Below are 72,089 nucleotides of genomic sequence, written 5' to 3' on the forward strand. Positions count from 1 at the left end.
TTCCATCCTCTGGCAAGTCGCGACAACGGACGTCGCTCCGCTCCCTGCGGCCGACTCCATGTGGCGCGCTTCGGTGATAGCCACGGGTTTACTCCACTACTCTTCGCAATAAATCCCTCCTGACTATAGGCGGCCCACTACCAGACAGTTACAGACACTGCTATCAGTCTGTTGCTCCCCCCGCCTATAAAAGGGGGACCCCAGATACGTTATTATATAGGCTCTCATTTTTACCTAAAAACTCTGCTAAAATTTCCGTTCGAGCACTCCATTCTTGTTGAGGCAAAGAACTGACTTGAGCGTCGGAGAGTCTTGCCGGAGCAACCCCACCTCCGGTTTAGACTTCTTTTGCAGGTCCCGACGGCAACCGCGACTCCCTCAACTCCAGCTTCTCCGGCGCAAGCGGATTTTTGCACCAACAGGATTGGCGTTAGAGGAAGGGTCTGTGTCTTCACAGCATCCTTGTTCTTAAAGGAGTGCTCAACAGGACCGCCTCCGGTCATCTTCTCCGACACCCACTCCTCCTTTCTCCACTTCGTCCTTGCTCGATGCCTCCCCGCAAGGCATCCACGCGACGGTCCACGACCTCAGCGGCCCGATCTCAGGCTCCGGCCTCCCTTCCTGTTTCTCAACCTCCTCCTCCTCCTCCTCCGGCGACGGCGGTCGACGTGGAGTAGTTTGACCTGCTGGCGCAGCAGGTCAGAGGCCTCACAGAAGCTGTGCAGGCTATGCAGCAGCAGCAGCCGCAGGCATCAGTATGCCTGGAAAGGGTGTCTCCGGAACATCAGAACCCGATGGCAGGGCGGGCCAATTGGGCCAGCCATCCCATCCTCCCTGGGAAAGCGAACCCGAGGGTGGAGAGCCCTCAATCGGACCACGACTCCACCCCTGGAAGATCTCTGCCTCCATTCTGCCAGAGGATCCTCGAGACTCGAAGTCGAGAGGATTTTCTAGACCGGAGACTCCAAGAGATGAACCGACGGATCGAAGAACTGCGCCATGCTCCCCCCGCTTATGGTGAGGATATTTGTACTGACCCTCCCTTCTCTCAAATGATCATGCAGGAACCGATCCCGCCAAACTTCAAGCTCTCCCAGTTCGAAAGCTACGACGGGACTTCGGACCCGGTGGATCATCTGGAAGCCTTCCGGACGATGATGCTGCTTCACGACACTCCCGACGCCATTCTATGCCGGGCCTTCCCATCCACCTTGAAGGGAGCGGCAAGAAACTGGTACTCGGCTCTGAAATCGGGTACCATCTTTTCCTTCGATCAAATGAGCCACCAATTTGTGGCCCATTTTGTCAGCAATCGGTGCCCCCGGAAGGGTTCGGAGTCCCTCATCAATATCAAGCAGAGGAAAGGGGAGTCCATTCGGGCCTACATCAACCGTTTCAACGTCGCCGCACTGGAGGTCCGGAACTTGGACCAATCAGTCGCAATGGCCGCTCTGAAGGGTGGCCTTCAGAAGAATGACCTTTTGTTCTCCCTGGAGAAGAAGTATCCTAGGGATTTTGCTGATTTGTTGGCTCGGGCTGAAGGATACGCCTGAGTGAAAGAAGCTTTCAAAATGAAGGATGAAGAGACAGCGAGGGAGTGGCAGGCGGGAGACTCGAGTAAGCCCGCAATCGAAAAGAGGTCGAGAGAAGCTCGGCCGCGTTCTTGATCTCCTCCTGGGCACAAGCGTGCCCATACTCCACCCCGGGTGCGCAGGCAGAGAAGTCCGGATCGTGGGGTTCGGCGGGGTTCTCCACCGGGAAGGTTCTGCAGCTACGCCCCCCTCAATGCCTCGAAGACCCAGGTACTGATGGAGGTCAGGGAGCAGCTCCCTAGGCCGGAGAGGATGCGCACACACCCTGGAAAGCACAATCCCAACAAGTTCTGCCTCTACCACCGCGACCACGGCCACGACACGGAGGAGTGCATCCAGCTCCGAGACGAGATCGAGGAGCTCATCTGGCGAGGTCGACTCGACAGGTTCATCCGACGTCGGCCTGAGGGTAGAGGAGATCGGCCAAGGGTCCTGCCGCAATCTGAACCGCCAAGAAGGGAGGAGCAGCCCGGAGATCAGCCTCCCATCGGGACCATCGACTCCATCGCCGGAGGGCCTCAAGGAGGAGCAGACCTCCCACAACCGTGGGACTCGGAAAACCTGTAAATGTATCGCTTACGATTTCATCTTGAATCTAAATTCCTTTCTACTTGACATGCTCTTCCCATTTGGCATGGATTTGTTACGACTGGGTATAACCCCTTCAAACCCCTAAAATAAAGTTATGCTAGGAACGGGGGGAGAACCTCATCCTAACATACCTGAAATGAAAGTCCGATTATCTCGAGATCAGATGGGGGGAGAGGCCTTACAATGCCCTAACGTGCCCCCACAGCCATATCAGGAACAGGAGGAGAACCTCGTCCTGACATGAGCAAAGTCAAAGGCCCGATTCTTTTAGATCGGATGGGAGGAGAGGCCTTACAATGCCCTAACGTGCCCCCACAGCCATGTCAGGAACAGGAGGAGAACCTCGTCCTAACATGAGCAAAGTCAAAGGCCCGATTCTTTTAGACCGGATGGGAGGAGAGGCCTTACAACGCCCTAACGTGCCCCCATAGCCATGTCAGGAACAGGAGGAGAACCTCGTCCTAACATGAGCAAAGTCAAAGGCCCGGTTCTTTTAGATCGGATGGGGGGAGAGGCCTTACAATGCCCTAACGTGCCCCCACAGCCATGTCAGGAACAGGAGGAGAACCTCGTCCTGACATGAGCAAAGTCAAAGGCTCGGTTCTTTTAGACCGGATGGGGGGAGAGGCCTTACAACGTCCTAACGTGCCCCCACAGCCATGTCAGGAACAGGAGGAGAACCTCGTCCTGACATGAGCAAAGTCAAAGGCCCGATTCTTTTAGACCGGATGGGAGGAGAGGCCCTACAGTGCCCTAACGTGCCCCCACAGCCATGAGCAAAGTCGAAGGTCTGGTTCTTTTAGACCAGATTGGGAGGAGAGGCCCTACGGTGCCCTAACGTGCCCCCACAGCCATGAGCAAAGTCGAAGGTCCGGTTCTTTTAGACTGGATTGGGGGGAGAGACCCTGGCGATGGCCCTTACGTGCCCCCGTGGGAACGAGAGGAGAACCTCATTCTGATAGTGACGAAACCCGACCGTCCGACAAGATCAGGCGAAGGGACAAGGCCCCTCAGCGGCACCTTTACACCCCTGTGCAACCCCGCAAAAGCGAGGGGAGGGCCCTCACTCTGAGAAGAGGAGGGATATTAAGGAGGAAGAGCGGCGAGCTACGGCAGAAACAGATAAAGAACGAACCACACCAAAGACCTAAAGAACCTCGTCTCAACAAAGATGGGGAGCTCCTACCAAACACCCCCGATCTCTGAGAAAACTCTCGACACAGGTCAAGAAGACAGCGACGCCTCCGAGGTAATGTGGAGTTCGGACCGTCAAGCTCGAGCTCGCGGCCATGAACGATGAGAAAGGCAAGCCAACGTATCAACGACTGGGCGCCTCCCAACGACGTCAACATCAGACAGGTCGGACGACAAGAAAAGTTCGGCGGACGATAATTTAATACAACACACGGACGAGGTAACATAAAATCCCCTTTTCATTCCATTTCCGAATTACACACTACAAAGCCCGGAAGGCCAAGGAAAGAAAAGCAAAACGACAAAAGCGGGACGAAACAATGAAAGGGAAAATATATACATGAAAGGACAGAAGGACGAAAAGAGCCCTAGGGAAGCTCTGCTCCCTCCGACCTAGAATTATTTGCTCCACCCCTTATCCAGGACTGCCTGAGATTCTCAATTTCTTCTTCTAGCTCTCTCCTTCTCTGCAGTGCATCTTGGAGCGCCCGACGAAGTCGCTGGCTCTCGGTCTCCGCCTCTCGGTGCCTCTTTCTCAAGACCTCAGATTTCGCCTCCGCATCCGTGACGGCCCGCTGCTCGTATGCCAGCTGGATCTTCAGTTGTTGCAGCTCAGCCATCTTTTCCCCGAGGGCGATGAAAATCCCTTCAACGGTTCTTCTTAGGGACTGGAGCTCATCAGAATCTCGAGTGGAAGTAAGCTGAGCCCTGTCAGCTAGCTGCCTCTGAAGACGGGTGACTTCGTCGGTCGCCACCCTGAGTCTCCCTTTATATTCATCCACCTGCCTACGCCAATCGGCTCGGTGCACGTCATAGCTCATCTCGATGTCTTGAAGCTGCTGCTGAAGGGCGGAGACCCTCTTCGACCACTCCCGATTGCCGTCGGCCCGAGCCAAGAGCCGGGATGAACTCCCTTCCAGTTGGCCGATCTTCTCCTTCGCAGCCGACAGTTCCACCTTGAGGGCGCTAATCTTGGCGGCTTGAGCCCAAATTCGATCGCTGGCGCTCTTCTTGCATTCTGCGAGCTCCTTCGCGAAATCCGCCTTCCTCCGGCTATACTCCATGATCCCCTTCATGTGGAGATTTCGAAAGTGGGTGGCCTCCACAGTGGCTTCAGAATGACCTTCTCTCAATCTGCGAAGTTTGCCTTCCATCTTCTTTGACTTCTTTGTCAAGTGAAGGACTTCCTTCTTCAGCCGCTGGATCATCGACTTCAGCGGGACCCCCAGGGGCTGGGGAAGTGCTTCTGCAGGACACTGCCATCGGAAGGCAAAAGCGTCAAAACACGACTCATCAATATCAAGCAGAGAGAAGAAGGGGAGGATGGAGAAGCCACCCACGATAAGAAATTCAACTTTATTGATTGGATGATTCTTGAAGACAAAAAAGAAAAGAAAAATTGCGATGAAATAAAACTACAATATCGGAGGTCTCAGACCTCAGGGGCCGGGGTTGGAGAACTCGGCATCCCCGGCAAGGGGGCTGTGATAGCAGTGGTAGCGGGCGAGGGACCGGCCTCGTCTTCAGACTCCTCAACTAGGAAGCCGAGGTCGAGCTTCAAAAATTTTTTGGCCACCTTCTCTTGGCAGAGCTCGAACCCCTTAATGAACGCCTCCTGGCCGAATTGGATATTCAGGTCCCTCATCCCCGTGGAGGTCTTGAATTCCTCTACCGCAAGGACTCTGGCCTCCGAGACCAGGACTGGAATCTGCTCAGCCAAGTTGGCGACCTCGGCCTCCGCCTTTCTCGCTGACTCCTCCAAGGTCTGCCTCTCCTCCTCCCGGGCTTGTTTCTCTCTTTCCAGGGCTTCTTGGAGGGCGACTACTTTGGCCGTCTTTTCTTGGAGGCGAGCAACCTCGGCCCGACAGCGCTCCTCCACCTGGACAATGTCCCTCCTCGCACGGTTCGTCGCCTCGATTTTGGTGAGGAGCTGGTGCCCAATCTGCAAGGGCGGCTAGGGGATCAGAACAAGGGCCGAATGGCCAGGTAAATGAAGATTTTCTTACCTCAAGGAAGGACCCTAAAGAGTCCCAGACCCGCTGCTCAGGATCAGCACGGTCGATCCTCTCGACGACGTCGGGCAGAATGCAGCCGTCGATCAACCACCTGATCAAGTCCCTGTCGTTGAAGGGATTCTCCGACCCCTCTTCAGAGCCGAGGGACTCGTCAGCAGCAGTTCGTCGGCTACTCACCCTGCGGGCCATCGACTTCCTTCTCTTCTCCCTCTCGGCTACGGGCACCTCCGTGGAGCGGACCCCCGAAACGGGGGCCCCAGTCGGCGGACTCCTCGAGGAGGTCCGGGGAGCCGTTGCCTCGGCATCCGAGGGAATGTCAATCGCTGGAGCCGCCTGGACGGGTGCGGCCAAGCTCGACTCCTCCGCCCTGGCCCTCTTCGTCGATCCGGAGGTCGCGGCACCCTTTCTTTTGTGGGCCCTGAGGCCCTTGGCAAGCATCCACACTGCTTCGACGTCCATTCCTTAAAAAAAAAAAAAGAAGGGGGAAGCAGACCAATCAATCAAGAGTCAAAAATCGATAATGGGGTAAAAAAAAAAAGAAAAGAGAGGAGAGGAGAAAAAGAGAGAGAAGGAAGAAGAGTGAAAAAAGAGAAAGAAAAGAAGAAGGGCAGAAGAAAAGAAGATAGAGGAAAAGATGAAGTACTCGCAGGATCCTAGGGGCTCAGGCCAATGTTGAACAGAAATTGCTCCCTCAGAAGATTGGGAAGGGAAGGAGCGGAATAGGCAAGAAGCTTTCGGGTGGCCCGGAGGTCATCCTCCCCCAGGCTGGGGGCCTGGCGGACAGAATCCCTCAGAGAGCCCCAAGGGGGCAGGCCCAGCCTCAGGGTCGGACAGTGGACGAAGAGGTATTTTTCCTTTCAATTGTGAATTGAAGAAGGGGCACCTTTCAGCAACCCCTTCTTGTCGAACTAAGGGGAGAAGTACCACCAGTCCTTCGTCGAAGGATGGCGCTTGAAAGTATAGAAGTGCCTAAACAGGGAGAGGAACAGTTGAACCTCGACTACGTGGCAAAGGGAGAGAAACCCTATTAAAAACCTAAAAGAATTCGGGGCCACAGAAGCCAAGGAGATGTCTAAAAAGCGGAAGAGGGCGACAACAAAGGACGAAAGCGAAAGCCGGAGTCCGACATGGAATGCCTCCTGATACAGACAAAAACGATCGGGCGGGGGGTGCTAGTCCGGTCAGAGGGACTAGGTAGCTCCAGGTCATACTCCAGAGGAACTCCGTACTGAACCCTTATCAGAAGGAGTTCCTCTGGAGTCAGGGAACATGGAACAGCGCCCGGCGCAAAAATCGGGTGGAGCCCAGCCCCAGATGCGGGTTCGTCTATAGAATGAGGGACCTGGGGGTTTGAGGTGGAAGAACTCCCGAAACTGCAGGGAACGGAAGAGCCAGATGACATTTCGAATAACTCCGAATGAGGGCTCTAAAGACCCCGAAGAAGATGGACAGGATAAGGGGCGAGAGGTCACAGGAAACTAACTTGGAGGAATACAAAAAATATATAATGGCAAAGAAGAAGTCCCTAAGTGGCGGGAAGAAAGATGAAGGCGCTGGAACTAACCTAGATCGCTCTGAGGGATGCAGAGGGACGAAGACAGGGATGATTTGAAGGGCGCCTATGGCCCGAGAGGACACCAACAGGAACAGGGCTCTCGAAGGGAGGGCAGATATTGCTAAAACTCTGGAACAGAATAAGGCCGCTGAAGGTGGAAGGATGAGTTTAAATAGATCCTGAAATCCGGCGCCATAGTGATCGCGAATCCCCCCATGCCAGCCCGCACCCGACGCGTGTCCCACTCCCCCCGGCAGGCGGCTAAAAGCGACTGACGGATTGGCAGGGCCATTATGGCACCGTACCTGGGCCAGTGCACTGATGGGAATTTCGAAGGGTCCCTTCATATCGCCCCGATTCGAAAAGACTCCAGCACGCGCACATTTAATGCCAAAATATCTGGGGGCGGTCGTAAACAGGATTCGAGGAGACAACTTCAGCTATGCCAATCACTCTGTACTTCCTTCATTCGAAATTCAAATTCGGAAGTAGGGGGGCTGGTGTTGGGTATAAAATATCCACAGCCGAAGTTCTCAGCGGGATTAACCCTTGCGGGCTCCGTCCACAACCCCGAGGGGGACTCCGCCCGGACTCCTACGGGAGCCGGGCTCCATCCACAACTTCAACCGCAAGGAGGACTCCACCCGGATTCCTACGGGAGCTGGGCTCCACCGCCAACTTCAACTGCCGGTAAGCTCCGTCCAGACTCCTACGGAAGCCGAACTTCGCACCTGACTTTAACTGCAGGAGGACTCTGCCCGGACTCCTATGGGAGCCGGGCTCCGTCCATGACTTCAACCGCAAAGAGGACTCCGCCAGGACTCCTACGGGAGCCAGGCTCTGCCACCAACTTCAACTACCGATAAGCTCCATCCGGACTCCTGCGGGAGCCAGACTTCGCACCTGACTTTAACTGCAGGAGGACTCCGCCCGGACTCCTACGGGAGCCGGGCTCCGTCCATGACTTCAACCGCAAGGAGGACTCCGCCCGGACTCCTACGGGAGCCGGGCTCCGCCGCCAACTTCAACTGCCGGTAAGCTCCGTCCGGACTCCTACGGGAGCCGGACTTCACACCTGACTTTAACTGCAGGAGGACTCCGCTCGGGCTCCTACGGGAGCCGGGCTTCGTCTACGACTTCAACCGCAAGGAGGACTCCGCCCAGATTCCTATGGGAGCCGGGCTCCGCCGCCAACTTTAACTGTCGGTAAGCTCCGTCCAGACTCCTGCGGGAGCCAGACTTCACACCTGACTTTAACTGCAGGAGGACTCCGCCCGGACTCCTACGGGAGCCGGGCTCCGTCCACGACTTCAACCGCAAGGAGGACTCCGCCCGGATTCCTACGGGAGCCGGGCTCCGCCGCCAACTTCAACTGCCGGTAAGCTCCGTTCGGACTCCTACGGGAGCCGGACTTCGCACCTGACTTTAACTGCAGGAGGACTCCGCCCGAGCTCCTACAGGAGCCGGGCTCCGTCCACGACTTCAACCGCAAGGAGGACTCCGCCCGGACTCCTACGGGAGCCGGGCTCCACCACCAACTTCAACTGCCGGTAAGCTCCGTCCGGACTCCTACGGGAGCCGAACTTCGCACCTGACTTTAACTGCAGGAGGACTCCGCCCGGACTCCTACGGGAGTCGAGCTTCGTCCATGACTTCAACCGCAAGGAGGACTCCGCCCGGACTCCTACGGGAGCCGGGCTCCGCCGCCAACTTCAACTACCGGTAAGCTCTGTCCGGACTCCTACGGGAGCCGAACTTCGCACCTAACTTCAATCGTAGGAAGACTCTGCCCGGACTCTACGGGAGCTGGGCTCCGTCCGCCACTCCAAGGAAGACTCCGCCCGGACCCCTACGGGAGCCGAGCCTCGTCCCCGACTTCGGCTAAAGGAAGACTTCGTCCAGACTCTTACGGGAGCCGGACTCCGGGCTCCTCTCAAATGGATAGCTAACCACCCCTCTCCGCCGACACTCCAGCCGAACTTCAGCCGACAGGTCTACGCTCCCTGGCGCGACGCAGCAACGGCCACGATCCTACTCCACTTCCTGCGACGGATTTCGCACAGCTCCATTATTCCCTGGCAGACCGCTATGATGCCCATGATCCTGCTCCACTTCCTGCGATGGATACCGCGTGATTCTTCCATCCTCTGGCAAGTCGCGACAACGGACGCCGCTCCACTCCCTGCGGCAGACTCCACGTGGCACGCTTCGGTGATAGCCACGGGTCTACTCCACTACTCTTCGCAATAAATCCCTCCTGACTATGGGCGGCCCACTACCAGACAGTTACAGACACTGCTATCAGTCTGTTGCTCCCCCCGCCTATAAAAGGGGGACCCCAGATACGTTATTATATAGGCTTTCATTTTTACCTAAAAACTCTGCTAAAATTTTCGTTCGAGCACTCCATTCTTGTTGAGGCAGAGAACTGACTTGAGCATCGGAGGGTCTTGCCAGAGCAACCCCACCTCCGGTTTAGACTTCTTTTGCAGGTCCCAGCGGCGACCGCGACTCCCTCAACTCCAGCTTCTCCGACGCAAGTGGATTTTTGCACCAACAGGTTGGTTCAATTAAGATTAAACCACCATTTGAATTTGAATCCCTGTGCCACCTCACATCTCTGCGCCTATTTGAATTCACAAGAAGAAACTTCTCATAAATTTTCTCTCATGCAAAGTCCTTCTCACGCCCACTCTTGTGTGTCAATCTTTGGATAAAATTGATTAGTTAGCCATTCAAAGCGTGTTTGAATTTGAATGGATAACTTGTCTCTTGCACCTTCATGACCTTATCCACTTTAGCACCCCATATCTCACACGAGAAAGAGTTTCTCATAAATTCTTTCCATGCATAAAGCAGCCTCGCACCTTCTCTTCTCATGCCAAAGTGGATAGGGATGAGTTAGTTTGTATTTGAATTCAAATTTGATTTGAATTCAAATGTGCAACCACTTATCTTTATCCTCTCACGCGGATAAGACACGTTTTGAACTGTTTTGAAAGAGATAGGGAAGTGGGGCATGTGTAGAAAATTTTTGAGAAAGAAAGTGGGGCATGAGGAAGCCTTGTGCACAAGGTGAAGGTCCAAAACCTTCTGAGAGAAAAAGAAAGAAAAGAAAGAAAATTGGGCACAGGGTTTTCAGTGTGTTCCCTAGGGTTTCAGCCTGGGGTTCGGGAAGTGAGTTAGTGAGCTACGAGTATCGTGAGCCCACCAAATTCAAGAAAGAGAATCATCTACCTCTCAAGCATGTTTGTTGATAATCCAGAGCATCTGTGGAATCGACAAACATCGATCGAAGGAGTTCGATCAGCATCAGCCGTCGAAAGGACTCTACAACGAGCAAGCACTCGTGAGGAGCCGATCAGATCGAGAGCCTCGTGTGGATGATCCACAGAGATCAGACATACTGTATGGCTACATTGCGATGATCAGAGCCTCCTGACAGTGATTAGATTGTGGTGATCGACTACCCGCACAAAGGTATTGTGTTCTAAATACAGAACAGCAAATTGTTTACTGTTCAAATTTGAATTTCAAATTTAAATACATGCATGCTAAATATCATATTTAGATCCTAGTATAGGGTAAATATATGTTAATTAATTAGATTAATTAATTATTTCTACTGTAAAATAGTAATTTTAAAAAAGTTTTAAAATTATCATTTTATCGCTGCACTCAAATTTCGCTTCAAATGGTATCAGAGCTAGGTTTTAAGATATGATATATGAATTTACATGTGTAGATTAAGTTGTAATCTAAAAGTTTAAATTTAAAATTTGAAATTCAAAATTTAAAATTTGAATTTTGAAAGTTGTTCGAAATTTAAAATTCAAAAATTTGAAATTCAAAATTTGAAATTTGAATTTTGAAATTTGAAATTCGAAATTCAAAATTTAAAAATTTGAAATTTGGTTGAAATTTTAAATTTGAAATTCAAAATTTAAAATTCAAAATTTGAAATTCAAATTTTTGAAATTTGAAATTTGAAATTTGTTTGAAATTTGAAATTCAAAATTTTAAAATTTGAAATTTAAATTTTAAAATTTAAATTTTGAAATTGGTATATTTAGATATACATGATCCAAGTAGCAAGTAATCGAATTGGGTTGGTTGCCATGGCTGTCCGGTCATAGGAGAAAAGTAGGGTTTAAAGGCCCTCTCCTCCCATTTGATGGGGTCTCCTATGGCAGTAGGGGTGCCGCTGTAATTATATCCCATGTAGATGAAGCAGCGAAAGAACTTAATTGTAAAAGTTTAATTATAAAATTTACCATGAATGTGTTAGATTAGATCTAAAGCAATATTCATGATTTATTTTGATTGAATTATTTTCTGTTATGTAATTAGCAATAGGATTGCTATTTATGAAATATGCTGATCTATTTGTAAAATGAGTCAACATATTTGATGAATAAAAAAATAAAACCTTTCAAATTTGAAAATTATTTTTGAAATGCCAAACCCTGACCCATCAGCCCAAATACTTAATTAAAAGAATTAAGTGTTGTCAAGTTGGTCTAGAATTATGAATTAAGACCTAAGATAATTGCATAAACTTGTGGGTCAATGGGTTAGATGGATTAGGTCCATAATTGGGTTAGACCTAAGGTTAGCTTAAAGAAATAGACTAAATTAGAGTAATTGGTCAAATCTAATCAAAAGTTGAATTAGATTAGGTCAAGGACACTCTAGACTCAACTCCAATAGTTGTAGTTGAATGGGTCCAAGTCTTTAACTAGACCAAGATGGACTTAATTCTTGGCTATGTGGTGGAACCTTATTTACTATGTTGATCAAATTAAAACTAATGAACCGGTTGGTGTCTAAGGTAAGTTTGACAGTTTGACCACTGGTTCTTAAGTGGGAGCTACTCGCATTGATTCGATCTCTGACGAGTTAATGGCTTATCCCCACCACTGATCTCACTTACCTGGCCAACCTGGTGAGTTAGATTTTGATTAGATCACTTGGTGATTAGGACTCACCCAAGTCATTAGGTAAATCAGTGTGATTGATTTAGGTGCTCCTAATGCCGATTTTAATTAAATCTTTTTTTTTTTAATCTAACTTGGTGAAGTCAGTGGGAAGATTGAAATTGGCTGGTTAATTTCTTCTCTTCTATCCTTTAATAAAATCTTCAAAATTATTAATGTCTCTAAAATGATTAAGTTATAGTGATAACTAAGTCATAGCCTCCCATTAAGTGAGTGATAATGAGTTCATTAGTTTAATAATCACTGGAGGCCCAAAGGCCTGGTGCTTATTGACTAATGGAATTATCATTCATAGTATGATAATTTGGTTTGAGTCTTTCTGATGGTGGTCAGGTTGGCCGGCCAAAGTCAGGCCTGATCATTTATTGATCTGATTCACCAAATTAAGTCATGTTAATGGTTGGACCTAACCAGATCTTTTCAGTGGAGGCCAAAGCCTACTGATTAGGTTCTGGGGCAAAATTGATTACTAGAAGTTGTTTAGAGAAACAACTGGTTATGAACCTACCCATAGATGCACATGGGTTGACCAACCAAAGTTGGGCTCGTGTGTAGTGTGTGTGGATTCTAGTACCCACTAAGAAATTAAAGTAATTCCTCAAATTGGAGGTTGAGACTACCAGTTCGTTAAAATACTGGAAGAAACTTTAGACTAAAGTCTAAGACTTTAGTATTAATAATTCATGTACTAACTAAGGTCTGATTTTCTTTTATGCAGCTATGGCCACTACCCTGTCACTCCGGTCATTATTAGATAATGACAAGCTCATGGGACCGAATTTCGATAGCTGGTGTCGAAAATTAAAAATTATCCTTGAGCATGAGTGGATCCTTTATGTAGTAACGGATCCGACACCCGAGGAGCCAGCCCCGAACGCGAGACGGTCCGAGACACTTACCAGAAGTGGCTCAATGATCGGACCACCGTTCGATGCATAATGCTGGCGGCAATGAATGATGAGTTCAGTCGCAGGTTTGAGAATGCCCAGCCACAGGAGATGCTTCAAATGTTGAACGACTCCTTTGGCATGCCTGACGACGTTGAAAGGCACAAAACTAGTTGTGCCATTTTTAATGTTCGGATGAGGGATGGGACCTCAGTCACCGATCATGTACTGTACATGATCGAAATGATTGAGCGCCTAAGTAAACTGGGCTTTTCCCTGCACGAGCAGCTCGGTAAGGATGCGATCCTTAATTCATTGCCCAAGTCCTTCCTTCCCTTCCTTACTCATTTTTGAATGACAAAGCCCACAGTGAACTACCATGGCTTGTTGGGGTTGCTGCAGAACTTTGAGAAAGACCACCAGCTCCATAAGGAGTCGGTGAATGTTGTGGGAGGGTCTTCTTCTGGTCGTCGACCCTTTAAGAAAGGGAAGAAGAACAAGAAGAAGAAAAACAAGAAGGTGCAGCCGCATGCTGGGATGTCTGCACAGGGTCAGACCAAGAAGCGCAAGCCCGACCAGAGCCAGGCAGAGTGCTTCTTTTGCAAGAAGCAGGGGCACTGGAAGAGGTACTGTCCTCTATACATTGCCTCCCTGGACCCAAACAAGCAGAAGAAGAAGCAAGGTAATTATATGATAACACCTTGCAACTTTTTCATTTGTGATACTACTGCCTGGGTATTGGATACCGGAAGCTCTTATCATATTTACAATTTGATACAGGGTCTGCAGGTCAGTAGGAGATTTGATGATGGCGAGAGGTTCCTGAACGTTGGAGATGGAAGCAAAGTTCCAGTTCTAGCTTTAGGAATCATGAACCTTGTAATCAATTCTCGTAATGTAATTCTGAGTGAATGTCACTATTGTCCAAGCTTTTTATTAAATATTATTTCTATAGGCCTTTTGGCCATGTACGGTTATCAATTTTTAATAAAAGAAAATGTTTGCAATATCATTTTGAATGGTGTTACAATGTTTGTTGGACAACTAGATAAAGAAATTTACTTACTGTCACAGCCTGTTAATGTGGTTCAAACCTCCAATAAATGCTTTAGAATAGATAATGTATCAGAAGTCTACCTTTGGCACTGTAGGCTAGGTCATATCAATAAGAACACGATAAACAGGTTGGCTCAAGAAGGAATTCTTGAAGTTGGTGATTGTGAATCACTTCTAACCTGTGAGTCCTGTCTTCTTGGGAAGATGACCAAGTCACCTTTTACTGAAAAAGGTGAGCGAGCCAGTGAACTCTTGGGTCTGGTACATTCTGATGAATGTGGATCCATAAGCTCAAGTGCAAGAGGTAGATATTTTTACTTCATAACCTTCACAGATGACCTATCGAGGTATGGGTATGTCTATTTAATGAAGCATAAGTCGGAGTCGTTTGAAATGTTCAAACTATTCTGAAATGAGGTAGAAAAATAAACTGAAAAGTATATTAAAACTCTTCGATCTGATCGAGAAGGTGAATACCTTTTCAATGAGTTTTTGACATATTTAGGGGAGAATGAGATTCTCTCTCAGTGGACTCCTCCTGGAACACCACAGCATAATGGTGTGTCTGAAAGGAGGAATCGGATCTTATTAGACATGGTCCGATCCATGATGGGGTTTGCTGGTTTGCCGATCTTCCTCTAGAGATATGTGCTCAAATCGGCTTGTTACCTTCTAAATAGGATTTTGAGTAAGTCTATAACCAAAATGCCATATGAGTTATGGATAGGACGTAAGCCAGTACTCTCGCACCTTAGGGTTTGGGGGTGTCCGGCTTATGTTAAACGTTTAATTACGGACAAGCTTGGACCTAGGTCTGACAAGTGTAATTTCATAGGATACCTAAAAGAGACCAAAGGATATTATTTCTACCCAGCTGATGAGCAAAAGGTGTTTGTCAGCCTTAAGATAATCTTTTTAGAAAAGGAGTTTCTTGGTGAAGGGACTATTGCCTCTAAGGTCGAACTTGAGGAAGTTCGGCAGGTGAAAAAATCGACACAAGTAGCTGAACCTGAATCGAATTTGATTAGAGCAGATCCGGAGCCCATTGTTCCTGCACCCTTAAGGCAATCTGGTAGAGTACCATGTCAACCGGACAGATACTATAGTTTCTTGATCCGAGACGGCGATCCTATCAAACTTGATGAAAATGATGAGGATCCGATCATCTATATGGATGCAATGCAGAGACCTGACTCTGAGAAATGGCTAGAGGCCATGAAATCCGAAATGGAGTCCATGAAGGTCAATGATGTGTGGACATTGGTTAACCCACCCGAAGGAGTAAAACCCATAGGATGTAAATGGGTCTTCAAGAGGAAGAGGGGCACAGACGGAAAGGTGGAAACCTATAAAGCCCATCTGGTTGTCAAGGGATATCATCAACGTTATGATATAGATTATGACAAGATATTTTCTCCTGTGGTAATGCTCAAATCCATTTGGATTATGCTTGCGATAGCTGCCCATCTGGACTATGAAATCTGGCAGATGGATGTGAAAACAGCTCTCCTAAATGGAGAGCTGGATGAAGAGGTGTATATGATACAACCTGAAGGATTCACATCTACAGATGAGTCTAAGGTGTGCAGGCTACAGAGGTCCATTTATGGACTTAAGCAGACATTCCGAAGTTGGAACATACGTTTTGATAAGACGATCAAGACGTATGGCTTCGTTAAGAACGAAGAATAGCCCTGCATTTATAAGTGAGCTAATGGTCCAGTTGTGGTATTTCTTGTATTGTATGTGGATGACATTCTCTTAATCAAGAATGATGTCCCTGCATTACAGGAAATAATGATTTGGCTGTCGTCACAGTTCTCCATGAAGGATCTGGGAGAAGCTTCCTACATCCTAGGGATGAGGATCTATAGGGATAGATCTAAAAGGCTGCTTGGCTTATCCCAGTCCACGTACATTGATACTATGCTGAAAAGGTTCAGCATGGAGAATTCTAAGAAAGGCTATCTACCGATAGACCATGAAATTTTTCTCTCGAAGAGGGATTGTCTGACAACACCTCAAGAGAGAGAGCGTATAGATAGAATTCCATATACTTCGACAGTGGGATCTATCATGTACATCATGACATGTACACGACCAGATGTGGCATACTCACTAGGGGTAGTGAGTAGATACCAATCTGATCCAGAGGAAAATCACTGGAGGATTGTTAAAACCATCCTGAAGTATTTAAGAAATACTAAGGACCAGTAGCTTGTTTATGGTGAATCAGACTTGAGACTTATAGGGTTTACAGACTCTAGTTTTCAGTCTGATCACGATAACAGCAAAAGTGTGTCGGAATTTATTTTTACCCTTAATGATGGGGCTGTCTGCTGCAAAAGTTCCAAGCAGCACACTGTGGCTGATTCAGTTTGTGAGGCGGAGTATGTTGCTGCATCAAATACTGCCAAAGAAGTGGTATGGCTGAGAAAATTCATCACCGAGCTTGGAGTGGCACTCTCCCTTATTGGTCTAGTTCTGCTCTACTGTGACAGCTCTGGAGCCATTGCTCAAACGAAGGAACCGAAGGCACACCAGCAGATGAAGCATATTCTGTGCCGCTACCATCTCATCCAAAAAATCGTGGATCGAGGTGACGTTGACCTTCAGAAGATCGATGGAAAGGAGAACCTGACCGACCCATTCACTAAAGCTATTGCGGTGAAGGAGTTCGATGACTTCAAATCGAAGATGGGTATTAGATACTACATCGATTGGCTTTAGGCCAAGTGGGAGATTGTTTGGAATAGTATCCCAAAGCCAATCGTCAGCCTGTTGATGGTTGTGCTCTTTGTTATATTAGTACATAAATTATAAATAAATAAAAGTTATTTTGATATTTTTTATCATAAATTATCATCTTCTAATGAACTCCTGTATTGTGGTGAAGTCCTTAGGACTATTTAGACTCGACAAAGGAGGATTTGTCGTTTAGGTCTTAAACCTATTCGCGACCAAATGATACATTGTTATCAAGGACAATAATGTTTATCGAGCATAGGTCATTGTATGCCATATAGGTTAGTTGTCCTCTTAACCAAGGAGTGTGGAGACACTGGTATGGCATACAGGTGAGATGTAAGGGTACATCTGCACTGAACGTGACCGACTCTGGAGCTATCTCTGCTGTCAAGATTTACTCTGATGGGATATGGGTATAAATATCCCTTCGACCTGAGACCGCCATGGTGACTTGCAAGCAACTCACTGCACTTAGGCACTGGACTACCTGAATTTCTAATTCAGTGACGGAAGGCTGTTGGGTGTAGTCAAGTACTTGACTTGTCGGTGCGTGTGTCAAGATGGGATTGACCACTCCAATTCAGGAGCTGTGTACAGTCGTGTTTCAATTTAGCAAAACCTTGGTCAGGGTAGTCCTAGTGAGGAGTCACAAGACTGTTTAAGTGGAGTATGACTCGGATGATCTAATCAGGGTTGACAGTTTAACCCTGAGTCATCCTAAACACAGAGGTCAAAAGGGATGAATTATATAGTAACCATATTCATGTAGATTCTGAGTGTTGCGATTGCGACTATTCGACCTATCCAAATATCGGGTACCATTGCTAGATGGTCACTTCGATTAGTACAGGAATTGGTTCCTGTGCTACCGGCTTAGGTTCGAACCTGCGGGATCACACACATTAGAGGTTTCTATCTGATCTAATGGCTGATGAAGAGTCCTAATGTTCATAGACTATGATTTCTATGTATCTGAGACTCTGTGATCGAAAATCAAGATTCTCTGATCATGAGTCCCACATATTTTGGGTACCGGGGTCAAGAGTCTCACTGGTTTGGAACTCTTCGATCAAAGTTTCATATTGATGGACTTTGATACCCGATTGTCCATCGAATTTGAACTCAATATTTATGAGAGGTTTAATTAGTGATTTGATCACTAATTAACTCAATTTGATTGAGTAATTATTTTTGGATCAAGTCCAATTGAATTGGATTCAGTTGGGTTTGACCCAATTAGGTTAAGAGTTGACCTAATCGTTGAGATGGTTTGGTCTCTGATTTGATCAGGGGTTGGCTTAGTCAATTCTTGATTTGATTAAGATTTTATTGAGCCTAATTAAGCCTAATTAAGTTAGATTTAATTTAGTCTAATTGTGCTTAATCTATTTTGATTAGGTTGGTTCAATTAAGATTAAACCACCATTTGAATTTGAATCCCTGCGCCACCTCACATCTCTACGCCCATTTGAATTCACGAGAAGAAACTTCTCATGAATTTTCTCTCACGCAAAGTCCTTCTCATGCCCACTCTTGTGCGCCAATCTTTGGATAAAATTGATTAGTTAGCCATTCAAATTCAAAGCGTGCTTGAATTTGAATGGATAACTTATCTCTTGCACCTTCATGATCTTATCCACTTTAGCGCCCCATATCTCACATGATAAAGAGTTTCTCGTGAAACCTTTCCACGCACAAAGTAGCCTCGCACCTTCTCTTCTCACACCCAAGTGGATAGGGATGAGTTGGTTCGCATTTGAATTCAAATTTGATTTGAATTCAAATGTGCAACCACTTATCTTTATCCTCTCACGCGGATAAGACACGTTTTGAACTGTTTTAAAAGAGATAGGGAAGCGGGGCATGCATAGAAAATTTTTGAGAAAGAAAGTGGGGTGTGAGGAAGGCTTGTGCATGAGGTGAAGGTCCAAAATCTTTCGAGAGAAAAAGAAAAAAAAGAAAGAAAATTGGGTGCAGGGTTTTCAGTGTGTTTCCTAGGGTTTCAGCCTGGGGTTCGGGAAGTGAGTTAGTGAGCTACGAGTGTCGTGAGCCCACCAAATTCAAGGGAGAGAATCATCTTCCTCTCAAGCACATTTGCTGATAATCCAGAGTATCTGTAGAATCGACAGATATCGACCGAAGGAGTTCGATCAGCATCAGCTGTCGAAAGGGCTCTACAATGAGCTAGCACTCGTGAGGAGCCGATCAGACTGGGAGCCTCGTGTGGACGATCTGTAGAGGTCAGATATATTGTGTGGCTGTGATGCGATGATCAGAGCCTCCCAACGATGATTAGATTACGGTGATCGACTACCCGCACAAAGGTATTGTATTCTGAACACAGAATAGCAAATTATTTACTGTTCAAATTTGAATTTTAAATTTAAATGCATGCATGCTAAATATCATATTTAGATCCTAGTGTAGGGTAAATATATATTAATTAATTAGATTAATTAATTATTTTTGCTGTAAAATAATGATTTTGAAAAAGTTTTAAAATTACCATTTTATCCCTGCACTCAAATTTTGCTTCATATACTTCTTCGATCTTATCAAAAAATTTTAAAGATTTTCTAATTATTTACTTTTTTATCTCATATCTGAATTTTTTAAACTTTTTAAAGCTTCAGATTTGTATCTCATACATATACCCATATGGTGAACAATCAGCAATATAAGTAATGAAGTAAAGAGAATTACCCCTGACTAGCTCATAAATGGGCTGCATATATCAGAATGTATTAGGACAAATATATTAGTGGTCCTCACCCATGTCCCACAAAGGCTGGTTTGGCCATCTATCCTTAAAGGAAGAATCCATAAATCGAAAATAACTCGAGAGTCGATGAGCTTAAGAGCCTATAGCCTTTTCAATTTATTTATTCTGTTCTCTCTAATATGATCAAATCTGAAGTACCACGTATATATGTATCTATCTCAATTTTGGATCTCTCAGATCCTACGGCACTCACTATCTACTTAGATACTAATATTGAGCAAATCTAACATATCTTCTGAACGTATGTCCCTTATTCCTTTTCTTTAGGTTCATCAGATATACAGGAATCCTTCTCTTTGAACTCTTTAAGGTCTCATCAGAAGTTACCAACATGTCCAATATCTCAGTCAAGTTGCAATCGATTTTATTCATATGGTAGTTTACTATAAACTTCTATATGAATTGATAAGGAATTGTAGGATCAAATCCATTCTCAATTCTTTTTCATGGTCTGCTGAGCTTCTCAAGCTCACCCTAGTCCTTAATCATTGTCAAATAATGATTATGAACTGATTACCCTTTGATCAATGTCGGACGATTTGACAATATTGGGATATCTTGGTTAGCTCAACTTCTTGAAACTTAAAATCATTTTAGGTTCCTAAGCCCCTCTTTATAACTTAATTGATTAGTCAATTGGTTCTAAAGTTTATGAGGATTAGAAGTCGATTTTTATCAGAGAGTAGAGATTCTAGTTAGATTTTTGTACTTGATTTTAAATTTATTCTAGGAACTTTAAGAAACAAATAAGACTCCCATTATTTTCAAAGATCTTTCACACTCCCTTGTAGAGATACAAAAATTCCTACGTGATTAAGATTTTTAATGGGTACTGCGGTCCCATCAATATGCGTCGCACCTCACTTTGCCCTGTTATTGGGCCATGCTATATCGATGAGTGGATAACTATTGTCCAATGCTTCTCAAGTATGTTTCAGCAATTGGTCTCTAAGTCATGAAGCCTCATCGTGTCCGATCCACTCCTTAGTTAAATCAGATCCACCATTCAATGCATAGATAAAGTCGTCATTGGATCCTTCATCGTGCTCAGTTATTAGACCCAACCCCATCATTACCTAGCAACATCGCATGCTAATAGAGTGGTTGCATCTTTCTGATGCAACTGAACCACTGTAATCAGTCGAGAACAATCAATATTAGTAGGATGCCTGCACTCCTACAATGATGAAAGAGCTAAGACTTAATATTTTATAAAGAGATTTTAATTTAGATCTCTTTAATTTTAATTATTTATTTACATCCAATATAAATTTATAATTAATATGGATCCACTAGAGAGATCCTTGCTTGGTCCATCAAGATCGAATCAAGGTGCAATTACAACATACGTGATGAATGAAACCTAAGCACCCAATAAGAAACATAATCGACCAAATTGGCCAGATAAGTTCAAAATTGGTGGGAGGCTCTTCGTATAAATGCAACGGTCCTAATTAAGTAACCACCACTCTATCTTTTACCTTAGACACCAATCAATCAACCAGATCAAATTAATTCAGCCTAATGATTTATATCACCAAAGATGGCAAATTGCTAACAAATAATTGTGCATTCATGATACAATCCTACTCCAAGGATTTGTAGTGATTCAAGGTGATCATTACATGTATCCATGAAAGACATGCACATGACTATCTCATAATCTTTATGATTATCTCATAATCATTTATGATTATCACATAATCTTTTATGTTCATGCTTCAATTTCTTATGGTGTTTGATTGATCTCTTTTTATCCTAGGACAACCATGCAACATAATACCTTTATTATACTAGGGCAAATTTATGTCGGGATGAACTTAGATTGACTCAACTAATTTTATCATATGTTCAATCAAATTACTCTAATTTGAATGCATCTAAACTATCATTGATCACATCAAGATAGATCTCTATCCATGAATATCATCTCATGCATGTAATAAAGATAGAATTCAAATCTAATAAAATTCACATTACATATAAATTAGATTCAAAATTTTAGATGTATGAACATAAAGATAAAATTTATATCTAAAAATTCTGATGAAGCAAGACATCACATGGCTTCTACTAATCATTAATTTCAGATTTATTAACATAAAAAATTAAATTTTTAAATCTAAAAATTAATTTTCAGATCTGAAATATAATGCATGAACATAAATTAATCTAAATTTTAGATCTAAAAATAGATTTTAGATCTTGAAATCCATTGTATGAATTTCATCTATTCAAATTTTAGATCTGAAAATAGATTTTCAAATCATGAATTCTATCCCCTCGATCATGAATATTCTTAATTTTAGATCTAGAAATCAGATTTTTTTAATCTAAAATTATGATCATGATCAAATAAAATTTAGATCTTCAGATCAAAAAATAATTTTTAGATCTGATTATAAGATCTTAATCTTGCATTAATAAAATAGCTCCGATACTACTATTAGATTTTGCCATCACATAGCGATAGGTATGCATACAAAAATTTTAAAATTTTTAGCTTATAGAAGGTCCACAGCAGAAATAAAAATTTCTATTTTACTTCAACATTATTCTAAGACAATCGTTCAACATAACGTTCTACCGTTATATTAGGACAACCTTTTATCAGAATAATATTAAAATAATTTTAAATTAGATCTAATCTAGTTAGCATGCATAGCAATCAAATCTCATAACCTAGGCATTATCATATATACAAGATAAAAATCTAAAAAGAGAATCTAAATTTTACCTTTATATGGATAAATCTTCACCTTGATCTGATGATCTGAGGATGTCTTCGAGGTTCTGCTGTAGCTGCATACATGTTCGATCTCTACGGATATCCATCGAAGTTGATCTAATTAGGAGTCTCGATCTCACTAGGGTACTAGCTCCCTTATAGAGATCACCCTCTGGATTATCAAATCGATTCGATCTTTTGATTCTCTTCTCAAGAGAATCAAACAGATCTGTATGAGGAACTCGAAATTAGCTCCAATCTGATTTTTTTTTTCACTTTTCTCTTCTTAAGAAAAAATTCAAGATCTATAAAAGAAAATAAGAGTTCAGATCTCTTGATCTTCCTTCTTGTCCAACTCTTAGACTAAATCTAAGGAGAGGAGAGAAAAACCATCCAACTCATAGACCAAGAAAATTAAATCAGATCAAATCTGATTTAATCATGTCCAACTCTTGGATATGTTTGGGAGAAAGAAAGAGAAAGACATGTCCAACTTTTGGATAAGGAGAGAGGAGGAGAATTTTCTAACAACCAACTTTTGGTTGTTGTAAGGAAGAAGAGATAAAGGAGAAGGCGCCTACCTATTTTGAAGACGCCCCTCATGCCATAGTTTGGCATCCTCCACTTGATCCCTCATGCCAAACCTCCACATCTCATGCCAACCAGCCCTATTGGACATCCAAATATGATCTCATCAAGTTAGGAGGTGCCCATAATATTATCTCTATTGAAACTTGAAAGGTGGTTAGGGTTTTGTTGGAGAGATAGAGTTGGAGTTGTTAAGGATTCTCCCTTTAGTGTGCCGTCCTCCCTCTTTTTCCCTAGAATTTTCCATGCCACATCTCTTTCACACCACAAAACAACTTCCACATTAAAATATGGGGCATCCAAGCCTTTGGGTGTAGGGATTTAAGGGATAAGTTCCTTGTTTGATTAGGTCAAGGTCTAGATAAAAAATCAAGTAGCATTTGGAGTCCAATTTAGATTAGGTTAAATCCAATCCTATTAGACTAATGAAATTTAATCCAAATCAAATTAAAACTAGATCTAATTAGATTAAATTTGATTTAATTTGACTAAGATCTTATCCCAATCAAACATGGCCAAAGATTAGGTCAAACCTAATTTAAATAGGTTTGGACCGAGTGTTCATTAAAACTAATCTCATTAGATTAATGAAACCTAATTTGAGTCAAACTCAAATCAAAACTAATCAAATTAAATCTGATTTAATTTGATGAAGATCCAATCCTAATATTTGATCAAATCAAATAATATGCAATAGTTACAATTTAGTCCTTCTACAACTTACTAACTCTTAGTATGTCCTCAATGTAACTTTTATATTTAAGTCTAATAATTAATCAAATTGATAATTAAGATCACTTACGATTTACAATTTAAAATTATGATTTAACAGTCCGATCAGTCAAGACTTCTTTTACGTGTGGTTCCATAGATTCTATTCTGTCTGGTAGTGAGAAATATTTTATTCTCTATCAAAATATCATCGAAACTCCTTTCAATAGATTAAAATAATTTTAACTCTCCAATCAAGAATTATTAATCATCAAAATAATTTTCATTGATCCCACAATCCATCAATGATACCTAGTAGCATATAGTGATAATTCAATGGAACAGAAGGATGAACCTCTAGGTATAGTTATCGTGTGATCTAGTTCTTCTATCGTGAGTTCTGACAAGATAAAGATTATAAAAAATTTATCAAACCCCATCTCTATCAGATATAAGATTTATTGGACTTAAGTTCATATGTGAAACCTCATGGAAACTCCTTTCCTTGATTCACTCTGCCATGGCCATGGCCTTTTGAATTTAGTTTTATAAATTACATAGAACTACTTCTTAACTACTAAGATCAATAGATTACATCTAAGTGTACATTCTACTCCTACAGTAAATCTACTGCAGCCAACTATATCACAAGGATTTATATGGTTAGGAATGAAGTTTATGTGCAATCAAACTATAGCAACCTCACTGTGAGTAGTCGAGATATTGTAGGTCTAAGAACTACTCACACAACTACAGTATCAAAAAAGTTATTGACGAGTGAGTAGACATCCAAGTAACTTCTCGTATTAGTCATGCTCAATACCATTGTTCTCTAACAACTACATGCACTTTCACTCCAGTGTCTCCATACTATAGATTTGAGACTCATCTATCCTAAGAGAAGCGATTCGTACACCAATATTACCAGATCAATCACCGTCTCCATGATGATTTTATGATCGAGAATAATTTAAAAATTAACCATCCATAACACATACCTCAAATTCTCAACTCTTGAGAATATGTATTATCATCTCATTAATTTTCTAGATGATTTATAGATATATACACTAATGAATGGAATTAACTGTCTTAATTAATTAAGTCAAGTATAAAATTATATCCTAGAAAGAATTAATGTGTCGGTCCGATTGACTTCTAGGGCATACATCTAACACTTTGATGCTCGGATTTTTTAATTTGTATATATGAGCATCTTTTGAGGTCGACAACTCCCATGATGGCGAGTTTTGACAAGAGGTCAGCTTTGGCATTTTCAAACCTGAAACTTGCTGAATGTTCCGGAATATGAGGTCGGTCGTAAGACCTTTTGCCTTCTCATGTACTTTATTATTTTAGGCTCTCATGCCTCATACTCGCCTTGCACTTGGCCAACAATGAGCTATGAATCACTATATACTCTTAGGTGTCAGACTCCAACTCTTTGGCAATCTTAAGTTGAGCTATTAAGGCTTCATATTCAACTTTATTATTTAAGACTTTAAAATCTGAAGGGTAGAGCATTTTCAGCAACCACTCCTTCTAGGCTAGTAAGGATCAGCCAACTTTGGATCTTGTCACATAGGAAGAACCATCCACATGGAGAACCAAATACTCTTCAAGTTCCTTGACTTTGAGTTCTAGTGCAGGTTCCTCTCTTTAGGGCTAGTGCACTTCAAAACAAAATCCGCTAATATTTGAGCTTTGATGGATGGTCGAGGGTACTACTTTATGTCAGACTTCCTAAGCTCGATGGCCCATCTAGCCAGCCGACCTGAAGTCTCAAGTTGATGGAGTACCAACCTGATGGATTGGTTGATAAGGATGGCCATTGTATGCACTTAAGAATGCAGACATAGCCTCTTTATTGAGATCCCTAGTACATACCCCACTTTCTCCAACTTTGTATACCTAATCTACATGTCATGAAGGACTCGATTCACATAATACACTAGCTTTTGGAATGCATCTCTTGTCGAATGAGCACTAAACTAACTGCTTGAGGAGAGACCACAAGATACACGTATAGGACCTCATTTGGTTCTGATTTGCTGAGAAGTGATGGAGAGCCGAGGTACCTCTTCAACTCATCGAATGCAGTTTGACATTCTCTTATCCACTTGCAAGTCCTTCATTTGCTTAAGAGCTCCAAAGAAGGACAAACTTCTTTTAGCCAATCTTGAAAAAAATCTGCTAAGAGCCATGATTCTCTTTATGAGATATTGTACCTCTTTAATTATCCTTGGTGGAGTCATCTTTTGGAGTACTCAAATCTTCTTTGGATTTATTTTGATCCCATGCTATGACACCATAAAATCAAAAAATTTGTAGGAGGTGATCTTGAAAGTGCACTTGTTGGGGTTGAGCTTCATATGGAAGCATCACAGTATTGTAAAGATCTCTTCAAAATCTGCAATATGATACACAACAGCCTACCTTTGATGAGCATGTTGTCCACATACATCTATATGTTTCTCCCGATCTACTCCTTAAAGATCTTATTAACGAGCCTCTGATAGATTGCCCCCATGTTCTTTAGGCTGAAAGGATGATCTTATAATAGAAAAGACCCTTGTCAGTAGTAAAGGCTGTCCTTTCCTCATCCTCGAGAACCATACAAATCTGATTATAGTTGGAGAAGGCATCGATGAGGAGAGAAGTTGGTGATCTAAGGTAGCATCTATCAGTTGGTCGATCTGGGGCAGCATATAATTATCCTTGGAATATGCCTTATTAAGGTCGGTATAGTCAACACTTATGCACTACTTTCCATTCACCTTCTTGACCCACACTACATTAGCTAGCCACTCAGGATAGTTTACTTCTCGGATGAAGCCAACCTTCAAGAGCTTGTCCATCTCTTTCTCTATGGGTTTCTACCACTTTGGAGTGAAACTTCTCTTCCTTTACTAGATGGGATGATACTTTGATCTATATTCAGATAGTGGACAATGATCTCCGAGTCTATACTTGGCATGTCTGAGGCTGACTAGATGAAGATATCTTTATTGGATCGAAAGGATGAGGCAAGATGCTGACATTTCTCATCATTCAGATTAGAGCTAACTTAGACTATTCTGATTGGATCAAACTCTTCCAATATGATCGAAATGAGGTCTTCTACTAGTTGGCTTCTTTGCTCTATCAGCTCATCTGGAACATCAAGCTCTTCTATGGGTTAAGTTTTCATGAGGGCTTCTTTGCACAAAGTTGCCATGTAACATTCTTTAGCTAGCTTTTGATCTCTTAAGACTTCACTGATCCCATGTAAAGTAGGGAACTTAACTAACAAATGGTAGGTTGATACCATAACTCGGAGGGTGCTCAATCCTGACCAATCTAGTACAACATTGTAAATAGATAGGACTTTATGGTTAGAAAATCGATCTGGATAGTTGACTATCTTGGATCTCATCTTGCAGTCACTGGAAGGGAGATGACCCCTTCCACTGGTACAGTATTACCAGAAAAAAAAAGATGACAAAAAAAAAATCGAGTCTCCTCAACTGATCATGAGCCAAACCCATTCACACAAAAGTATTATAAAAGAAAATATCCACAGAACTTTCATTATCAATCAAGACATGACATACATCACAATTTGAAATATTCAAAATTAGTACAATTGGATTATCATGAGGATATTTTATTCCTTGGAGTCGACATCAGAGAATGTGATTTCTTCTTCTTTGATTTTTCTCTTTTTCTGCTTCTCTCCTTTAGCCCGGCTTAGCTCTAAGATCAAGCTGCCCTCCAGAGATGGTATGGATCACCCCCACCATAGGCCTGTTCTTCAGAGGACCGTTACGTCAAGATAATTCGGACCTGGTTTCCTCTCGATTCGATCATTCTTCGACATATCATCTCAATTTTCACCACTTAATAAGTACTTCAATCTCATCTTTAAACTATCGGCATTCCTCAGTATTATGACTGTGATCTTGATAATATCGACAGTATTTTCTTGCATTCTACACGTGAAGTGGGGCTATATCCTCCTGGGCCTTGGTAAATCCTCTTGGTGCTCTATCTCCATTAGTATCTGAGTTTCAGGGTATTAAGGGGAGTATAGTTGTTGAATCTCTGAGATGGAGATCTAGATTGACAATGTCTAGGCGAGGTCTTTGTTTGGGCATCATAAGGAGGAGATTGAGATTGATGTGGTCTTTTGTCACTTCATTGGCCTTCACACTTACACTCCTTGCTCTTATGCTCACCATCTTCTTTCCTCCCTCGGGGCTTATTACTGAAGTTCTCCCCATGTCGAGCCCATACCTCCTCTACATGCGCATATTTTTCTACGCTCGCCAGCATCTCGATGAAGTCCTTAGGATACCTCTTCTTGAGCAAGAAGAGAAAGTCATTCTTGAGCAGCCTGGCTTTAAGGGTGGTCATAGCCATTGATTGATCCAAATCATGCACTTCGAGGATCAAGGCATTAAAGTGATTGATGTACTTTTGAAGAGACTCATCCTCTCACTGCTTGATGCTAACAAGTGAATCCGGGCTATAGTGTTGTCGTTGGCTATTGGCGAAGTAGATCACAAATAATCAGTTAAGCTATTCAAAGAAATTGATCGAGCTAGACTGAAAGCTCGAGTACCAATATCAGACAGCTTTCCTTAAGGTGGATGGAAATGTCCAATAGATAATTCCATCAATTGCTCTATAGAGGAGCGTTAGAGCTTTAAAGCTCTCTAAATAATCAATGGGATCCGATGTCCTATCATACAGCTCCAATTGCAACATTTTGAACTGTGGGGGGAGTAGCTCATCCATGATCCCTCCTAGAAAATAGAGGATTAGTGTTGAAGTTGAGCTCTATTCCTTGTTGCTGAGTTTGGCTCTGCAATGCTTCGATCCACTGTTGCATCTTCTTTCCACCTTGACGTCCCAAGTAGTGTAGGGCTCTCGGTGCCGAGGAGAAAGGTTGCCAAAGATAGGGTTTTTTCTTGACCATGGGGTCAGTGAGCAGTTAGGTTGTCCTCAATTAGGGCTTACAGATCGATTATGTTGACTGTGCCATTGCTTCGAATTATTAGGAGGTGAATGCTGCATCTTGATCTAGCTTGATCTCAATGTACAGCTTTTGAAGCAAGTTAAGGTACAATAGCCTACTATAGTCCTTATACCATTACAGTCTGGGCATGCACCTATTGGACAAGGCTATTGAACTAGTCATCGAAAACCACTGGTGCTGGTTGAGGAGATGGTGGTACCTAGATTGATTCAGGTGCAACAGCTTCCTGCTGGATGTCATTAGGTCATGTGCCATTGGAATGGTGAGAGATGTTTAACAGTCATCTTTGTGGCCTCGTAATGAAGTGCTCTCTCTCAAAATGAGCTTCGAACAATGATTGCGGAGCTTTGAGGCCATTGCTCTAGTGCCAATCTATTGTTGTCAAATCTAAGTCAAAAAGGTCAGAGCTAATCTCATCGGATGAAAGCTAGGCAGTGGACTCCTTGGCTGAAGACTCTCCAAGAGAAGACAAGGAGTGGTTCTCGACTAGAGATGAGATGATGAAGAAGACGACTCCGAGAGTGTTAGAGCTGGACCTGCAAAAAATCCTGGACTGAAATATTTTTCAATAGAGATCTTTCGAGGCTCAAGTTAGTTAGGAATTGAGAACAATCAGAGAGAGAGAGATGAGTATCTCAAGGCCTTTCAAGAACTTATCAGAAGTCCCATTTTTCTCCTTATTTATAGAGGACGAGTTAAAGTCATGTACATTGGAGGACTGACCAGCTTTGGAAAGTATGCATGGATCATATTGGTGGGGATTATATTTTTACATTTGCAATACGGAGCCAGCCAATAACTGTCATTTTAGTTGTAATCGATGCTTGATGGTTAGAACTAAGATTTTACATTCTAGTAGGATGGGGGGCATCCTAGCTGTTTCATTTCTATGAGAAAATGGGATCAGGATGAGGTCAGAACTCTGAAACCGATCTATATAGAGAAAGAAGAAGAAAGAGAAAGAAAAAAAGGAAGGTGAAAATAGAAAAAAAGTGAAAAGAAAGAAGAAGAAAAAAAGAAAGAGAAAGGGGAAGGGAGAAGAAAAAGAAAGGAAGAAAAGAAGGCAAGAGAAAGAAAAAAAAAAGAAAAAAAAGAGAAAAAGATGACAAAAAGAAAGAAAAATAAGGAAAGAAAAGATGTAAAATAAAAATAAAGAAAATAAGGAAGGCAAGAAAGGAAAAAAGATGGGAGATAGCCAACGGGATGTATGATCAAAACGACTATCAGAACATGATGGGACAGTGAGACATTGCATTCTATGGAGATATCGAAATACCTCCATCCTGCGGAACTTAAAATCTTTGTTAGAATTTCTTTATTTGGTGTTTCCATGGTTGCGAGCAGGTTCATTCTCCCAAAATTGCCATCTTGTTGGATCAGAATGACCTACCAAATTTGAAACCATGCTTCTTGAATTCCTTCAAATCAACTGTAGCCGATCCTTATTTATCTCATCCAAAAATTTGGCCGGCCTAGACCGAGGTCGAGGTTCACAACATACCCCATTTGACTTCCTAAGGTACAGAGGATTGGAACCCTCGATGGAGAATATTATATTCAGACTTGATGAAGTAGGTAGGTCACAACGCACGACAGGGACGTAAATACACGTGGTGTTAGTATCTTAAACGAATTATTTAACGTTCTTGTTGCTTGACTTATTGAACCAGGAAGCAAACGCATTACAAGAGCATTCTCCACCAAGCCTCCATCCCCAGCTACATTTTGTTTACTTAGTCTATGGTCCCCAAAGGGTACTCTTCCGGCCATCTTGTAAAGATTGCTCATGCCATTTCGTAAAAGGCCGAAGAGGGCCATGACAATATAAAAAGCTATTAGCTGACATGGCCCTCCAAATGAGAGCTCCTTGGTAGAATCAAATATAATTAATCACAAACCTACTCATCCATTATCTTAAAACAAATAGTAGATCCAAGGATGGCAAACGGGCAAGCAGGACCAGATCAGAATGTCCACATTAGTTAATATTTCCTTTTTTGCTTGAACTACGTTGTAACCTCAGTTACCATAAAGTTGGGAAGAAATATGGAAACATCACAAGATACAATTATAACCTCCCCATTGACTCGTCCTCTGTACATTAAGACATAAAGTTGAACTTTGGTGTATATTTGATGGTTAGGGTTAATTATGCGGTGGGACCCCTACAAACTTTAGGAGAAGAAGGCCATGGCATTGCATGTTAGCCTACCCATCAACCCCCGCCGCTACTTCAAGCTCTCGTTTGCCAAAGTCTACGTCAAAATCAAGTCTCATTGCCCTTCGTTCGCCTCTTTCTCTGATTCGGTTCCCGGCTCAGCCGGTGAAGAACGCGGGGCCCATCGATCGGTTGCGCCGTCGCTCGCGGCATCCTGCTGGGCGCCGTACGCGCCCGGCACCGGCCCCAGCCGGTGAGAAAAGCGACCCAGCGACGGTCGAGCATTGGGGCCTCGGATCGGACCGCCCCTGTCCGCCAAAACAACGGGATCCGCCTCCCTTTCACTCTCTCTCCTCTATTTGAGATTTTCTCCCGTTTGTTCCTTGGAGGTAAGAAAGAAAGAGAGAGAAAACTGAGGCCATAAATAGCAAAAAAAAAAGAAAAGGAATAAAATAATTGAAAATAAACAAACGAGACGAACAGGGCATTAGTTTATCATTCTCTCTCTAATCTTCATTTCTCTTTTTCTCTCTCCTCCCTTTCTTCCCTCTCCCCTTTCCTAATTTAATTTATCTTCTTCGTCAATTTTATTTCCATTTCCATTTCTATCTCTATTTCTCGCCCCTCCTCCGCTCGCGCGCACGACGTGGGATTTGTTCACGGAGGCCAAAAGGAGGGAAAAAAAAAAAGGAATAAAGGGGATCTCTCTTTCTCTCTCATAATTCGTTCCCTTGTTCCATTACGACACGCCGACGATACGGCCGAGAGATTCGATCAATTCGGGCCCACGGCGTGGTGGCTGAGATGAATTCTGGCCGATTTTGTCAATTAATCGGGCGGTAGGGCAGCGCGATGTCGAATGCTCGGCCCGCATAGCCCGGTAGGCTGCTCAGCCCGCATAGTCCCGGTAGGCCGCCACGAAACCCCCGCTCCGATCTCCCCTACCGCGACCATGGAAGTGGATGCCTCCATGTCGACGGAATCCAACCACGATCCGGCCGCCGCCAATCACCATGACGACCCGTCAGAGTCCTCTGTCTCCTCGCCAGCGCCGGTTCCTCCGGAGGGGTCGCCGTCTCTGCAGCAGCAGCAGCAGCCCGCCGCCACCGCCGCCGCCGCCGCCGGGCCCCGTCCCGCGCCGAGCTACTCGGTGGTGAACGCGGTCATCGAGAAAAAGGAGGACGGGCCGGGATGCCGGTGCGGGCACACGCTCACCGCCGTCGCTGCTGTTGGGGAGGAAGGCACGCCCGGGTACATCGGGCCGAGGCTTATTCTCTTCGGCGGCGCCACGGCTCTCGAGGGCAATTCCGCCGCCCCGCCGTCCTCCGCCGGAAGCGCTGGCATCCGTACTTGCTCTCTCTCTCTCTAACCCTCCAATTATTCTCCTTTTCTGAAACCCTAATTATAGTCGTCTATTAGAAAGATTCAAAGAAGCTAATTTGGTTTTCTTGCCTTGATGTATCGCTGTGAAGATTTAATTCTGAGGACCTTCTGCCCGGTATTCATCAAAAAATTAGGGAATAGTGAGATAGGAGAACATAGTGCTGTGCTGTTGGACTAAAAATTAGGTCTTTGGTGTATACAAGTGCTCAGCCGTGCTAATTGGTTTGAGAGTTTCTACTTATGGATGCTGCTTTGTCATCCAACTGTTGTATTTTCTGTGATTCAGGTCTCGCAGGTGCAACTGCTGACGTCCATTGTTACGATGTGTTGTCAAATAAATGGACAAGGTAACCTCATAAAAGCTGATAACTTGTTGATATATAGAGCACCATGTAGCATCAGCTTATATATGATGTTAATTCACGTAGATAAATGACAGATGATACAAAACTCATGTGGCGGGATGTGACTTTGCTTTCAAATATAATTTCTTGTATCTCATATTTTTGAGTTTTGTTTAACTGGAAGCAACTTCTGTTAGCAGAACAAAAACTATGAGGATCTAACTAACACCTCCTAAACTCCTTTAATGAACTATATTGTTAAACATTTGACATCGACTTCTGCAATGAGATGATAGTGCTATCATATGTTCTCAGGCTGACACCACTTGGGGAACCACCGTCACCAAGGGCTGCACATGCTGCGACTGCTGTGGGCACCATGGTGGTAATTCAGGTACTTGCGTGGTTGATAACCTTGGAAAGATTGGTTTGTTAAGTTGGAACTGAATTTTTTTTGGATTTCTTAGATGAAAACTTCTTTTAGCTGATTTCTTCTTCGTGATGCAATCAGGGTGGAATTGGCCCTGCTGGTTTGTCTGCGGAGGATCTTCATGTTCTGGACTTAACACAACAGCGACCGCGGTGGCATAGGTTATGATCATATCTAAGCAACCAGATTGCTTATTACTATGTTATCACCATATTAATCAATGCTGAGGTAGTTTATGCATGAATGCAGGGTTGTTGTCCAAGGACCTGGCCCTGGACCACGCTATGGACATGTGATGGCTTTGGTGGGGCAAAGATTTCTATTAGCTATTGGTGGAAATGATGGTAAGCTATTTCCTTTTTCTACGTTTTTTTGTTCATATTTGTATGAGCATGTTATCGTTACCAGAAAAATATCTATTACCAGCAAAACTTAGATGCTTTTCCAGCATTTCCTGCTAATGTAAATGAGTTTATGAGGTTTAAACTATATCTGCAGGGAAGCGGCCTTTAGCTGATGTTTGGGCCCTAGACACTGCTGCCAAGCCTTACGAATGGAGGAAGTTGGAACCAGAAGGTGAAGGCCCACCTCCGTGCATGTGAGTATTCTTAATAAGAGTTTATTTTTCCCTCCAATAAGATAAATGTCTTTTCATATTATTTAGTTTCATGATGATGCAGTTCATTAAGGAGGTACTGTGGCATTTTAGACTATGTGCATGACCTCTTCTTGTTAATGCTGTATTGCCAGCATAATGACATGAACAAAGTTTCATTCTTTTTTTTTCCATCTCCAGCGATGCCATCTCATAATTGTCAAACATGTCAGTGTTGCTTGTTTAAGGTCTTTCTTTATTATTTAAAGAATCCTTACCTCTTTAAAAGTCTATTTCTAAATTATCTCTTGTTCAGTTAATATTGACAGTTGTTTAGGATACCTAAAGCTATGTGATGGATATATTTATTAGCTTATCATGCAAATTATGTATGTTGGTCCAGCTATGTTCTCTTATGATCAATATTGTTAAGATAGGGATTAGGGATGGCAATGGGTCGGGTGTGGGTTGGGCCGGCCAATATTCATACTTGGCCCGCAATTAATTAAATCCCACTAGTTTATAACCCCATGCAGATGTGATTTGTTCTTGAAAAAATATTTTTATTTATTAATTTATTAAAATCTATTCTATATATATTTTAAAAATAATTAAAAAAATGAAAAATATATTGTGCATAGTGTGAATTATGAGTTATTTATTTATTTTCTAAATTTGGAATTCTCATGGATCTCTTACCGTCTAGCTTCTTCTAAAATCCTTGCCCTCTTCCCGTATTAACATTCGTTCTTTTCTGCTTTGCTCTTCAGCTCCGGAGCTCGCTCTCTCTTCTCCCTTTTCATCGTCATGATGGAGCTCAAAAGGCTCTAGCAGAATCAAGACCCACCACCTACCTCTCTCCCCCTCCTCTTTTGTCTTTCCTCCTTTTTTTTATTAATTAATGGCCAAAAAACTTCACCTTCTCGTGTTAATGAACAAAAGGACAGATAGAGCCCCACTATGTATGCCCCCATGTGTCAGCTTTTTTTCCCATTGCCTTCTTCTCGCATCTCTCTCTCTCTCAACTATATTCCTCCCCTTAGAGCGCACTCCACTTCTTTCTCAACTCTATTCCTTCCCTTTGAGACCGATGGATATTTTTATTAATTAATGGCCAAAAACCTTCACCTTCTCCTCATGTTAATAAACAAAAGGACAGGCAGAGCCTCACTATGTAAACTCCCATGTGCTAGCTCTTTTTAGCATTACCTTCTTCTCGCATCTCTCTCTCTACTATATTCCTCTCCTCTGAGCCCACTCCACTTCTTTCTTTTTTATTCTTCCCTTTGCTTCTCCATTGCAGCAGATGAGACTGAGGAGCGGTGAAGAACAAAGGAATCACCAATTCGTTGCCGCCGTTGACCTCTATCCCGGTCTTATCCAATTTTCCCTTTCTTTTCTTCCTAGTTTCTTCCTTTTGATGCTTTCTAGAGGAATCGAGGATTGATGATGGGCACTTGGGGTGGCTCAGAGCCGAAGAAGAGGGAAAGGAAGAACCTTTATCGTGGGATTCGCCAGTGGCCACGGGGAAAGTGGGTGGTGGAGATCCGTGATCTGACGAAGGGGGTAAGGGTCTGGTTGGGGACCTTCACCCAGGCAGCTCAGTGGATCCATGGCTACAAGGCCAGATGCCTCTCCCCCGCCCATTGGGCTACTGCGTCGACATCGGATGTGGAGGTGGGGGCTTTATTGGATGTGAACATGATTTCAGAGTGGGAGCAGTCGAGCGAGCCAACGTGATGATGGGGAGGAAGGGGACAGTAGAGACAGCTTCTCCTCTTGTGCGCTACGGGTAGAGTGGACACATGGCGGACGAAGGTCGATGTCTCCGTTTTAATACACACACACACCCATATCTGCTCCGTATCTGCCTCGGATCGGGTTGGATCAAGCAGAGGTGCAGATTTGGTCGGATCAAGTAGAGGTGTGGGTCGGATAGATAAGAGGGGTCGGATCGGATAAGAAACTCATAATATAAATATTATAAAATAATTATAATTTTGAAAGGGGGATTTAGATTAAGATTATATTAGATTGGGTTCAGGATAGGGCGTACAATTACCCATACCTTATCCGAATCCACTTTGGATATTTTTTTTCTTGAACTCATCTGTCCCGATATGGTAAAACTCACCCCATTCAAATTGGGTATTCGGTAGGTCGGCTAAAGTTACCATCCTTAATGGGGATTGCATCGATCATGGATTGAATCCTGATTGTGGGATCTTTTTGATTTCCTTCAAAAATTTTAAAATATAAAAGAAATGTAAACATTATGCTTAATTAAGATTAAAAAGCCATTCATGTAATAAGTCTAGTTTTCACCATAATAAATCCATACACAGCATGTCCAGTGAACTAATAAAACAAATGTCATTTCCAATTATTCAAGACGCTTATAGGCCATCATTCCAAATATATCTATTCAATTATCCTTTTGTTTTTTGAAATTTAATTTATATATATTAAAAGGTGATTGTAGCATTATGGTTCTCACTGATTATTTTAGTTTGAGACCGATTTGGTGTTTATACTGATTTGACATCCAGTTTCTTCCTTCCGGAAAATATCTCATGCATCTTTGGATGATTTTTAGAAAATAGAGAAAACAAAAATCTGTGGTTTGTGTATTTTTATATATTTTAGGTCTTTGTTGATTCATGGCATGTAGCTTGTCTCGATGTTCTTTTCATTTTTTTTGGTTCTATATCTAGTGGTAGCTTTTCTCGTGAACTGGGGAAACTACTCTCACCATGCTCAGAAATAGAGCATCTTTTTCTTATGTGTTTCATGGTAGTTCAACTTGCCATTCTTGGTTCAGACTATGATTGTTGATCATTGACATTCATGATTTAATGTATTAGAGCTGTCGTTTGACTTATGCATAGAACTAAAAGATTGTTTAGAATGTCAATCAATGTGTAATTCCCCTTTTTCTAGTTTTTTTTACTAGTACTACCTTTATTGTAAAGCATTTCGAACTATTGATGTACCTTTTGTTGATTTCTTTTTTACTGGCAATAGCTTTTTGAAATTTTGGATGTTTTAATTGTTATACATAGGAAACTATTTTGTACTATTTTTTTTAGGGGTGGGGGCTAATGCTTTAAGAATGCTTTGCTTGGCACAAACGGCTCCAAGTTTATTCATTAGTTTTAACACTTTTGAGTATCACTTTGACCATGTAGTCAAAACTCTCTTCTTGCTGAAACAAGTAGGATTTTTCTATCCTTGAACAATTGATACTTGGTACCGAAAGAGGTCCAATAAAACTATGCTCCTAAAGTTCCATGTCCATCTTTGTTTGTGATGTCTTGCATATCTAACTCTGTTCCGTTGCAGTAGAGAATTAGAATAGTAACATTTCCACATTTTCTAGTTATGAAGCATAAAACTAGGATACCCAGTTCCACTTGGACAGCTCAAATGGATTATTTTTCCTGTGTATTGATTGTTTTGCACATTGTTTAATACCAAATTCAGGTTGCAAACTTTACCTAGTTGTTTGGCTTGTTCCTGTTAATGAATCCAAAAGATGAATGCACTTGTCACTTTTGCATTATTTTTCAACATGGTCTTTATTTTATTGAGCTTCCTCACTTCTCTCTATGCTTGGTGATTGGGAAAACTCTTTGAGGTGGTGGAGGCCATCATTTGTTAGGTGAAGTCTTTAATTTTTTTAATCCCAGAGCATTTTGTTGACACGTGTTACTTCTATCCACATTTCATGGTCTCTAATTTAGCAGTACTATGGTTGGATTTTAAGGGTGTGTTTGGCATTGCTTGTACTTTTTAGAAAATTATTTTCCAGAAGCATTTTCATTTAAAGTGGTTAAACAAAGTTTACTTTTTCGTATGTGTGATCACATATTATAGAATTACATTCTGTGCGTGGGCTTACTATCTTTGAAATCAAGGAACAAATTTATGAGAGGAGATGTCAGAAGTTACTTTTCCTAGCTTCTCCTAAAAAAAGTCACTTTTTTTGACTTATTCTTCTTTCAGAAATGCTTCTCAAATGATGTTACCAAATACTAATTTTCTCAAAAAGCACTTTTTTTACCGTAGAACTTTGAAAAGGACTGTGCAACACAAAGTGCATCTTAGTTGGAAGCATCATAATGATATGTAATTGAAGTCACTCTCCTTGTTGTCAATGGTTGCCATCCGACTCATATGATAGTGCTTGTGGCTGAGCTCTGAGCTGCTTGAGAAGGTCTCATATTTGTTGTTCATGAACTTGGGGCCTTGCATGTCTGGATGGAAGGCAATCGGCAAGTGATTATATCTTGGATCTCCATTCATATATTTGCATCCTTAACATTGGACATCCTTCAGCTAAGCACTCAGCTTGATCATTTCAAGGCTAGCCATATTTACCATGAAGGCAATAGCCTAACCGATTGGATGGCCAACCATGTCATCGATCACTTTGGTTAGCATTGCCGGACCACCCCCCCCTTCCTCCATTTTGAAGGAACTTCTTACTTTTGATTTTAGAGGATGTCTCTTAGTATATTATTTGAAATCTCTGATTTATCCAAAAAAGGCACTGCAAATGAATATAGTGATGTGGCTTGGATCCATATGGAAACACTTAAATTAAAATTTAACCCTAACCTGGATTGAAATAAAGAATAGGGAACATTATCAATACACCCTCTCAACTTAACATGACTTTCACTTACCCCCCCTCTTGTTTTAAAAAATTTTCAATTATATCTCTTAAGTAGAAGGTGACCGCACTCCATTGGATTGCTAAGGTTGAACTTGGACTCTAGGATGTTGACCAAAGACTCTACAGCCAGGTTATCAACTAGCACAGACCACTCTACATCTTGGGAGTCTATCAGACTGCTTGTGCTCAATGCCATGTTCTCATTCAATTCTAAAATCTCTTGAATCTGGTTGTATAACCTTGTCTTTGGAAACACCATCTCACCGATCCCATTCACACTCGATGTCTGCACCTCTCGATGAAGAGCTGCACCTGTCCCATTGCCTAGTGCCCCCTTGCCACTGCCACCGTGGTTCTCTCCTTGTTGATCATCACCAGCTATTCATTGCCCTCGGTTCGTGACCTCCACCTGGCTCTTGAACTTCACCTTTTGTCTCACCATGGTGGTGATGTTCCCTTTCAATGAGCTCACCCAGCTCAAGAACCAGATCAACCCCTTAATGTTCACCTCTGACCACTTGTCCTGGTTCAACCTCTTGGCGTGCTGGTAAATTTTGAGCTGTGGTGCTGAGTGGTCCACCAGCCTAACTTCCACTATGTGGGACCATGCAGCCACCCATAAATGGAGGTTTCTACTCAATAGCTAGGTTGTCCTTCATTGCGAGCCTGATTTCATATGGTTGCCTGTCCAACAATAGCCCCAAGAATGGTGTTTTATCAAGGTCGTAAGGTGAGATGGCAAATGCTCCGATGGTAGTCATCGAGGAACAAAAGTAGGATTGATCAAGCCAAGTATATTATGATGAATGGAATGTGGCCATCGGTGAACTTTAGATCAATGGTTGCATATAACTAGCGGAAACTGTCACTTCCCTTGGAATGAGGATAGAACTGGGCTTATATATCAGAACTCATCATCGACATGGTACAACCTAAAGATCTCGATCACAGCATGGTAGGTGTTTCTTGGAATGGCGATGGATGCCGCTAACACATTGGGGCCATTGTTGACCTGGAACCAGTAGCCTTTGCCCTCAGCTCCATGCTCACGAGAAATGGGGATGATGAGATTGGCCCAGGCTGATTTGCCCGATATGATGTCTAGGCTGCCCCAGATGGACCTCTCATTGCTGCAGCCATCACAGTTGCCAACACCCCTTTCTTTCTTGCGTGGAATCTTGCTGGAGATAGAGCACTTCCTTTAGAACTCCATTGAGGGATCTATCCTCTCTCGCTCTTATGCTTCACCCTCCACCCCCCTTGTGTCCCCCTCCACTACTCTTTTCTGTCACCATCATGGAGACGAGAAGCCCTTTCTCTTGCTGCGAACCTCATAGTTCTTCTTGGATATCTCTATAGCTGTTGATTAAGACCTGGAGACCCCCCTAAAAACCTTTGTGGATCCCTACCTCCTTCACCATCTTTTCCTCCCCCGACCTTACCTCTCCAAGAGCACCTCCTTCATCATCTTCTCCCAAGGCAGGTCCTTTGCCGTCTCCTCCTAAGATAGGTGGGGCTCTACTTGAGTCCCAAACCAACCATAAGCATTGGAAAAATAGTGTAGGCCCAAGGATAATTTTGTCATTTTAGACAGCATCTTAATAGTATTGGGTGTTGGTGGGGCTTGGGACCACATTGCATCACTAAATGAACTTAAAGGGATCTAATTGAAAATTTTTAAATAAGAGGTAGGTGGGTTGAGTGAACCTCGCCTTAAAATGAGGGGGTGATTGGTCATTTTCTCTTAAAAATAACTAATGGGATGGATCTTGAATGGATAGAAGGGTGAGCATTGTGTTTATATCCAGTTAATAAAAGAAAACATGGAATTGAGATTGAATTTGAAACATGAAGGGAAATAACAAGTCTAGAAGTAATAGAAGAAAAAAGAAAAGAAGACTTTGATGGTTTAGATCAAGCATGGAAAAATCATGTAATCCAGCCTGAAATTGCAGTATGAAGGGAAGATTATGGAAGTAAAAGAAGGAAAAGAGGGTGATGATGTTTAGGGCCAGATCTAAAAATCAAGCCCAAAACTAAATTTGTGTCACATTTGTGCAGATAGTAGTCTGGCTGGAAGCATGAGCAGATAAATAGCACACACGGCATATATGGTATGTGTTTATATACTGTACATAAAACCTTTAATGACAAATCCTGGCCATCCATTCATTTAAAATGGATGGCCATTATTAAGACCCTATTTTATTGCTTAAAACCTGTTACATGTTTAATTGCCATGCTTTTATTATCTCTTTCTCATCTCTGCCATCCTCCTCATTTCTCTTCCTCTTGTGGCCCTTCCTTTTCTGGTTCCTGTATCGTCTGCTTCCCTTCTCTCTGCCTCCTTTCCGTCTCCCTCTGCTCCCCTCTCCACATCTCCTTTCCTCTCTTCTCCCTCTGCTTCCTCTCGTCTCCCTCTTTTTAGCAGCAGGAGACCTTGATCTTTGAAATGCTCGAACATCTGATGATGTCATGGACTGGACCCCATAATCCTTACAGCTTGTGTCTCTTTCCAGCTCGATGTCTTTGATGCCTCATTCATCTCCATGACCCCTGTTCGCATAGTGACGCCGGAAAGTGCAGCAACCCTGATAGCAGTGGCCAGTTGCACCCACCTTCCTCTCTCTTTCCTTTGATATTTCACCCCTAACTTGATTACATGCTCAAATAAATGATTAGCTTTATGCATGTATCCAACTTGTTTACTGACCAACAGATTAAAATCTTCTATGAGTTTGTTAGAAAAAAGAAATTCTGAACATTTTAGTGGACTGCAGCTGGGGTTGGTATTGGGCTCGAGCCGGCCTGAGGCCCATCAGGCGGGCAGGCTTCAGGTCGGCTTCAAGCTAGGCCCAAAAAATTTGGACCAAGTTTGGGCTAAACTAAAATATAGAGCCCTGCTTTTCGGGCCTACCATTGGCCCAGCCCGAGCTTGAGCCCATTCAAAGCCCGAAATGAAGCTCAATTGAAGGCCTGGACCCAGCCCAACAGAGATTTCTGATGTTGGATTTCCTATGGCCTACCCAACAGGGATTTGTTTGCTTTAATTTTGAGCTCAATCAAATAATGTTAAGGTTTCTCAGTTCCTTTGTTTTTGGAAGTCTTTGCTCCCCCATTGAGATTGATCTTATTGTCTTAATAAACATGATTACAAGAAAATTCTACTTTGTGCTCCATGGTCTCTTTGACTGCTGAATGATTGCAGTTGTGCTGGTCCAATATGACGCTTTCCAGGGATTATATCCTCTATTTTTTTGGTGAAAAGGGATTATATCCATGTAACAGTCTAGCAGAAGGATGTAATATCCAATAATTTCGTTTTTCTTTGTCATTTTTTCAATAGGGAAACAAAGAACGTACTGAACAAGATGAACAAAATTACTACAGGTTATAGGCTACTAGTATTGAACTGCTGATGCACATGCAATTGATTCAACAAATTGGAGGTATGGGTTACAACGAAATAATGACACCGACTTTCTTGGAAGAAAAGTCATGACAGCTCTCTTTTCTCTCTCCCCCCTCAACTAATCCAACAACTTCTGAAACACGGTAGAATATGGATATTAGTTAGCAGAGAATTGAACTGGCTGCAAAATCCTAATTAACAAACAATCAAAATACAAAGATGAATGGCTTTACAAAGCTGGATATCACCTAACGAAGAATTTTCAAAGTTATGGATTTAAATGTCACTGTTTTACCAAATGTTTCCTTATAAGCTTCTTACAAGCAGATCAAATGATCATTTTGTCATCAGCTTAAATGACTGAATCGGCTTGCATTCAGAGACTAACAGACAGATTTCTGTACAAGAACAGATAATTCAAAACTGGGTTTACAATATATTACATCCATTAGCAAACCACAGTAGTTATATATACTTCATGTCACTATTCTGGTTAACCCACATAGTAAAGCAATTAAACTAAATTTCCAGTTCTCAAGCAGACTCTCCATGGAAGAATAAAAAGCTCCTGATTCCATGAGAAGCCAATCGGGTTCGGGCCAGTCTCAGGCCTGGGTTTTCTCAAAATTATCGTGCCTAAGTCTGGCCTGAATCCTGAAAAAAATTTGGGCAGGGCTCAGGTATGGGCCCGGCCCATTTCCAGCCCTAACTACAACTTTATGATCATTTATCAAATATTCCACCTGCTTTAATCAATCATACAAAACATGTGATAACATCACAAATTCACAATTGTTAATCAAATCTTCCTCTTGTATCCAAATATTTCTTTGATTCATTGGTTTATATCTATCCATTATATAGTCCCTTGAATTCCCACATGTGCTAAATGCTAGTTGGTGGTCCAATACTTAATCATGCGATTTGTGTTGAACTTTTGATATGGTCCTTTCCTTTTATGTTCTATGAAAGAAGCCTCCAGATAAGGTGTTAAAGATTGTCTCTATCTATCTCTTGCCATCTTGCTTGTGGCACCTGAAACAACGGAAAATGGGAAAAAGGATAAAAAAGAAAATCTAATAGTTATGTTGACCTCCATCTGCAATAATCATTACCATGCACAATAGGATGGCATGGACACTGAAGAAGAGTCATGGAAGAAAGTGAGTAAAATCAACAAGCAGGACAAGGAAGTGCAATCAAACTAATATAAGTGAAAAGAAATATTCTTTTTCGCTTCTACAATAGCTATAGATCATTTGAACCTGTGTGTATTGTTTTTTATGGTGGCATGATGCAAGTGCTTGGGAATATTAATTTGATCATGGCACAAATAATACTTTTGAACACTGGTTTTGGAGGTGCAAATTTAGTTGATAAATGATATAAATGCTTCTATGAAATGAACATGATACTAGTGTCTAATTCTTAAACAGGATGCCTTCTAACCGTATCAGGTAGTTTGTTGTGAAATAAACATGATTCCATGCCACACTTGCCTATATTAGGCAGTTTGTTACCTGTTAATTCTATGCATTCTATGTTTTAAAACTTTTAGTAACTTTTCTTTACTAGTTTTATATTATCTTTTAGATTGTTCATATTTTAATTTGTGGTTATTGAAGTTCTCTAATGTGCTTTTTTGTCCCTGTGATAAAACTCATTATTTGGTGTTTGTTTTTAGGTATGCAACTGCAAGTGCACGCTCTGACGGTCTTCTTCTGCTATGTGGAGGGAGGGATGCAAACAGTGTGGTGAGTCAAAAGGTTGCTTTAGAGAATGATAGCTGTATCAAAAGGTGTTCTTTATTAATAGTGTAAAGCAACAAAATGACATTGATAATCATTAATGTTAATAACATGCTACGGTATATCAGATTTATTCAGTTATTCCAATATTAATCTGCATATGTCTTGCCTGTTTAGGAGTTTGCATTATATTAATATTGCACCACTTTTCAGGATAGTGTAACAAGTCCCTTAGAGTATTGGGCCTTGATCTGATTTTTGGTATTTCTTTAACATTTTACATGCAAGCTATAACTTTAACTAAATAGCATAGCTTATCGCTCTATGAGTTCAGTATGCTGTTCTTCTACATATTCTTCTTTGTGTATTATGACTCCTTGTATCTTGTTTCTTGTTTGTTGAGAGTCAACAGAAGGACTAGATTTCCCTTGTGTATGTCTGGATTGTGGAAAGTTTAGTGGTAGATTGTCTTACCTTTTAAGATTACTTGATACACATCTATAGATAACTTGATACACCTCTATTATTGCAAGTGTAGATATGGAATTAAGTTTCATTTTGTTAGTACCACCTTCTCCCTTTGAGACCTGAGGGTCTTAAAGGGGCAATTTTGGATTCCATCTTTTCTGCTTTTATGTAAGCTACTTGGAAATGAAGGTTATCAATCATATGAAAGTTGTAGCATAGCAAGGATTATTTTCCCATTGACTCTAGTTGATAGTTATACACTGATTGAGGATGAAGTGGGTTAACAATGATGGATATGGGGCATCTGAGTCCGGCTTTTCCTTGCAGGGCACAGTATCTCCCTTTTGCTTGGTGGGCTTTTGTGTTGGTGATGTGTGGATTATATTGCTTGGGCCTGGGCATGGGTGCCTATGTTGGGCATTGGTATAGGGTGTTGTTTCTCCAAAATTCCTTGGAAAATGAATCATCACATAATGACGAACACTTGGATATGATGTGAGTTCGTATGTGCACATTTGAAGCATCTATAATCACTAGTCAGAGTGAAGCATTTATATAGTGCTTAGAAAATCATAATAATCAAGGGGCAAATCATATATAATTCTTCTCAAAATTTTTCGTTGATAATTGTAGTAGTGAAAACCTATCATTAATTATTGCCAAAATATGACAACCAAAATCAAAAAGAACTATTCTTTCTATTCTAAATTAAGCCATCAAATTAGAGACCATGTTTCTCAATCAGGGTTCCACATTTAATTTCCATGTTCCTGGTGTTTCTCTTTTCTTGTTCAATTTTATAGTTCCTATACATATCTCAGCAGTTTAGGGTGCTAGAGGTAGTCAACAACAATGTTGTTGCAAATTAAAGAAATTCAATTTTAAACTCATATCCTTGAGGAGAATACAACTATTGCTTATTGAAAGAGTTATATGTGAGCTATCAAGATATTGTGCTCATTTTAATCAGGGAAATGTGTGAGGTTGCAAGTGGGCTGAGTGAGAGGTATATCTTCCAGTTGGCAAGGCTTCATGTTGCAAAATGTGAAAGCTAAAAAATTCTCAATGAGTTAAAAGCCTTAAAATTTTTCGAACTGATGCATTTGTAGAAGATTTCGTAGGATGCTATCATTTGAAGAAAAATGGTAACCAATGAAAGCAATCTTGCGGTGTTTGTTTGTTGCCCACACACCTCCATCATGACAATGAATTACCTATACCATATTTAAATAAGCCTTGCTGCTTATTTGTAAAAGATCTGTATCCATTATTATCTATTGTGGTATATTTAATATTTTTATTGATGTTTCTGAATGACTATGTTGATTAAATATTATCTTTCTGGACCTCCCCCCACCCCCCCCCCCCCCAAAAAAAAACAAAAAATTTATCGTTAACGATTCACATGATTTTCCTTTTCTTAACTTGCTTATATAGCCTCTATCAAGTGCGTATGGTCTTGCAAAACATAGAGATGGACGTTGGGAGTGGGCTATTGCTCCTGGTGTCTCTCCATCCCCTCGATACCAACATGCAGCTGTAAGACTCATATCCTATATTACATTTCTATCAATAGTTTTTGTATGTCATATTTGGTTTAATTATTGTTAACATCATATTGCTATAGGTTTTTGTCAATGCACGGCTTCATGTATCTGGCGGGGCTCTTGGTGGTGGGCGCATGGTAGAAGATTCTTCAAGCATTGCAGGTAGTTTTTTATGTCTAAGGTTGTGTTGTAGATGGATAGTTACATTGGCCAATCCCACTGAAGTTTTTGGTTTCTATTCGTTGGAGGTGGCGTGCCAAAATTATGGGCCTGGCTAATTATATTATGGGTGGGTCTACGTCTCTCTTTCAAAAATGATAGACCAACCCAAGAATTGGATTTTTATGCTAACTTGATGTGGATACTGTATTGTCATTCATTGGTGAGAACTTTGAGATGTTCTAATGGCTGCCTTGCGGTTTGAGCAATATTATTTTTGTTCCTAGTGTTAAGGCAGTACATTCATTGGTTCTTTTTAGGTGAATAAGAAGAGGTACTAATCCTCTTTATGCCCTAAATTAATTCCAATATTAAACTCTATACCATTTTTTTCATTGGAATGGTAAGATACCAGTATTGACGGTACTTAACCAGGGTTTGTAGTCTTGGCACCAGGTCTTGTATTGGTATGATGTTGGTATTTGGTACAATGTTGGTATGCCCCGGATGGGGCTAGTTTGGTGTATCGAGTTTAGTGTGGTGCTAGTACAGTTTAATACACTTGATATGGGGTTGGTTTGGTGTATCGAGACTCGACACACCCCTTGTACCAAGTCTCGGTTTGGTACTAGTTAGTGTTCGCCATACCACAGGGCATACCGTACCATATCTGTATGCCAAACTGCCCCGTACCGACATAGCTATAGGAACCATACCACGTATCGACACTATAGTGGGATTTCACTGGTATGGAGTCCGGTACCGAGATGGAAAATCTTGGTCCTGGTACTGTACAGTATGTTTAGTATGGGGTGGCATGCATTGGTACGGCAAGTCTTGACCAAAATTGATAGCTTCAAAAAAACAAATGGTCAGTATTTGGTGTGGTTGGTACCATTGGTACACATTTGTACTCATAGGTATGGCAGAGATGCACCAATATAGTCGACATTCCAATACACAGAAAGTTGGTGTACCGGCACCTGTACCAGTGCTGCTTTCATGTCAAAACGATATGATCCATCCCATCATGGCAGTTGTTGAATCGATGGCTTCTATAAAAGAAACTTCTGTGCGATTTTATTGGTGTGAGGTATGGCTAAGGTGACAATTCCCATGCTAACGTTGGGCATTTATTCTAAATCCACTAAAATGAAGATGCTTGGCCGGGAAAGCAGGTTGAAGGAACTCTCTCTAAAAGTGGATCCCTCCCTCTCTCCTCATTTTCAGATTTATTTTTGATAATTGATTATCATTAAAAATGTAGCCTTAGTAAATCACTTTGAATTGCATGTTTCTTGTATGTACCAAAGGAGTCAGCTGGCCTCCTACATTGCGAGGGGGTTAGTTAAGTTGATATTATTTTATAGCTTTATTGGTTATTTTGGTTTCCTCAAATGATATTATAGTTCTCTTTGTTACATGGGAATTATTTGGTTCGTGTTAAATGAACTTGCAATCTGCCTAATTTCTGCATACAGATGTGAGTGAGTTGGGAATAAGACAATGTGTGATTGTTGAATCTTAGAGACTAGAAACATTCTTAAATTCGTTGTGAAAAGCATTATTCTATTTTTTTCTCTCTTTTTGAGGAGTAAGTCTATTTACTTGGTTAGGGATCCACATTTGATTGGGAGGTTCTTAGTAAAGTTCCTTCAATCTGATCTGTGCATCTTTAGTGCAAAGACTATTCAATGTAGAGACAGCCTAAACTTTTGTGGAAACCCTTAGTAGAGCGCAGACTTCCTCCATTGTAGGCCTTGTGTTGCAACAGTATTTGATTAACATCATCTCATAGGCTCATGATGGATGTCATCCATGAGAACTATTATTATCTGGTGCAGCATGGTACAATTTCAAGGGCATCTTTCTTACTTTTTACCTTTATGAAAGCTAATAAATTCAAAGAATTTTTTGCTTGTGGATGTGTGAATAGCATTTTCTATATGAAAAATTCTTTAGTCATCAACAAGATATGGCCAATTATTATAACAAACTTCTATGGGAGGGAGGGTTGTTATCCTCAATAGTGTAGGTGTACCACTTGTTACTGATAAAAGTTTGCCTACATTTTCTTAATTAAAGAAAAGAAAAAACTATAGTTTTAATTAAGGTTTGCAATACCGGTACCGCATCCCGTACTGTTTGCTGGCCGGTATAGTACGGCACCATACCATACCGGCCATACCGACAATAAAAAAATCAAAAAAAAAATTCATCCAACTGCAAAAAAAAAAAAAAAAACACCTGTATTGACCCGTATGGGTGCTATATTGACTCATACCGGTCCATACCGCACCGTATCGTGCGGTTCGGGTCCGTACCCTACCGAACCGACCGGTACGGTCCGGTTCACGTCATTTACCAAAAAATCGGTTTGAACCATGCCGGTTCCTCGCCAGTACGGTATGGTATGGGATGTACCGGCCGGCCGGTATGGAATATCATGGTTTTAATCATCTTCAAAAATCTTTGCTTTTACTCTATGGAAAATCTTAGGCACTGATTTCACCGAACATCCAATATCTTGCCGTCCGTGTAATTAAAATTAAAGATAACTAAATCTAATGATAATCTAAATGCTGTGTTTGATGCTAATTAATGAAGTTATTTTATCCTGTTGATTTTTTTCTGACCTGTTCCTAAATAAGTGACCCATGATCGTGGATGATTTAAATCAATGTTTAAAGTCTCAGTGTCTGCTGCAGAACCTTACACGTATAGTATGGTACAGTACCGACAGGTAGTATGCATGTTGTGCTGCAAGGCAAAGTGAGGTAGTACCCCGTATCTGTGTGGTACCATGGTGAGAGTGAACTAGTACTGGTACCTTAGCTGTAGGATATGATACAGCTCACATGAGAGCGGTACAGTGCATTACTTTATTGGTTGAAATTAATTTCAGAAATCCTCAAGCCAGTCAGCTATTTTGTTGTTTGTGAAATACTTCTATGGTAGTTGACTACCAGTAGTTGAATTGTCTATCACTGTGCAGTTGAAGAGATCTGTTTGTTGCTACAGTATTTTATAGTGTCATGAATGAGGTACACCATAGATATCATGGTTTGCCATATTGCCTGGTATGAGGCATATTGTACTATACTGGTCTTGTACTGATATGCCGTCCCATACTATATTGATACTCGGTATGCTTCTCATACTGTGCCGAATCATGTACCGACACTGTAATAGAATGGTACTATATGAGGTCCGGTACCAAGATGGCGAACAGAAACTAATTCATTCAAACATATATTTGTTCAGTATTTGTTGTATTGTCTGTGCTTAGACGTTGATTTTAAATTCTGCCAATTTTCTAATTAGGCATTGTAAGCAAATCAGCCATGTATCCACATGGTTGTTTACAATAAGTGAAGTTGGCAATCTGTGTTTTTGTTACATTGATTAATATGTTACAGTTAGTAGTGATTCTTGTGGGTGCATGACTATCACATTTACATAAATCTTTCCCTAGCACACTCACAAGTTTTCCTTCTTTTATTTTGCCTTTTGCATGATGAATTTGTTTACAGAGATCTCACAAATGCTTTGCATTCTTGTTCTATTTAGTATTGGATACTGCTGCTGGGGTCTGGTGTGATACAAAATCTGTTGTCACGAGCCCCAGGACAGGGAGATACAGTGCAGATGCAGCTGGTGGGGATGCTTCTGTTGAGCTTACACGCCGTTGTCGGCATGCGGCTGCTGCAGTTGGTGATTTGATTTTTATTTATGGAGGGTTACGCGGCGGTAAGAATTAAGACTCATTTATTTGTAACAAAACTTGTTTTATTGATATCTAAGACATTGAAGCTGATTTTGTATCCTAGCTTTTGTCGTACACATTTTGAGCATCCATCTGAATCACATGGGCTGGTTGCTTGGTATGTTTAAAAAAATGTCTATCAGTTTTCAACATTTTGCTAAACATTAGATGTGTCCAATGATATATTATTTTATTGTGTATTAATCCTATGCTCATGATCCTATTCATGGTGACTGCCATCATGGTATCATACACCAGAAATTGCCTTTTAATATGGCCAACTTTGTTAGCAGATCGCCTGCTGTTATTTTTTAATATGATGTTACTGGTCATATTCATCTCTTATATCATCACCAATTATCTCCATTCTCCAGTATTAATAGGACTTTGTTGGAACGTGAAAATTAAAAAAAATATTTCTTTTAAGTAACATTTTAAGCATACCTCACATCATTCTTTTTGTTTCTTTCAACTCCTATCTTGATCAACAATAAACATTCTAAGATTGGTGCCATAGTATTTGAGTTTGTCTTCCGTCAAATTCATGCAAGATTAATATTATAGTGTGCACCAATTAGTACTAATTATGGATTTTGGTATCCCATATTTGTATTTGTGCTTGTCAAGGGTGGAGAGATTAGTTGATAGGACCGGTTAGACATTACTTTGATTGTTTAGGAGTGGGAAAGAGAAAAAGCTGAGGTAGTGGGAAATGGAGATTGAGTTGACGCATGAGAGAGATTGAGAGGCATGATTTTATTAGATATGGCTGGATTTGTTAATTAATGAGTGGTATGGAGAAGAATGGTTGCAAGAATGGTTTGTGTTTATGCTAGTTTATGTGGTTAAATATATGTACTCGACTAATGCCAACTTGACCTATTAGTGGGTCTTTGTTGCTTGGACAACAGATTGACTTTTGGATGGCCCCACACCTGCCTAATCCACCTACCAACTTTTTGTGGCCTTTCAACTCTACTCGACCTATCTAACCTGCTACGTTTGATTTAAAGCATCTTCATCAAATGTTGACATAATCTCAACGGCCAGAATCTTAAAGTGTGATATCTGCTTCAGATTCTTTCCAGCTCCAAATCTTGCTTCTATGTTTGTTTTATAAAATATCATAAAATTTTAATGATCTTAACTTCACTTGAGTAGGGATGGCAGTAAGATGGGTTTTTTCGGGTACCCGATCTATCTCAAATCCTAACCCATTTAGCAATACCCTATAGGATCTAGGAAGGGTTTGGGATTTAAAATTAAAATTCATTTGGGTTGGGGATGGGTTTGGGCTTTAACCCTCGGGTACTCACTACCCGAATCCAGTTATATATTATAATTTTTTTTTTATAAAAAATACGTACTTGAGTGTTTTTTTTTGGGGGTGGGGGGGCAGTGGAGAGGATTTGAACTCATACCTTTAGGAGGCCTAACCATTGCTTTAACTAGTAAGCCATAGTTTGCATTTGTATTTAAATTGGCTGTTAATTTAATAATTTTAATTATACCCTTGTGATGTGGTGTATCATATTGCTCCTAGATTCTAATTTATATGATATTTGAATTGATTGAGTAGGTTTGGGTTGATAGGCTGGTTTGGGTATCTGAATAACCTGACTCGAACAAAGGTTAATTGGGCGGGTTTGGGTATCTGACGGTTTTATCATTTTTTTAATGGGATGGGTTTGGGATTTTTTTGATAATTTTATAAACAGGTTTGGGAGGGGTTCGGGTAGTAAGATTTTAAATGGATTCAGATATAGTTAGGACAAATTTTGTGGGTAACCTAACCATTGCCATTTCCACACTCGAGTCTGCGCCCACATGTTTGTACTAAGGGTAACTAAATACATGATAAAGGGAACTTATGATAATGTATGAGCCTAGTAAGATGGCATTTTTGATAATTTCGTACAATATCTGCTTTAGTATTGTGAACATGTAGAAGTATGTCTAATGCTCTTGTTGCATTAAAAGTCCATAATTATGTCTCCATGGTTGGATGGTACCTGCACTCTGCTCTTTCAGTTTGTAAGTTTGTCATGCCTAACTGTTATTAAAGCTGCAAGTTCAACTTGACCTGCATTTTAGTGGTTTTGTTCATTTAAAAACTTGCCATTTCTAGAGGGAAGAGATTGAGAAGTTCCTTGGTGAGGTTCAGTTAGGCATGGCTGCATAAATTCTTTAGGCAGTAGGAGGGAGAAGAGCAGGTGAAGGAAGGGATAAAATTATCTTTTAAGATCAAGATAAGGGTATAGAAGTCACCTCGTGTGTATGTAACTTGTGTTTTTCTCCATTTTTTTTTTAAGAAAAAAATTTGTGACTGTGTAAGGTTCTCATGGTATTATAATTTTTAAGATGAAGTTTATATGTCAGGAACTACCATCGGTGGAGCAAGTGGATAATGACAGTTTGTTTTTATATTCTAGAAGCTCATGCTTCTGTTATTATGGAAATGTATACATGTTCTCTGATGCTAGTTGTTTGAGATAGGGTGATGTGGACCATCATAAGTTGATTGCTTTGGTTATTAAATGGATAGTGAACTCTGCTGCAGGTGTGCTTCTTGATGACCTACTTGTTGCTGAAGATCTGGCTGCTGCTGAAACAACAAGTGCAGCTTCCCATGCTGCAGCGGCTGCAGCGGCTGCCAATGTGCCAGTAGGACGGTCATCTGGAACACTTGGAAGATACACATATGCTGATGAAAGATCAAAACAAACTATTCCAGAAGCCGTTTCTGATGGTGCAGTTGTGCTTGGCACTCCCGTTGCCCCTCCTGTTAATGGGGATATGTACACTGATATAAGCACTGAAAATGCCATGCTGCAGGGACCAAGGTAGTCTATCAGTGAGCTTATGGATGTCTTATGACTGCTCTGGCTTTGTTTTAACTTATTGTGGCGTCTTTTTTTTTTTTTTTGTTGGGGGGGGGGTCTTGAATGAAAATTAACCAATTCCTTCAATTATTTTTAAAATATTTAGTGGAATTTATTAGAATTTGTTGTTATATGCGACTTAGGATGGATTTTGGTGCAGGAGACTGAGCAAAGGTGTGGAATATTTGGTTGAAGCCTCAGCAGCAGAGGCTGAGGCAATTAGTGCTACTCTGGCTGCTGCTAAAGCCCGGCAACTTAATGGTGAAGCCGAGCAATTGCCTGACATGGGTCATGATTCAGAGGCTACTCCAAGTGGAAAACAAATCTCAAGCTTGATAAAACTTCCTGATACTTCTCTTCTAAACAATTCTGCACCAGCTGGGGTTCGGCTACATCACAGGGCGGTCAGTATGAAAGTGTCAACGAGTTTCCAGCTTTTTCTCTATTTTATTTCATATCACTTGTTTGATTAACAAGGCACCAAGTTTCATCCCATGTCTAGTTTAAAGCATATTTTTTGTCATGCAGGTAGTTGTAGCTGCAGAGCCAGGGGGTGCTTTGGGTGGTATGGTTAGGCAGCTTTCCATTGATCAGTTTGAAAATGAAGGCAGGAGAGTCAGCTACGGTACCCCTGAGAGTGCAACTGCAGCTAGGAAATTGCTAGATCGGCAGATGTCTATCAGTAGTGTGCCTAAAAAGGTAGACTATTGTTGTAGTCTAGCCTGCAGATTGAGTGCATGCAGTAACTGCATTGCAGTTAAATTTTTGCATTTTGGATTAGTAACAGAATGACCTATTTTAGTTGATTCTGTATTTTTAGTCAATATTGGCAGGAAAATATGATGTGAAATGAAGCAAAAGGAAAATTATATAATATATTGTGTCTCTTTTCTTCTTCCTGCAACACTCAGATGAAGGGAACTAAATTGTTGCGTTTGGTAAAAGGAGATATAGTATTGTGAATAAGTGAATTAAACATGAAACCCTTAATTCTAGGTGTTTAGTTGACTGTCTTTCAGTATGTTCTAAATTGTTCTTTAGTATTTAGGTTTTCCAACTAGATTTTTCATCTCATTGTTCTGATATGCCTTTTTGCTAATCCAGGTTATTGCACATCTTTTAAAACCCCGTGGTTGGAAGCCTCCTGTACGCAGGCAGTTCTTTTTGGATTGCAATGAAATTGCAGATCTCTGTGACAGTGCTGAAAGAATATTTACAAGTGAGCCAAGTGTTTTGAACATTAAGGCTCCTGTTAAGATCTTTGGCGATTTGCATGGTCAGTTTGGGGACCTTATGCGCTTGTTTGATGAGTATGGTGCTCCTTCGACGGCAGGGGACATAGCGTATGTCTTCATAGCATAATTAATAGTTCTGTGCTTTTTTTAATGTTGCTATATTGCAATGTCATAATGTTTCTCTGCCCTAAATTACATTGGATTTTTCCTTGGGGATTCTCACCACTTTGCTGGATTTCTATTATAGGTTGATTTTCCTGAATAATCTGATATCACGTATTATATAATTTCTATTAGTTGATATGAAATGCGGCGATGCTTTCATCTTTTGTCTCTAACATACTGTGCATGTCTTTAAGTATCTCGGACTCTCTGCTTATTATTATACTCAAGATGGTATATTATTATACTCAAGATGGCATATTGCAATACAAATAGCTGCATACTTTCAGTTGGATGTATCTGTTAACTTGTTTTAGCTGATGTGTTATGCTTGCTTTGCTTACTGGTGCCTGTCATTTTCAGTTATATTGATTATCTCTTCTTGGGAGACTATGTTGATCGTGGCCAGCATAGTTTGGAAACTATTACTCTTCTTCTAGCATTGAAGGTATTGCTTTGGCATCAATGCATATTTTAGCTGCATTTTTTTTTAGATTAGCAAATGAGGTATCTTGGAAAAAAATAAATCATCTCATAGACCAAGCTAAACCATTAGCTTGATATTTGCAGGTTGAGTATCCTCATAATGTGCATTTAATTCGTGGGAACCATGAGGCAGCAGATATCAATGCTCTATTTGGCTTCCGGATTGAGTGCATTGAACGAATGGTAACACACACACACACACACACACATATATTCTTTTTTTCTTGTCCTCTTAATTGTATTCTTGAGCGAATTTGTTGCAAATCATTAACCTACTTCATCTGGAACCAGGGAGAGCGAGATGGAATCTGGGCTTGGCACCGCATAAATCGACTATTTAATTGGCTCCCTTTGGCTGCACTAATTGAGAAGAAGATTATCTGCATGCATGGTGGCATTGGTAGGTCCATAAATCATGTGGAGCAGATTGAGAACCTTCAACGACCAATTACAATGGAGGCAGGATCGATTGTTCTAATGGATCTGCTTTGGTCAGTATTGAACTACCTATAATGCCTTGATGTCATTTCTAATGGATCTGCTTTTACATACTTTTGCCATTTTCTTTTACATACAGGTCCGATCCAACAGAGAATGACAGTGTTGAAGGATTAAGACCAAATGCTAGGGGCCCAGGCCTAGTTACTTTTGGGGTTAGTGTTCACTTTTTAATTTGGTTAGTTTGCTTCTCTACTGTAATATTGATAGGGAGTGTTTCTGATGCTATTTACTTGTTACTGCAGCCTGACCGTGTAATGGAGTTCTGCAACAACAATGACCTGCAGTTGATAGTACGAGCACATGAATGTGTGATGGATGGTTTTGAACGTTTTGCTCAGGGACATTTGATTACTCTTTTCTCTGCCACTAATTATTGCGGTAGGGGATCTGTCACTTGTTAAGGAACTGATATTCTCATTATTTTCCTCTGTTAAACGTTTCTATGGTGGGTGTGTAGGCACAGCAAATAATGCAGGTGCAATTCTAGTTCTGGGAAGAGACCTTGTGGTTGTTCCAAAACTTATTCATCCGTTACCCCCTGCCATTAGTTCACCCGAAGCATCACCAGAGCATATCGAGGATACATGGATGCAGGTGTGGTTCTGCTCTTTGCATAAACCTTACTATTCTGGAGATTCGATTCTTTGACTGTTCTGTGATCATGACTAATTGTGAGTTGATTTTTTATTCTTGTGATGTTAGGAGCTTAATGCCAACAGACCACCAACGCCAACGAGGGGCCGCTCTCAAGCAGCAAATGATCGAAGTTCTCTTGCCTGGATATAGCATTCTGTCACATGTTGATATAGTCATTCCTCTTCTATGATCTGAGGCTCCCTCCTGGTGGGGATCTGGCTGTTTCTCATTTAGACACAAGGGATCATCTTGTGAGATTTAGGAGCCAACCATGATGGTACCGACGGAGGTCAGCAGAAAGATCCATCTTTGAAATTACAGAGCAGCGGCTAACCCGGGGTGAAATGTGTGAGCGGCATGTAAATCCATAATGCCCTCCAAGTGGTTGATTCGCTAAACTAGTTTGATCCAGAGTTGCCTGGGTTCCTGCAAAACTTCACCTGTGTATATTCAACATTGCTGGCAGATAGGTGAGTGTACGTGGTCTCCTGTGTTGCCCATGGGAATGATGAATAGGCTTACCTTTATTAGGTATTCTTTCTTATGCTTGGATTCTTCTGTTGAGAAGACATTATAGTGTTGGTGAGAGCAATGCTGAGTTCTACAGCCCATACTGGCAGAGGCATGTATAATAGATATTTACGACAGCACATTTTCATTGTAATTTTCTGGTGCTGTGATGTACAACAATGTAAGTTTTGAATGGATAGCATATATTTGAGGTTTGCCGTAGAAATTGTTTATTCTGATGGTTGGGGAGGAGCCTGTAATTCTCGCTGTAATTTCCCTGCTGCACTAACTACTGAACATTATTGATTGGTGCGGTTGGTGCTGTTTCTCTATGCGGAAGAAGAAAGATAATGTGGTTTTCTGTGTCTTGGTAAGGCGGTGGAATTGCTGGCTGTGAACAAAACATACAAAATTGGAGGGCTGTTGTGGGAACTCGGCGATGGGAAATATTTTGCTTTGCACTGGGTTATTTCTTACAACAATCAATCTGAAAAGGGCAGTTGCTCTTCCACCAGGATGTTGTTGGGAAAGCGAGGGTGCTACTCTTTTTGGGTCTACGGTCGTCTTGCTTCCTTGATCAATGGGGATGGAGTTGCATTGCCCACAGCTGGGAAATTACCCGGGTCATGGTTGACTTGGAACATGTAGAGCTCATATCAATTTCTAGCATACAAATCCTTTTGCGATTCTCGAGAATTTTTGATGCATTTCACATCCAATGAATGCGAAATTATTAGAACTTTTAATATAAATAATATATATGCTAATTAATACCATCATTATCTTTGTTTTTATCATTAGGATATTTTATTCACATGCTAAGCTGGCAGCTTTCATTTCAATTAGTGATCAGCATGCTCATCTAAATCATTATGTTTATGCCTTTATCAAAAAAAAAAAAAAACAAAAAAAAAGGTTGATCATATGTATCAGTTGAAGGTCCAATCTAAACAAGCATCGGCTCGTTGTGCATTTGCATGGTTTAGAGAGGCTTATTTGTCTTACGGTTTAGGTGCTTTATTTGTTTTTAGTTTTATCCTTGTTATTTTGTATGGTTCGGCAACACAGCTTATTCTAATGAGTTTTATGGATTCACTGGGTTGGTTTAGATCGGTCCTAACTTGATGATTGATGATTAAGAAATTTTTTATTCAATATCAAATTATAAAAAATTCTAATTATGGTTTGAAATGGATTATATGGAAGCTCTAGTATATTTATTTTTGACAGCTAGAAGGTCAATAATGTCCATGAAGTAATATCAAGCATGAATAAGGAAAATAGAGAAAGAGAGGAGAATGAAGATAATTTCGAAAGCAAAGCCGTACTCAAACTTGGAGTAAGTAATAGTTCACCGTGGGGAGATATCCACATGTGTCCCCATCGTAGGGGTAGGCCCAAGCTATTAACAAGAACCTTTAGTCACAAAGTAATATTCAGCAATCATCGCCTTCGGACTACTAGCTTTAGTCTTCTTGCCTTGCAACTTTAGAGCAATTGCTTCTCTTTCTTTTGAATACATTTAATCATCTTAAGCTATAAATAAGAGGAACAAGCGTTAATTATCCAAAGGCATATGAAGCATGAGGCATAATCCACATCACGAATTGGAGCAAAAAAAAAACTTAGGGAGAAGGCAAACAGAAAACAGAGGGAGAAGGCAGAATAAAAAATGATCTTAATTAAAGGCGAAGAGGAGAAAGTGATGACACCACTAAATGAGTAGATGAAATATATATATACGCATGCATATATGTATGTATGTATGTTTGTATTTGAGAGAAAACTAAGACCTATGTTGATCTTGGTATGTCACATGCACTGCCAATAAAATGTTGATTTTTATTTTACAGCTTTCTTGTCCATCAATTGCCAACCCCTCAGGCCACAGCACAGCCAAATCTAACTCTCTCTTTCATCTCCATTTCCGCGTACATCCCTATGCTACTAAAAAAAAAAAAAATAAATAAAAAATCATCATCTTTAATTGTAGATATCACATCTCCAAATCAAAATCATAAGTTAAAGGTCGTAGCAACTGCTACATACTCATAGAAAACTCTCCCTACAAGCATATAGTGTATCTCTATTAGAACTATACTTAAAATTTCAGATATAATTTAAGAAAACTGATAAGAATCTTGATTGTAAAAAATTGTAAATAACTTATAGAATTTTTATATTGAACTTTAAAGGTGACTTGTAATTCCTTGTCTTGTTCTTCATATAGTGTGTGACTTAGATTATTTTAGTTACCTGGGTTTTGCCTTGGTCTAATATCTTAGCAGGACACTTCAATTTGATGTGCAATTTAAATCTTACCAAACCTCATATGATGACATGTCAACTTTGATAGTTACCTTTATTACAATACAAAATAATCAAATTTTACATGTTTAGATATGTGGATACCATGCATTATGAAAGTGTGTGCATTCTTGATGTTACCAATACAGATAACTAGATATTACTTGCTCACTTAAGGTTAATTGTAAGCAATAGAAATGCTTGTCAGTCTGCTTTATAAAAGGTTTAAATAGGATATCAGAAATCAGATCTTAAGATAGTCTTTTTACAGTCATCCTATACGACTGTTTGGATTTTTATTGATCTATTAAGATTTTTAATAAAGAACTCAATGATTAGAAAATAAAATTATATATATATATATATATATATATATATATATATATATATATATATATATATATATATTTGGATTTCTACCGGCTCATTGAGGTCTATAATTAGGAGTCCAATCGGCAATCATCCAGAAATATTTAGTTCACATGTTTTAGAAGTACTGTTAGTTGTAGTGTCTATTCCACTATTTTCTAACGGTGTGTACATGCTTTAATTACAGGGTATGACTTGCGGTAAATTTCCGAGTTGCGACTGTCACTAACCATGTGTTAGAAGTACTATTGTGTTTGTGTACTGTCAAATAATTGGAATATTTTATCTGGACCTTTACTAAACCTTTGAAGGTTTCTTGCACGGATATGACCGCTTGTGTGAGGTTTCCTTTATTTATTATCTATAGGCATTCCTCAAACTCTGTTATTCTTTTGTCCCACTTGTTAGAGGATATCTATATCCCATGGCCTGTCATTTAGTACCATCAAACAGTTCATTGTAGGTACGAAATATTCAGGCTTTTCATAATCTCTTTAAGGGGTCTAAAATTGGTGCTAGACTTTCACTTGATGGCGGGACAACTAGAATCAAGCTTTCCTTTTTCCATGTGAGAGGATGATGTCTTGAAATAGGTTTCCAATGTTTGTTTCTTAAGTTAATTAGATTCTAAGATTAGTATTATATGAGTTATTTGGACCTAATTCATCTTAACCAAGTCACCGTCCAAAAGCTTTTCTCCATCTCAAGGGCATTTTGTTCTTCCTACATTCTTAATCCCCTTAATTCTGGTTATATAAACCCAAATCAGGATGAATTTGCTCCTTTTTTTTTTGTGCAACTGCAGCTCTCCTTTTGGATTGGCACTCTTCCTAAACCCTTTTGTTCATTTTCTTCTATCTATTTTGAATTTTGAAGTTTTCAATTATCTTAATCCTATGAGGTTTGGTGTCACGCCTCCGATCCGAGATTGTGAATCGAAGGTCATGACAACCGCCGCATACTTATAGAAAACTCTTCCCATAAGCATGCAAGGTATCTTATCATGCTATTTTAAAACATCAGCGGAATAATTAGTCAATAATTTAAAATCCAAAACATAACGATCTAAATTTCTTCTTTAATATCTCAATAAATTCAACAATGATTCATAGTCCTTACATCAAATTCAATAAGACTTTCAACCTAAATTAAAAGTATGAAGATTCTGCTTCTGATCACTCTTCCATTCATATCTTGTATCATCTTAATTCTTCAACATCTATAAAACAGTAAAATAGGAGGTAATGAGCTAGACAGCCCAGTAAGCAATGATCACTTCTCAACAGATTTCATCAGGCATTTAAGTAAATAATCATTTATAGAAAATAAGCATATATAGTTCATTAATTCGAAATCAATTTTCAATTATGCAATATATTTTATGCCAAATTCATTTCTCTTTTCGAAAATTCAAGTTTCTTTCCAGATTTCAATTTCTTTTGTTCTTTAATTCTTTTCGTCAACCATGAGCTATGACCACATTTTCCTGTGGCAGGGTCATAATACCGCGTATCTGCTTGCGGTAGGCTGTGAATCATCTGGCAGCAAAGTCCTTTGGAACTGCTGGTCTCGCTGGCGGTTTGTCGCTGGTCTCTCTGACGACATGAACCCTCAGGACAAATCAATTGCCAACGTATATGCCCCCATTGGCAGGGTCCTTTACATAGTCAGGTTGTCAATTCATAACGTTTTCTTATATCATAATTCTTCATAAATCATATTTTATATTCTAATTTCAATAATAAAATATATAATCATGTAATATCGAAATCAATCAATATAATGCATCATGGAATTAATATGTTCAATCATGCTTCATCATAATATTTCAAATAAGATATTTTCATAACAAAATACCATTCATCCAATTCATGCATCGTTTCACAAATCATGTCAGAAAAATATATTATAATTTACCGATAAATCTAAAAAAAGTGAAACATTACTTACCTCGAACGCATTCCAACAAACCCACATAATTCTATAAATTTTTCTTCCAAAAATTCTGTTCGTAGATCATATCGTGATATCCCATGATCAAACATCCACAATCCTATATAGAATCAATTTCAATAATTAGAAAGAATACGAATACCATTTTTCAATAATTTAGATTAGGTCCGATCATCTAATTTTATCTAATCAAAATCTAATAAGGACCTAAATGATCCAAAGTTTGACTATCAGATCAAATCGGATTCGAAGTGATAGGACCGAGGTTTCTTCATCGATTTCATAAAATCAAGTGGAGAGAGAAAATCAGAGGAGAGAGAATTCATGAGGTACAACTCGAATTGATCAGGTGACACAATCCAACATTACGATTGGTCCAATATCTCGATTGGTGAAATCAACATGATCAAATCAAGTCATGGCTAGATCGAAATCATAGATGATCAAAATCTAAAGATTCATGGTCTGATCAAAGTGAGTGCCAGTACACTGCCCGACAACTATGGATCAGGATTCTTCATTAGAATCAGATCAATACTATTGAAAATTTTTTTTTCATTGACTAACCTTTTTAGAGAGAGAATCAATCAAGAAAGAGAATATTTTAGAGAGAGAAAATTTTAGAGAGAGAAAGCTCATCTTAAATTCTTCAGACAATATGATTCAACAAATTCGATCGATTGGATCAAATCATTCTGAAATTATCATGTGGATAATTCAATAAAATCATGAGAAATAAAATCTAAAAATACCTGATCTGATCAAAGTGGATGTCGGTGTACCGTCCGACGATCACAGATCAAAAATCCATCACGAGGATCATTTAAATTCATCATCATTCTTCTCAAAATTTTAGAAATCTTAGGAGAGAGAAATAATCTAGAGAGAGGATTCTAGAGAGAGAAAGTAGAGAGAGAAAGTCCAATTCTAGAGAGAGAAAATACTAGTTCAAGTTGAAGGGAGAGAGGGAAGAGAGAGAAACTCTCTTTCTCATATTTTATTATTTATAACATTATTTATTACTTAATTTAATAATTTTTCTTTTCTTTTCTTCTTTTCTTTCTCTTTTCTTTCTCTTTTTTTTTTAAATACTAGTTCAAGTTGAAGGGAGAGAGGGAAGAGAGAGAAACTCTCTTTCTCATATTTTATTATTTATAACATTATTTATTACTTAATTTAATAATTTTTTTTTTCTTTTCTTCTTTTTTTTCTCTCTTTCTTTCTCTTTTTTTTTTCTTTTTCCTTCATGGAAGAGAGAGGAGAAAATCCTATTTATTATTATTAAATTATTATTGTATTATTATTTTTTTTTCTTTTTTTTCCTTTTTCTTTCCTTTTTCTTTTCTTTTTTTCTTTTCTTGTCTTTCTTTTTCTTTTCTTTTTCTTTTTTTTTCCTTCTTCTTCTTCTTCTTTTCTTCTTCTTTCGTTGAAACAGAATAGGGGACTGTGGTCTCCCCGTTCTTCTCCATCCCAATCTCATGGAGGTCCCACTGGAATGGCGAGTGGGAGTTCAACCCAGGGCGGCCCAACCGCGGCTCCATGTTCGGGTGTTCGCCGGCGATGGGCGGCGTCGGAAAACACACACACACGGACGGCCAAAACAGGGGTTTCAAAATCTCAAATTTTTTCTCAAAAAAAATAGCAATAAATCAGTAGAAATCCTGATTTATAATCAAAAGGAATTGAAGAGAGGAGTCTTTGATTCATTACTTTGCTCTTTGTGGTGTTTTTGGGTCACTAAATCACTGGTAAAAATCTTCAATCCGAGAACAAGGAAACAAGAAAAATTGGGAGAAAGAGAGATTTTAGGGTGATTCACGAAGGAGGAGGCGAGGGGCTTGGGTTTTATAGAGGAAGAATCCATTTTTTACTCAGATTTCCCTCTCTTTTTCACGGTGGGAAGAAGACTCTCAACGGGAGTCTTCTTCCTCCCGATATCCTCTGTTTTTTCTTCTTTTTTTTTTTGTTTGGGCTTGGCTGGGCTGGGATTCTTATTCGGGCTGGGCCGGGCTATCACATTCTTCCCCTCTAAAAGAAATTTCATCTTCGAAATTTTTTTTGCTTGAGTCTTCATATTTCCTTACTTGAATCTCATCCACAAATATTTCAATATTCTAATTCTTGATATAAATTCATTCTTAAATCATTTCATAAGGAAAAAGTCAATACATCAAATATCTATCTGAAACGGAACCATTCATTTTCTTATTTATTAAGATCAACGTCTCAAAGATTTTCAATGTTTCAAGATTTTGAAATTATGATCTCATTTCTCTATAAAAATTAATGTTCAATATCTCATGACTCAAATTAAAATCAAATCTATCCCTTGTAGCTAGAAGAAAATCAATATCTCTATTCTTGCATAAGAACTTCATTCATCATCATCATTTTTTTTTAAAATATTAACCACTCTTAATTTCAACCCATCATAAGATAGGAAAATATACTTCTATGTATCATATGATGACATCTCAATCAATCAAAATTCAAAAATATTTTCTCTTATTCGTACTTTCAAAAGTTGAAAATTTATTATTTCAATCTCATTCTCGAACTTTTGATATTTTAATTCTCGATACAACTTCATTATTAAATCATTTCATAAAGATCAATATCACCATTGTTAATTGAAATTAATATCACTATTTCTAGTCATCAAAAATTTTTTACTCAAACTCTCAAACTCTTAAATATTCTAATTCTTGAAGCAAATTTTATCATTGAGTCATTCCATAACAAAAATCAATAACTCAAAAATTGATCTAAATCAAAACTATATTTTTCTTATAATCAAAATCAATGTCTCTATTCTAAATAAGTATATCAATTTTCTTTATCTAAACATTAACAACTCTTAATTAATCGATTCATTATCAAATTATGAATAACTCCAATCCATCTTTTGTAGAACAATCGTCAATATCAATAGATAACCTCAATCTTTTTCATTCAATCAGAGAAATAATAATAATCAAAAGAGTTCAAACTTTAAATTTTATTATACTCTGAAGATAAATATTTGAGTATAATAATCTAAGATCGAAATCATCATTCGATAAACAATCTCAAAATTTTCCTAATAAATAGAGAATTATAAAATTTAATTCTAGGATAGAGAAAATTTATCTCTAAATATTCTAAATCTAAAATCAAAAATCAAAGGTCCACTCATCCTAGAATTAGGATGCTAATTATTTTTGTAGCATAGTAGGTGGAAGCACTACTTTTAAAAATCACATTAGGATATCTAAAATAATTCAAAATTTTAAAATATTATTCTTTCTAATATCAATAAAATTTTTGTATCAAACCATATTATCTATCATAATTCTTTAACTTAAAGTGTCAACATTCCTGACTTACTCAAAGTAATCCAGATTACCATGCTTCCGCTGCGCACTCTGATCTAACAATCAAAATTTCTTAGCTTCATCAAAAAAATTTTTTTGATCAAATTATTTCTTTACCTTATCAATAGAAAAGATCTAAAATTTTAAATTTCAATTGAAGTCAAAGATTAACTTTCGATTCTTATTCATACTTTTACTGATGTACAATAATCTTGATTAACCCTTGAGTCCAATATCATATTTAAACCATCATATAGATTTACTATAATTAATATGAATCAAATCTTAATTCTCATATCAATTCAATTCGATAATTTTTAAATAAAAAATCTTTATAAGTCAAATCATAAAAAAAAATCCTTCGATGCTCCACCAAATTTGGATATAATCAGAATATATAAGAATTTCAAATCATTATTTTTTTTTCTAAAATTTCTATCATCAGGATCTTCAATATCTATTAAATATCCTTTCATAACAATCATACAAGCTTCAAAAAAATCAAATATCAATTTAACAGTAGATTCAATTAGGGACCTCGTTAACAAAAGCAAAGAAAACTCCATATCAATTCTTAAATCCAAAATTTCTAAATTATAAATTCACATGGATCCCTTAATCTGAAATAAATATAAATCAGATCTTTTATCTTAATCTAAAGATATCAATTTTTCATTAACAACCTTAACAATAATATCAAAAAATCTCTTGATCAACTTAGATACGAAATCTTTAAATTAAAATTTTATACACATCATGTAGTCTCCAAGAGACATAATAAGATCCATTATTTAGATCTAAGGATGATGATTAAAGATTCCAGTACGATGAATATTCTACAACCTCAAAATCAATTTCATCAATAAGAAATAGGCTTCTTTGCAATATCTCCAAATATGCATTCATCCTAATATACCACTTTATATATAATCCACATACCAAATTCACTTTCGATAAATATTCCAATCAAGCATCATAAAAAAAACTTTCTTAGCCCATTCTGGAACAACATTTTATTATCAAATCTTTATCTTGTCAATAATAGTCAACTTCTCAACTAGAAGTAATATCATAGTATTATTCTCACATCGAATTTGAACTTACGATTCACTTGAATAACCAATGATCAATTAATAACCATAATGCACAATAAAATTTTATGTCAATCCTTTTGTGATTACTTTCGATTAAGATCAACTAATCATATCATGATCTATAGATTATTCATCATATTTCAAACTCCATATGTCATAATCTCTTGTGATCCTTTCATACATAATCTCAATGTTTAATCAAAATTTTTAAATATTTCTCCCACTACAATCATCAAAGATCTACGCTATAATGTTCCTAGTGTCTATCCACTTACACCCATTCTATATCTGATTCTATGTTTTATAATTCATCCACTTATGCTCTGATACCACTTTAATTGTCACGCCTCCGATCCGAGATTGTGAATCGAGGGTCATGGCAACCGCCGTATACTTATAGAAAACTCTTTCCATAAGCATGCAAGGCATCTTATCATGCTATCTTAAAACATCAGCGGAATAATTAGTCAATAATTTAAAATCCAAAACATAACGATCTAAATTTTTTCTTTAATATCTCAATAAATTCAACAATGATTCATAGTCCTTACATCAAATTCAATAAGACTTTCAACCTAAATTAAAAGTATGAAGATTCTGCTTCGATCACTCTTCCATTCATATTTTGTATCATCTTAATTCTTCAACATCTGTAAAAACAGTAAAATAGGAGGTAATGAGCTAGACAGCCCAGTAAGCAATGATCACTTCTCAACAGATTTCATCAGGCATTTAAGTAAATAATCATTTATAGAAAATAAGCATATATAGTTCATTAATTCGAAATCAATTTCCAATTATGCAATATATTTTATACCAAATTTATTTCTTTTTTTGAAAATTCAAGTTTCTTTTCAGATTTCAATTTCTTTTGTTCTTCAATTCTTTTAGTCAACCATGAGCTATGACCATATTTTTTCTGTGATAGGGTCATAATACCGCGTATCTGCTTGCGGTAGGCTGCGAATCATCTGGCAGCAAAGTCCTTTGGAACCACTGGTCTCGCTGGCGGTTTGTCGCTGGTCTCTCTGGCGACATGAACCCTCAGGATAAATCAATTGTCAACGTATATGCCCCCATTGGCAGGGTCCTTTACATAGTCAGGTTGTCAATTCATAACGTTTTCTTATATTATAATTCTTCATAAATCATATTTCATATTCTAATTTCGATAATAAAACATATAATCATGTAATATCGAAATCAATCAATATAATGCATCATGGAATCAATATGTTCAATCATGCTTCATCATAATATTTTAAATAAGATATTTTCATAACAAAATACCATTCATCCAATTCATGCATCGTTTCACAAATCATGTCAGAAAAATATATTATAATTTATCGATAAATCTAAAAAAAGTGAAACATTACTTACCTCGAACGCATTCCAACAAACCCACATAATTCTATAAATTTTTCTTCCAAAAATTATGTTCTTAGATTATATCATGATATCCCATGATCAAACATCCACAATCCTATATAGAATCAATTTCAATAATTAGAAAGAATACGAATACCATATTTCAACGGTTTAGATTGGGTCCGATCATCTAATTTTATCTAATCAAAATCTAATTAGGACCTAAATGATCCAAAGTTTGACTATCAGATCAAATCGGATTTGAAGTGATAGGACTGAGATTTCTTCATCAATTTCATAAAATCAAGTGGAGAGAGAAAATCAAAGGAGAGAGAATTCATGAGGTACAATTCGAATTGATCAGGTGACACAATCCAACATTACGATTGGTCCAATATCTCGATTGGTGAAATCAACATGATCAAATCAAGTCATGGCTAGATCGAAATCATGGATGATCAAAATCTAAAGATTCATGGTCTGATCAAGGTGAGTGCCAGTACACTGCCCGACAACTATGGATCAGGATTCTTCATTAGAATCAGATTAATACTATTGAAAAAAATTTCTTCATTGACTAACCTTTTTAGAGAGAGAATCAATCAAGAGAGAGAATATTTTAGAGAGAGAAAATTCTAGAGAGAGAAAATTCTAGAGAGATAAAGCTCATCTTAAATTCTTCAGACAATATGATTCAACAAATCCGATCGATTGGATCAAATCATGCTGAAATTATCATGTGGATAATTTAATAAAATCATGAGAAATAAAATCTAAAAATATCTGATCTGATCAAAGTGGATGTCGGTATATACCGTCCGACGATCACAGATCAAAAATCCATCACGAGGATCATTTAAATTCATCATCATTCTTCTCAAAATTCTTGAAATCTTAGGAGAGAGAAATAATCTAGAGAGAAGATTCTAGAGAGAGAAAGTAGAGAGAGAAAGTCCAATTCTAGAGAGAGAAAATACTAGTTCAAGTTGAAGGGAGAGAGGGAAGAGAGAGAAATTCTCTTTGTCATATTTTATTATTTATAACATTATTTATTACTTAATTTAATAATTTTTTTTTCTTTTCTTCTTTTCTTTCTCTCTTTCTTTCTCTTTTTTTTTTAAATACTAGTTCAAGTTGAAGGGAGAGAGGGAAGAGAGAGAAACTCTCTTTCTCATATTTTATTATTTATAATATTATTTATTACTTAATTTAGTAATTTTTCTTTTCTTTTCTTCTTTTCTTTCTCTCTTTTTTTCTCTTTTTTTTTCTTTTTCCTTCATGGAAGAAAGAGAAGAAAATCCTATTTATTATTATTAAATTATTATTGTATTATTATTTTTTTTCTTTTTTTTTTCTTTTTTTTTTCTTTTCTTTTCTTCTTCCGTTGAAACAGAACAGGGGACTGTGGTCTCCCCGTTCTTCTCCGTCCCAATCTCATGGAGGTCTCACTGGAATGGCGAGTGGGGGTTCAACCCAAGGCGGCCCAACCGCGGCTCCATGCTCGGGTATTCGCCGGCGATGGACGGCGTCGGAAAACACACACACACGGACGGCCAAAACAGGGGTTTCAAAATCTCAAATTTTTTCTCAAAAAAAAACAGCAATAAATCGGTAGAAATCCTGATTTATAATCAAAAGGAATTGAAGAGAAGAGTTTTTGATTCATTACCTTGCTCTTTGTGGTGTTTTTGGGCCACTATATCGCTAGCAAAAACCTTCAATCCGAGAATAAGGAAACAAGAAAAATCGGGAGAAAGAGAGATTTTAGGGTGATTCACGAAGGAGGAGGCGAGGGGCTTGGGTTTTATAGAGGAAGAATCCATTTTTTACTCGGATTCTTCCTCCCGATATCCTCTATTTTTTCTTCTTTTTTTTTTTTTGTTTGGGCTTGGCTGGGCTGGGATTCTTATTCGGGCCGGGCCGGGCTATCACATTTGGATTCTGGGCTCTTGCTTTCTTTGCTTTGGGTTTCTTTTCTTTTCATCTTTTTCATTTGGCTCCTTTCTCTTTGTTGTATTCTGTTTTGCATCGAGCATCCTAAACCTATCATTCACTTTTCCATTGAAAATTTGGCTTCGTTGTCATTGTTATAGTAAATTTCGAGTATGAAACATGCTCAGAGAGAGGTAAGGGTGAACACATACGATGAGGATTTGGCAAAATAGGGTTCATGTGGGGGCAAGATTTAGACTTGGAGCATGTTATGCCATCTGGCAGGTGGCCTTGAAGATCAGCTTTCATGCAGACAAATGTATGCTAAGGCAACAAGCAAAGCAACCACCTAAATATAGAATCCATTTTATTTGTTGTAACTGCTCAATTGGTTGATAATCCCAATATGTGCCTGCTCTTTGAGCCACCTGTGGCTTGTTGTCAGTGATTATGTGAGTTTCCCAGTTAGATCAAAATGATGTGGAATCTAACAAGCTAGGATAATGCAACCAGCAATTATCAACTCTTTTAGAAACTAGAGTGGGACGAATGTTGTCTTACAAAGGAGGGGAACACAATTAAAGCTGGTAGGATCTTAGGATGCTGGGTCTGATATTAGGGTTTGCCAGAATTTCATGTTTTGACCTCAGTTTTTAAAAGAAATGAACTCAAAAGGTAATGTTCTTGCAGAAAATAAGTGGTGGATGATTGTTCTGATCTAGCATCAAAGATTCATTTTTGGAGTCAAAAACAAAAACCAGGTGCTGGCTGGAATTTTTTAGAGGAAATCTGATACTCATATGAAATGAAAGAGTTATAGGAAATAAAGGTATATCAATGATCAAGATCAATTAGAAAAAGAGCAGGTTATGATTAAATAAATGCAAAAGAAGGATACAGGGAAGAGATACTACACACACTTTGGCCTAAGAATTGCACCTACATTTTGAAGGTCTAATGCCTTAGTTATGGGATCAGAACACAATAAGAAGAATATATTCTGTAGATTACCAATCTTCATTGATCAACTGTCCAAGTCTATCATGCAAACAGTACCCTTGCTCATAACAAGAAAAAATCCTAACACTTTCTGTAATCCCAAATCTATTTACCACAGCCCCCGGCCCCCACCCAGAAATCAAGACCATAGAGCTGTCAAATAAGATCCACGATCTTTTGCTGTCAACCCTTTGTTGCTCCAAGAATTGATTTTGATGATCGCAAATCATTTGAGGGGACTACTAATGTGTTTCTTATCTTTGGAGAATGTTCTTGTATTATTTCACGTAGTCCAAAAGATTGAGTTTAAAAAACTTCATCAAGCATGCCAAAGTTGAAGTTTTTACAAGTTGGAGAAGTTTTCGAGGCTTTCTGAAAGTATCCAATTGATTTGAAGCCATTTGAGAATGTTTGAAAGTGTTCTAGTAAGTTTCGGACCTTAAATGCATGAAAAATTGGATTGATATAAAATGGGACGACCCATTTGGGTCATTCCCTTTCATGGGTAGCCGGCATACTTCATTTTGGCTCATGGCATGCAGTGGGACGACTCACTTGGGATGACCCACCTGAGACGACCCCTGAGACCCTGAGACCAAAATAGAAAGCTAAATTTTTTGTCTGACCAATTGGGATGCCCCATAGGACGTCCCATTGCCAGTGGGACGCCCCATGGGATGTTTCATTCTGGGTGAGCTTCGTAATGGCTAGTTTTTAGTCCATTTTTGGTTTATTTAATGCACATTAAATACTCTCCAACGGCTCTAAATGACACTATGATATTCTCAAATATAAATGGTGATTATAATACTTTCTTGAAGTAGAAAATCACAAGTTTGGCAAGCATTCAAAGCTCACATCCGAGAAAAGTTTAAAAAATCCTAAAAGAAAGGAAAAGAAGCATTCAATCACCTCACCAACCACTCTCTAGCTGCAATCAAGTGTGCAATTTATTGAGGCTGTTCAGTAAAAGCTTTTTTTTCTTAAGTATTATATTTTTATTGCATTTATTGTGTTTATTTAAGAGAATTTTGTGTTGAAATTTCTGTATCCTATTTTTCTTATATTGTTTTTTGGGTTTTGAGTTTTGGGGGATTCCAAAACTCGGATAGGTTGATCCGAACCTGAAATTAGAGTGTTGAGGATTAGTTTGTATCAAAAAAAAAATGTTCTTGCTTGGATAGTAAGGGTCAGAGTTGTTCGACATGTTGTAACTTTGAAATCCATTTAGTGGATTGAATTTCCAAGTAGAGACTTGAAAAGTGGATGTAGGTGCAAGGTTGGCACCGAACCACTATAAATTTTTGTATTTATTGTGCTTGCATGCTTTACTTGTTCTTTATGCTTTATATTTGCATATCTATCATTTGTGTTTGAATTCATTTTTATTGCAAATCAACTCACTCCACTCAATACTTTAGCACATTACTTAAGTGCACTAATCATAAAAATTTTAAAAAGATCCAATTCACCCCCCCTCTTGGGCTCCATATTTGGGCAACAAGTAGTATCAGAGCTCGGTGCTCTAGCTCTTACTTGATTTAACCATCAAGAGCCAAAGATCAATGGCAGCCCAATTTGACACATCCCTAGCCGAGAGACAATCTACAAACCAACCTCCACTTTTCAATGGGTCAAACTACACCTATTGAAAAGCTCAGATGAAAATTTTTATTCAAGCACTTGACTATGATATGTGGGAGTATCATAGTAAATGGATCCCACACATTCACTAAATTGATTGATGGTGTGTTTCTCTCTAAGTTAGAAGGTGAATGGGATGAATTTGATAAGAAAATGGCTCAGCTTAATGGTAAAGCCATGAATGTCTTATATTTGTGCTTTAGATGCAAATGAATTCAACTGTATTTCTACTTGCAATTTAGCTAAAGAAATTTGGGATAGATTCAAAAATCATACATGAAGGCACAAACTAAGTTAAAGGAATTTAAAATCAATCTGCTTGTGCACAACTATGAACTATTTAAAATAGAACCTGAAGAGCCAATAACTCAAACGTTCACCCATTTCACTGACATCATAAACGGTTGGAAAAGTCTTGGCAAATATTATTCTAACAATGATCTTGTGAGAAAAGTGCTCAGATCTTTACCAAGATCATGGGAGGCAAAGGTCACTGCAATCCAAGAAGTTAAAAATTTAAATACTCTGCTATTGGAGGAGCTACTTAGATCTCTCATGACTCACGAGCTGATCATGAAGCAACACTCTAAGGAGGAGGACTAGAAGAAAGAAGACTATTGCTCTCAAGTCGACAGCTCAAGAGGAAGAATATAAAAAATCAGAGAATAGCGAAGAAGATGAGGACTTGACCGTAATCACCAAAAAATTTAGATGCTTCATGAAGAGAAGGAGACAAGGGACTAAGAGAAAACCACTAGCTAAGGGGAAGTTGAGTAAAGAAAAAGAAAAGAATAGCCCATCATCTGTTATGAGTGCAAAAAGCCGGGCCACTTCAAATCAGAATATCCCCAGCTCAAAAAAGTCAAAAGAAGTTCAAGAAGAAAATACTATGATGGCTATATGGAGCGACAGTGATGACTCCACCACAGATGAAGAATCTCACGAAGAAGCCAACTTGTGCCTTATGGCTCATGAAAATGAGGTAACCCCCAAAACTCAAAATGAATTTTCTTATGATGAACTGCTAAAAATTTTTCATGAACTTTTGGATGATCTAAAAGAATTAGGAATATAAAATAAAAATTTAAAATTAAGAAACCAAATATTAGCTAAAGAAAAAGAAGTTGATAGCAAAAATAAAAAATTAGAATTAAAGAATTAATCTCTATTAAAAGAAAAAGATAATTTTCAAGCCAACACAAAACTTTTGTAAAAGAAAATCAAAAACTAAAGAAGAGGTAACCAAGTTGAAACCTATAGTTGATAGATTTACATTAAATTCAAATAAATTTTAGATGATCATTGATAGTCAAAAAACTGTATATGATAAAGCCAGACTTGGCTATAATACTCTTAGAAATAAAAATTTTTAAAAATATTTTTATCAATACATCTATAAGAAAATTATCAAATATTACTTATTTTAAATATGGCAAAATAGGACATAAAGCTCATTCATATTTATAAAATAATTTGATGATAGAAATATTAAGAAAATATGAG

General features: G+C 39.5%; 1 protein-coding gene across 3 annotated transcripts; it reads left to right on the forward strand.

Annotated features, from left to right (window-relative positions):
* The first annotated feature begins 31,239 nt into the window (after positions 1-31,239).
* On the forward strand, positions 31,240-55,790 carry LOC105034029 (serine/threonine-protein phosphatase BSL3). 3 transcript variants are annotated; one of them, XM_010909051.4, is made up of 21 exons: positions 31,240-31,968; positions 32,292-32,352; positions 32,665-32,743; positions 32,861-32,940; positions 33,029-33,123; positions 33,278-33,377; positions 43,149-43,218; positions 45,118-45,219; positions 45,308-45,389; positions 48,957-49,136; positions 51,713-51,995; positions 52,195-52,438; positions 52,563-52,733; positions 53,139-53,377; positions 53,795-53,879; positions 54,002-54,100; positions 54,209-54,408; positions 54,495-54,570; positions 54,661-54,796; positions 54,876-55,012; positions 55,121-55,790. In XM_010909051.4, exons 1-21 carry the CDS (start codon positions 31,482-31,484, stop codon positions 55,202-55,204), a joined length of 3,090 nt encoding a protein of 1,029 aa, XP_010907353.1. In that variant the 5' UTR covers positions 31,240-31,481; the 3' UTR covers positions 55,205-55,790. The 3 variants fall into 3 exon arrangements, with proteins under 3 accessions (XP_010907353.1, XP_010907354.1, XP_073115704.1); XM_010909052.4 differs by having other exon boundaries at positions 31,271-31,968; positions 52,198-52,438; XM_073259603.1 differs by having other exon boundaries at positions 31,271-31,968; positions 54,002-54,408.
* Positions 55,791-72,089: the final 16,299 nt, after the last annotated feature.

The sequence above is a fragment of the Elaeis guineensis genome, chromosome 6 (genome assembly GCF_000442705.2).
Source record: "Elaeis guineensis isolate ETL-2024a chromosome 6, EG11, whole genome shotgun sequence".
NCBI lineage: Eukaryota > Viridiplantae > Streptophyta > Magnoliopsida > Arecales > Arecaceae > Elaeis > Elaeis guineensis.

Bases quoted from the DNA above. Each gene is read 5' to 3' on its own strand.
- LOC105034029 (XM_073259603.1), top strand. From the start codon at position 31,482: ATGCTCGGCCCGCATAGCCCGGTAGGCTGCTCAGCCCGCATAGTCCCG. The intron at 33,378-43,148 runs GTGAGTATTCTT...GTTTGTTTTTAG, and splicing joins GAAGGCCCACCTCCGTGCAT to GTATGCAACTGCAAGTGCAC. The intron at 52,439-52,562 runs GTCAGTATGAAA...TTTGTCATGCAG, and splicing joins TTCGGCTACATCACAGGGCG to GTAGTTGTAGCTGCAGAGCC.